This window comes from Papaver somniferum, chromosome 7, assembly GCF_003573695.1.
Source record: "Papaver somniferum cultivar HN1 chromosome 7, ASM357369v1, whole genome shotgun sequence".
In the NCBI taxonomy this organism is placed as follows: domain Eukaryota; kingdom Viridiplantae; phylum Streptophyta; class Magnoliopsida; order Ranunculales; family Papaveraceae; genus Papaver; species Papaver somniferum.
In genome coordinates this window covers 216,120,606-216,192,694 of record NC_039364.1, presented here as the reverse complement: position 1 = coordinate 216,192,694, position 72,089 = coordinate 216,120,606, and the positions used below count along the sequence as shown (strand labels likewise).

At 39.5% G+C, this 72,089-nt stretch overlaps 3 protein-coding genes across 5 annotated transcripts; 2 read left to right on the top strand and 1 right to left on the bottom strand.

The window, feature by feature from the left end:
- Positions 1 to 36,489: 36,489 nt before the first annotated feature.
- On the top strand, positions 36,490 to 42,190 carry LOC113299558 (dolichyl-diphosphooligosaccharide--protein glycosyltransferase subunit STT3B-like). The gene is made up of 6 exons (XM_026548594.1): positions 36,490 to 37,630; positions 38,078 to 38,614; positions 39,339 to 39,793; positions 40,248 to 40,370; positions 41,146 to 41,205; positions 41,794 to 42,190. Exons 1-6 carry the CDS (start codon positions 36,719 to 36,721, stop codon positions 41,948 to 41,950), a joined length of 2,244 nt encoding a protein of 747 aa, XP_026404379.1. The 5' UTR covers positions 36,490 to 36,718; the 3' UTR covers positions 41,951 to 42,190.
- A 538-nt stretch (positions 42,191 to 42,728) lies between these two features.
- On the top strand, positions 42,729 to 56,900 carry LOC113299557 (ENHANCER OF AG-4 protein 2-like). 3 transcript variants are annotated; one of them, XR_003335111.1, is made up of 13 exons: positions 42,729 to 43,201; positions 43,592 to 43,668; positions 44,733 to 46,805; positions 46,903 to 47,413; positions 48,135 to 48,243; positions 48,484 to 48,590; positions 48,665 to 48,852; positions 49,336 to 50,035; positions 50,112 to 50,616; positions 51,522 to 51,614; positions 51,703 to 51,807; positions 52,937 to 53,127; positions 56,332 to 56,900. XR_003335111.1 is itself a non-coding variant. In XM_026548593.1 (12 exons), exons 1-11 carry the CDS (start codon positions 43,091 to 43,093, stop codon positions 51,771 to 51,773), a joined length of 4,545 nt encoding a protein of 1,514 aa, XP_026404378.1. In that variant the 5' UTR covers positions 42,729 to 43,090; the 3' UTR covers positions 51,774 to 51,807; positions 52,937 to 53,245. The 3 variants fall into 3 exon arrangements, 1 of the variants encoding a protein (XP_026404378.1); XR_003335112.1 differs by lacking the exon at positions 56,332 to 56,900 and adding an exon at positions 51,880 to 52,033 and having other exon boundaries at positions 51,703 to 51,780; positions 52,937 to 53,245; XM_026548593.1 differs by lacking the exon at positions 56,332 to 56,900 and having other exon boundaries at positions 52,937 to 53,245.
- A 9,761-nt stretch (positions 56,901 to 66,661) lies between these two features.
- Positions 66,662 to 70,015, bottom strand: LOC113299556. Its single transcript, XM_026548592.1, has 3 exons — positions 69,405 to 70,015; positions 68,610 to 68,740; positions 66,662 to 67,982 (listed from the first exon to the last, which is right to left on the bottom strand). Exons 1-3 carry the CDS (start codon positions 69,678 to 69,680, stop codon positions 67,259 to 67,261), a joined length of 1,131 nt encoding a protein of 376 aa, XP_026404377.1. The 5' UTR covers positions 69,681 to 70,015; the 3' UTR covers positions 66,662 to 67,258.
- Positions 70,016 to 72,089: the final 2,074 nt, after the last annotated feature.

The window sequence follows — 72,089 nt, the reverse complement described above, 5'->3', positions numbered from 1 at the left end:
ATCTTCGTCGTTGTATGATGAATCGCTATGAAGTCCTTGAGCTCAACTACACATTTCTATCTTAGTCCGAGACTTAGCTATAATAGACTAGAAATCAAGACTCATAGGTTTGATCACTAACATTGACAAACATGCTTGATATAACAACGCATGGGAGGTCGACCGAGCTATGCTCTAACAATCTCCTCCTTTATCAATTTTAGTGACAAAACTATTAATACATATGGAATACAAAAAAGATAAACTTTAGTGGCTCCTATTCCATAGTCTAATCTTCAACGTTCCTTGAAATCTTCGTCCTTCCAAGTACTCCAATGATCCCAAAGGTTGTAATTTGAGTACCATCGTTGTTGAAGATCCGTAGCGATAACAATGAGAGAAATCGAGATTCTCGATCATTATTATACAGTGTCATAGTATCATTATGTAACATCAAAGTCCAATTGCATCACGACTTTAACAACAATACTATGGTGATATGTATCACCCCCCCTTAGTCAATACTCCATCTCGATCATGGAAACCACTCCCCCTTACACAATGATCCGAAAACCATATGTATTTATAGTGTGAACTACATTATTTCTCCCCTTCTTTTTGTCAATAAAATTGGCAAAGGTAAAGAACGGGATCATAATGAAATTTCCACAAGAGACATTTCATAGACTAAAAGAAAAATACATACCAACTTAATTTAGATGCAATCATAAAGCCGAAGCTAAATGCATTCATCAAGGAGTTTTAAGATACAAGATAACCCCTATAAAATTCCACAGCCGCACACCCCGCAAGATATTACCATTAAGCACAAGTTCAAAAGAACTCTCCCCCATTTGATGTCATTCCCGAAGAGACAACAAGAGCGACCTTAATTTCGAAAGAAGAAGGATTTTTAATTGGACACCAAAAACCATAGAAATGATTTTCTATATCCAAAACTCAATCAAATTAATCACAAGTAAACCCATGATTAATTTAATTGGAATACGCAACTAAATCAAACCACAAAAGTGATCAATTTAATTGATTGTGCTCAACATAAGTAAACTTACGGAGCTACGACTAAGGTAACACGGAGATGACTAACTTAATCGTTCACTACACATAAGGAAAACCTTACGGAATATACGACTACATCAACCAATAGAACATAGTTAGTATAGCCGTTCATATACTCAACACAAGAACTTGTGGAATATATGAAAACTCAACTAGACTAATTACAAGAGAACCATAATTAATCTAATTGGAATACACAACAACCAAACTAATCACGAAGGTAATCAATTTAATTGTCAAAAGTTTTGCTCGACAAAAGAAGACTTTCGGAGCAAATAACTAAATAACCAACCAAGATGATTAATTTAGTTCATAATGCTCAACATATAGCATCTTATGGAACAACCAACAAAGCCAATAAGAATAATCGACTTAGTTGTATCGTGCTCAACATAAGACACACAATGGAGCCTTCACGGTAATACAAAAAGAATGGATCAATGAAGATCAATACCGTGGAATACATACAAGGATCTATTCTATCTTTCCATCACTATATGCATAATGACATAATAGACTTTATCCTTGTCACACAAAAGATTTTATCCTATTTTCCATCAAATAAATGACTGCATAGGCATAACTTTTGTATTTGTCAAAAGTTCATTCGTCCTTTCATCAATACGAATACCAATTTATGAACGACTTTACTTTTGACAACATATGGGACCTTTAAGTTCACAGATGCAAACAATACATATCCCATAAGCAATTGCAATGTCATAAAATCATAAAGATTAATACTGCAATAACAATCTTTGCCCTTAGAAGGTAGAATCAATATTTTTCGCACGGATTTATACCAAGAGTGGTTACTAGAAGCGTATAAAAATATTTCCTTAACAAAGAAGAACATACAAAGTCATTGACGACTATGCACCATAGTTCACATGAGATGATTGTGAACGCTCAAGAATATATAGCAATGTGAACTACTACCCATTCTCTAACTTCCTTCTTTGTGATTCACCAACATCACTCTTGTAACAGCCACAAAATAGCTTAGAATAGGATTTCTTAGTGCCCAAGTCCAAGAGAATAGAACAAGTGCAACGAGACGGAGCAAACACTAAAAAACAAGAGACAGGACAAAGACCAATATTAACTCATCCAAATTCAACAATTCTCATCTCCATTTTTAATGGAATTCAATAAGAAAGAGAATGCAAAAAGAATGAGGTAAATCCGAGTTCGGACGAAGAAGTTACGGCCAAAACAAGTTTACCGAATATCGACGTCAAGTATGCATACGGGTTTGCGAACTTAAACCCCTGGATTTTGATTTTGAATGTTGTTATGCATACTTGGTATGTGTACCATGTAGTCCAAACATCCCGAACTATTATTTTCAAACCTAAACATTTAAGAACCTTAAACACAGATCAAGTTAGGTAAAAATGAACGATAAGCAAGATTATTATAAGTATTTTAAGCAAATAAAAGTACAAATCTTACTCAAGTTTATAGACATATCTTTTTAGATGAATCCAATCGAATTCTAACACCTTACCGAACATAATCTGTGTGCCCCAATTCTTGTGCTTCCCTCACCGTATACAAAGCAGGGCATTCCTTGGTAAGGATGCACTTCCAACACAATCAAGTTGCGTTGGGGTGAACAAAGTCTTGCTCACCACAAGTGACCTTTGGATTATCATGAAAGAGATCACTTTTAGTACCTTTCACATTCAATTCCATTTTTCCAAAAAACTTGTTAAGTTCCAACATCATGGATACTGCCTTTTCCATAGTCATGGAGTTTTCTGGAAGATCATTCATTTTCACACTCAAAACATCATTGTCTTTCTTCGGTATCCACTTCTGAGTGCGTTTAGGAACAGTCGGAACCTTCTTCCCATCACTCTCTTCTAGAATTCTTGGAAGAGAATTGGATTGACTATTCTTTTGCAAGTTAGTCTTTCTTCAATTGGGAGCATCAGATCTTGTCTTCGTCTTTCCGAAGTTATACTTTTGATAACCATTCCGATTATGAAAAGGATTCGTACGACTTTTATAGGTAAATCTAGGTCAATCGTAGCACTGATTCCTTTGCCTAAAGGTTGGACAATTACAACCTGTAACGTTAAGAGGAACAGTCTTAACGTATGATCTTGGTTTCACAACTTCTTGTGATTCCCAAAAAATAACATCATGAAGTTTCTCATTCCTTATACGGAAATGACATCTCCTTTCCAGGTGACCTTTATTTCCGCAATAGTGGCAAACATAAGGAATGTTCTTACTTCTTTCCGTGTGTACTAACTTTGGAGGTTGATAAACTTTGCTCTTTTGAACCTTAACTGTCGGAGAAGGTATTTCACTTTTGCCATCAGTGGAAACCTTTTGTTGAGAAGAATCACTAGCCTTGACAAATTTTACCTCTTTGCTAGTACTTGGAGCATTTATTCCCTTATAGTCCAATCCTCGTGTATCACGATGATTTTTACTTGATCCTAGCATAGTGGTTAATTTGCTTGAACTAGTATTGAACTTTTTCAAGTCATCTTCCAACATCTTGATTTTATCAAGAGCAGCAGCTAAATCATCCTCAAGGCATTTTTCTCGAGTGAGATAAGCGGTTTCTCTGTCGTCAAAACTTTTTTGCTGGAAGTTAAACCTTGCTTCAGATTCTGCAAGTTTCTCTTCCAACAAAAAAGTACTTTTGATAAAGATTATCACATTCAAGTGACTTCATATGTAGGTTCTCCTCAGAATCCTTAAGGATCGATTCGGTAGAACGATTTGAAAAATAAACACCTGCGTAACATCTTCTCAATTTCTTGTTTTCTCGACAGAGAGGAGTCATAAGAGGTGTGACATGAGAAGTTGTAATCTTATTCATTTTCCATGAATCCAAAAACTTAACATACTTTGAGACTTCTTCATCAACATCTCTATCAATATCTGAATCACCTTCATCAGAAAGTTCATCCAACTGTTCTTCTAGGAGAGTTTCCCAATCAACAGTTTTTACATCAAGAGAATGTTTAGATATTGACTTAGATGTGACAGTTCTATCAGGTGAATCCAAGATTTTAGAATCATCTGGTAATTTCTGAAATGGTATGTTATTAGAGATAGACTCGTCCATAATCAGATCGCTACAAACACAGACTTATAAGGTCTCTAACGTGTTTACCTGCTCTGATACCAATTGAAAAAGCGGTGGTCTAACAACACCACCCAATATTTCGCTTAGCAATCTGTATGGACTAACTCCGAAATACTTTGCTAGAGAATCAACTAGACAGTCAGACTCAATCTAGATAAAAGTATCTCAAGGAGTTAATATCTCTCTCTTGTTTTTGATATTACTCAAGCTAATAGAAATCAGCGAGTCCTAATCAAACACAAGGAATACTTGGACGGTATCAAAGACCAATGTCCAAGGATCAATCAATATCAATCAACAACCAAAGGTCGGATTTCCAATTGATGATCATAAACGCACAACCTGTATTATTTCAATTATATAACAAATATAATGCGGAAATACAAATAACGTAGACACCAGAAATTTTGTTAAAGAGGAAATCGTAAATACAGAAAACCCCCGGGACCTAGTCCAGATTAAATACACACTGTATTAAACCGCTACAGACACTAGCCTACTCCAAGATAACTTCGGACTGGACTATAGTTGAACCCCAATCAGTCTCCCACTAATTCAAGGTACAATTGCACTCCCTACGCCTCTGATCCCAACAGGATACTGCGCACTTGATTCCCTTAGATGATCTCACCCACAACTAAGAGTTGCTGCAACCCAAAATTGCAGACTTGATAATAAACAAATCTGTCTCACACAGAAAAGTCTATCAAAGGATAAATCTGTCTCCCACAGAAAACCCTTAGGTTTTGTTCCGTCTTAAGATATAAAATCAAGGTGAACAGGAACCAATTGATAACCCGGTCTTATATTCCCGAAGAACAGCCTAGATTAATCAATCACCTCTCAACAATCCTTCTTGACTACACAAGCGGTTTGTCGAGGAATCACAAACAGTGGGACGAAGATGTTTGTGACTTATTTATCTTGCCTATCGGAGAACTCTCACGATCTCAAGCCAATCAAAGATTGTACTCGTACGATAGAAGATGCAAGATCAGATTACACAACTACGATAAAAGTAGTATCGGTATGGATTCACAATCCCAATGAAGTCTTTAAGTCGTTAACCTGGTTTTAGAGAAGAAAACTAAAGGTTAAAGGAGAATCGACTCTAGCGAGCGCACTAGTATCACACAGACGTGTGGGGATTAGTTTTGCACAATGCTAGATGTCTCCTTTATATAGCCTTCAAATCAGGGTTTTGCCTTAGTTACAAAGCAATCCATATTCACCGTTAGATGAAAACCTGATTTAGATTCAAGCTAATATTTCTCAACCGTTAGATCGAAAACTTAGCTTGTCACATACACTTGGGTAGACGTTTACTGGGTTTGTGAAAACCATGCCCAAACGTGTACGTGTATGTTGGTTCAACATAGTAACCCAAAAGGTTAACCATATGAGCAATTCATATTAACCTAGTTCTTCTTCACCATAACTAGTTCAATTGACTCAAATGAACTAGTTAGAGAGTTGTTCAATTGCTATGAGATCTTATGTAACTATACAAGACACAATTGAAACAAAGATGATTCGATTCGATGAATCGGCTCATGAACTTTATAGCCACGGTTTACATAAAGCATTTCTTAGTAATTTAAGTTTCAAGTTCAGAGCACATCTTTAGATCATTACCACTTAAGCTCACAAACAAGTTCGCGGACTTAAGGCAACCGACAGAATTTTCCAAACTCAGCAGAAAATCTCGACAAAGAGACTTCCGCCTGTTCGAGGACTAAACACGCAAACGAGTTTTTGGAAAATCCCCAGCAAAAATTCTCGGCAAGAGAACTTCCGTCAGTTCGCGGACTGAGTTCGCAAACTGAGTTCGCGGACTTGGCAAAGCCAATTCCTCCAGTTTCTATCAATCAACAAAGTTCGAAAACTTCGGATTAAGGAATACATGGTTATGTAATCTAAACTCTCATTCCAATCATTAAGACATTTTCAGATGACGTTATATAGGCGTTATTCACAGACCGTTTCACGTCAGAGCAATTCTCAAAGTAATTGAAACTTTTCATGACTTTCGTCACTAGGTGAAGATAAACTTGATCAAAGCGAAACGCTTTACCAACATACGATTTCGAGAAAAAGATAAGTAGTGAATACTCAGCTCGAAATGTCAAATGTGTATGATCCAGTCTATATTGCATACGACTTTTTGTCTCATAAGAAGTAGGAGATAGAATAGATAGACTTTTGAGTGATAGATAAGTTCAAGTCTCCACACACATTTTTGTTTATGAAGTTCCACGGTTCCTTGAGTAGATCTTCGTCGTTGTATGATGAATCGCCATGAAGTCCTTGAGCTCAACTACACTTTTCTATACTAGTCCGAGACTTAGCTATAATAGACTAGAAATCAAGACTCGTAGTTTTGATCACTAACATTGACAAACATGCTTGATATAGCAATGCATGCGAGGTCGACCGAGCTATGCTCTAACAACTGCCAAAGTGGAAAGATGCTGCAAGAACTAACCTCAACAAAAATTCTGAAGCAGGAACTGAGGAAAAGAAGGCTACTGCTGCTGATATTGCTGCTGCTGAACGAATTTTCCCTATCACTAACACTCCTAAACATTTCCCTTTCAATACCCTACCTACCTTGGCCCAAATCAAAGCAAACATGGAAGCTGAAGCTGCTAAAAAGAAAAAAGCAGCATGGAAAGCTACGAAAAAAGACCATCACTTTGAAAACATTGATGAAGACACCCAGAACAATGTAAACACTTCAAACTCTAACATCAAAATAAAGAAGTCTATCTACAATGAAGAATCCCCCTTACTCAACAACATGGAGAATACCAATGTCAAAAGATTTAAGGATCTGAATGGACTTACTTATGAGGAGATGGGCAACATTCCTTTTCACATGGCTAATGGTATTTTGGAAGGTTCCTCTCCTGGGATAATGGTACTTTCTCTCAACTCCACTATTTACATTTTCTCAACTTCTTCTAATGCTTTATATACTGCTCAAAACTTCATTTGCTCTTTTTATGATCATATCATTAGAAGACTCATTTCTAAGTATCCAAATGTGTCATATTTCTGGCAATTTTTTACTACTCTAGCATGGAATTTCTAGGAACTGAGAACTAGGGATGCCAAGAGATATCTTAATGATATGCTTAATAAGCTGAACCCTGACATCATATTCTTATCTGAAACTAAACAAAACTATGATAAGTTTAAGAAAACTATGAATGAGATAGGTGTGAGCAATTTTGGTCTGTTAACCCAGGAGGGGCAAGTGGCACTGCTGGTGGATTAGCCTTGTTATGGAAAAAATAACATATCCTTAGGCGTTATGGATTTCTCTTTAAACCATATCAATGCAATAATCAGAAATTCCAATGGCTCCTCTTGGTTACTTACAAGTTACTATGAAAACCCTTATGATACTCCTTCTAAACTTAACTCTTGGCAGGTGTTAGATAAAACTGCAGCCTTGTTTATGGGTGTGTTGATGGTGGTTTTTAGCTTAGGGTTAAAATCGTAAAACCATACATCTGACATGAGGTCACTATGACCACTAGCGCATTTATTGAATCAATCAGCATGCCTACGTAAGAATTACCAGGGTACCTTTTTTTTATACATGTGTCATGTTCCACGACAGAACCCTTAGTATTCACCGACATCATCTTCGTACATACCAAACTCTAATTCTCACGCCACCGTGCCAATGGAAAACCATGCCAGCCACGTCTCCGCGCCAAGGCCTGCCAACCGTGCCAGCCGCACCACCGTGCCAATGGCAAACCATGCCATCCACGTCTCCGCACCAAGGCATGCTAACCATGCCAGCCGCACCACCGTGCCAATGGCAAACCATACCTTCCACGTTACCATGCCGGCCTTCTCTTCACGGCTGCTAAAACGAAGGTGTGCGACAATCAACGGCCACCCTTCCATCTTAGATGCAAATCTTATCCGTCCAAGGTCACCAACCAACGCATGGTAACCTTTGGCCCAATGCCAAAACCCTAGTTTGGCCGCTCCTAAACCGCGCCAAGCATGCCGACCATGCCACATGTGCCAATGGCATGCCGCGCTAGCCACCTTGCCGCGCCTAAGCCATGCCATGCCGGCCTTCCCCTCACGGCTGCCAAAACGAAGGCGTGCGACAATCAACGACCACCCTTCCATCTTAGATGCAAATCTTAGTCGTCCAAGGTCACCAACCAACGCATGGTAACCTTTGGCCCAACGCCAAAACCCTAGTTTTGGCCACGCCCAAACCTCGCCAAGGCATGCCGACCATGCCACATGTGCCAATGGCATGTCGCGCCAGCCACCTTGCCGCGCCTAAGCCATGCCATGCCGACCTTCCCCTCACGGCTGCCAAAACGAAGGCGTGCGACAATCAACGATCACCCTTCCATCTTAGATGCAAATCTTAGCCGTCCAAGGTCACCAACCAACGCATGGTAACCTTTGGCCCAATGCCAAAACCCTAATTTGGTCGCGCCAAGGCCTGCCGACCATGCCACATGTGCCAATGGCATGCCGCGCCAGCCACCTTGCCGCGCCTAAGCCATGCCATGCCGACCTTCCCCTCACGGCTGCCAAAACGAAGGCGTGCGACAATCAACGACCACCCTTCCATCTTAGATGCAAATATTAGCCTCCAAGGTCACCAACCAATGCATGGTAACCTTTGTCCCAACGCCAAAACCCTAGTTTTGGCCACGCCCAAACCACGCTAAGGCATGCCGACCATGCCACACGTGCCAATGGCATGCCGCGCCAGCCACCTTGTCGCGCCTAAGCCATGCCATGCCGGCCTTCCCCTCACGGCTGCCAAAACGAAGGCGTGCGACAATCAACGACCACCCTTCCATCTTAGATGCAAATCTTAGCCGTCCAAGGTCACCAACCAATGCATGGTAACCTTTAGCCCAACGCCAAAACCCTAGTTTGGCCGCGCCTAAACCGAGCCAAGGCATGCCGACCATGCCATTGGCGCCATCCACCTTTCCGCGCCTAAGTCATGCGATGCCGGCCTTCCCCTCACGGCTACCAAAACGAAGGCGTGCGACAATCAACGACCACCCTTCCATCTTAGATGCAAATCTTAGCCGTCCAAGGTCACCAACCAACGCATGGTAACCTTTGGCCCAACGCCAAAACCCTAGTTTTGGCCACGCCCAAACCGCGCCAAGGCATGTCGACCATGCCACATGTGCCAATGACATACCATGCTAGCCACCTTGCCGCACCCAAGCCATACCATGCCGGCCTTCCCTTTACGGCTTCCAAAACGAAGGCCTGCAACAATCAACGGCCACTTTTTCATCTAAGATGCAGATCTTAGCCGTCCAAGGTTACCAGCTAACGCATGGAAACCTTTGGCCTGACGCCAAACCCTAGTCGCGCCCAAACAAAGCCAAAACCCTCACTTTTGCCGCGCCTAAACTAAGCCATATTAAAGCCATACCGGCCATGCTTTCATGCCACTATCTACCAAACGAAGGGTTGCAATAATCAACGGCTACCCTTCCTCTCAAGATGCAAAATCTCGACCGTCGAAGGTCACCACCGAGCCGGCAAGTCTCCTTAGCTCAACTTGCCAAACAACAACAACATGCTACATGTTTTCCACGAAAACACTCGAGACATCAACACATGTCACAAACTGGGGGATGCTCATTGGGTATTGGTTTGGCGGTTTGCAGCGTGCGGCGTACACTACGCCCGTTATAATACAGTGTCATAAGGATGAGGCGGTTAGTAAATACAAGGAGTAATAGTGAAACACTTTCTTTTATGGAACATCAATTCCAGGCGTTACCAGTTACCACCTCCTCCCATTTACTCACCCGCTTTCCATTTCTTAATGAGACCAGAGTACGTTTCACTTCGACTTGTATAAATAGGCCTTACATATTTCCACCGAACAACAAGTTCAGGTCAGGAGCATACAACACTCGGAAAATATTTGCTAGCTTTCCATCTGTTAGCTTCCCACTTTCTGATACAAGTCGTAAAACAACTACTCTTCCAGAATTAACTATTCTGGTCTAAACACTCTCTTCGCTTCCCTACCCAAAATCAACCTTTCTCCTTCACTTTGTGACCGAAGCAAGTATGGAACGTCCATTTCTTGGTTTAGGCCGGATTTGTACAGATTGATCTCTTGAATCTAAAGTACTCCCTTGCAGTACATTGTTTAGGGTTTAAACTCGTTTCTCACCCACACAACCGAAATTACCAAAATCAGCAGAAATCGTTTTCACCCTCAAACAGGGTGAAAACTGTTTCTGCTGGTTTTTATAAATTTGGGTGTGTGGATGAGAAACGAATCTAAACCCTAAACAAATGCACTTCAATCTGTACAATTATGGCCTAAACAAAGAAATGGCCGTTCCAGACATGCTTCGGTCACAAAGTGAAGGAGATGGGGTTGATCTTAGGGAGGGAAGCGAAGAAGGTGTTGAGATTATGAAGGTGTTGGTTGTTTATGACTTGTATCACAATGTTGAACTGGCTTGCAGAATGTAAGCTATCAGTTCTGGGTGTTTTTTGGATACTGATGACAACACTTGGTTTTTTCTATGTTGTTTGAAGATAGGTCGAAAGAACCTATTTATACAAGTCTTTTGAGCGCAGTCCTCATCTCGTAGGAAGTGGAGGAAGTTGAGTGATGGAGTAGTGGGGTCGTGTAGGTGATTGTCACAAGATCACGCCTTTTCCCACTTCCCTCATCATCGTTAACCGTCCATGCCTCCTAACACGTTCTCGTAGTGGGTGCGTTGCATGCCGCACGTTGTAAACTGCCAGACCAATACCCCAGTAAGTATCCCCCAGTTTGTGACATGTTTGATGTCTCGAATGAGTGGGTCAGGTCGTGGGACCCGTCGTAGGAAATAGCATACGGTGCTATTAAGTTAAATAACTGAGTTATTTATGGAATTGATATTCATGAAATATCGTATATGTTCGATGCATGTAATGCATCGTTTTAAAGCAAGCAGCTCAAAACAATCGATATGCATAAAGCATCGCTGCTTAACGCTTGATTGAATAAGTCGCGGATTAAACGTCTTAAAATGGCAGCACGTCCAACCATCTTTGAGTGATCGTCTGGAAGTCGCATGGGCGGGCCACCATCTGGTCGAACACTCCCTGTGACAGAGTGGCGGACGATGATCATTGAGGCGTTTCATTGATCGCCTAATTTTTAATCCAAGCCGTTCGACCAAGCTGGCAAAGTTGGACGGACGAGATGATTTACGACACATATTTGTTGTCGTTGATGGATTTAGAAGTGCGCAACATACCCTCTTTGGCTTGACCGAATCTAAGAATGGGCGCTAATTTTGGTGGGACCGACCAGGCATGCGTGGAGACAGTCCGCCGGCGTGTATGCTTATACCTCTCGGTCCCATAAAGATTCGATCTATGCCGCTCAATTTGACCGGCAAAAATGAGTGGTCGTGATCGATTTCCTATAGAAATACATTGCCGCAAAGGTTTAAAAGTCGTGTGTCATGCCACCTTTTGAGCGTGCGTTTCGAGGCAACGGCCCTATTCTGCATAGGCCGACCGGTCACACGTAAAGGTGGGCCCACGGTGATCACGTTGACACCTCGGGACCTCTTGAGTCTATATCTACACCCCCCGTTTAGGCTGGCGAAGATGGATGGTCATGATCGAACTACGACAGATGTGCATTGCCGCAAACCCTAATTAGGGTTTTGAATCAGTCATGGACACGTGACTTTGGCCAAACGGTTTGGCAAGTCGTGACCTCCTTTGGGGAGATCGATCACGTGGGTCCCATGTTGGGCTGACGGTGAACGTATGTGAACCTTCCTGATGGTTCTAAATGCGATCTAAGCCATCCAAATAGTCTGGCTAAGTTGAATGGTTGTGATCGATTTAAGACACTAGTGGAATTCCGCGACCCTTAGAAACATCACGCCTGCCATGGTTTGAGCAATCGTTTCATTGATCCATGGCCTCGCCGTGAGAAAACCGATCGGGTGAAGGAGAAGTGGGCCCGACAACATGCGCTTCCCTGATCATTCATGGGATGATCTAATCCGTCCAACCAGGCCGGCGAAGTTGGACGGTTGCGATGGCTTTAAGACTTCCCTGAACAGTCTTGCTCGTTCGAGCCTCTCCCAAAACAGCGCGGCCACCCTTCTTTGGGTTGGCGTTTGACGGCGCTGGGGAGTATGGTGTGGTGTTCGACCCGCTAGGGCATAAATGGGTCCGTCGGTGGTCATTACAACAATTGCCTATTTTTGCCAAGGTTTGTCTAGGCTTGTTAAATTGCGCGGCCAACTTGCATGGCCACGATCGTTTCTGAGACTGATATGGACAGTCCAGATTTTCCTTAAGGAAATTAAATACGTTCGATCGAGCTGTATTTAATCAAAAGCGCGTCGGTTCGAAATTCTCTTTGTCAGAGAGTGATGCATCCTGTGTGGGTATTTCATGCATGTCTCAATATTGGCACAGAGATTCATGCTACTCTGCTGAGAGTGAACACTCAGTCGTCATGTCAAGTCAATAAAGAGAGTTCGGCTGAGAACATAGCACGGGAAATACTAGGAAAATCATGCTAATAAAATTCACATAATATTTGGGATTGCTATTGCACGCACCATTCTGGGTGAATTTCATGTATATATTGAATTGCTTCAAATAAAGTGGAGAGGTTTTCTGCACTCATCACTTCTTAAACGGCTTTTCCCTTTGCAGGGTGACAACGCATAAAATACTGGTTTTACAATTTTAGCCTTGAACTAAAATCTACCATCAACATTAAGTCCCCTGCCTAGCAGGCAATGGTTGCACTATTGCGGGGGTAGGCATTAGATGGTGACAAATAAAGATTAAATTTATACAAAGTTTGATGTTACCAGGAGAGATGGGTCATCGTGTCCTTGGAGCATATCACGTTCAAGAGGCATCCAGGTGAGTGTTCCCCTAACATGATGTCGGTTGTCCCCAGGTAGATTAGGTATATGGTTGGTTGGATTCTCAAACTATTCATGACGAGGTCGTAATCCTCGACTCTGATGAGAATGAGCCCTATCATGAGTAATATCTTTAAAAGGCTGCTGAAGCAATTTCTGAAAAAGATGTTGAAGCAGCTCCCAAAGAGAACGTTGATGTAGCTTCCGGAGCGAGCGTCGAGGCAGCTCCTGGAGAGAGCGTTGAAGCAGCTTCTGGATCAAACGTCGAGGCGGCTCCTGGAGAGAGCGTTGAAGCAGCTTCTGGAGCGAACGTCGAAGCGGGTCCCAGAGAGAGCGTTGAAGCGCCTTCTTCTGGAGAGAGTGTTGAAGCGCCTTCTTCCTGAGAGAGCGTTGAAGTGACTTCTTCAGGAGAGAGCATTGAAGCGGCTTCTGCTGGAGATAGTGTTGAAGCGGCTTCTTCTTCAGTTTGACTTCCCGTTGCGAATTACATGCTTCTTGATTGACCATCTCTCTTGTGTTGAAGAAGTCCTTGACTGACGGCGCAGGAATTTCATGCCAAGCCTCAGTCCCCAAGTGTGATTTATATAGTTCTATCTTGTATGGTCGGTGGGTTTACCATAATAAAGATATCGCCATCTCGCCTCTGTGACTCTATTATTTTTCCATGGGAAAATAAAATATGAAGAAGTTCGGATTACCTCTGTCCGTAGTGGTTGTTGCTATGGTGAAGCTCGGGATTGGCAATTTTCATATAGTGGTAGATCTTGTCTCGTTATTAGAGGAAAAAGCTAATGATGGAACCAATAGCTTCCTTGATGTTGCCTCATGGAATGAAAAATAGGGAGACAGTCCCCTGCCCACGAGTATCTACTGTGCCTTCGACTTGATAGATGTTGTCACATTGGGTTCATGAGGTCGTCTTTATGTCTTCATTGCGTTTCATAGACGTCCAAGAACATCACTGGTCTTTGACAATACGTCTGCTCTCTTGAGTATATACTCGTCTTTGGACATCTTGGAATCATAATGATAGCGTGCTTGCAGCTCTCTAAATTCATCATCTTTGAGATGGGCAGTGCTAAGCAGTCCCCAGTCACACTCCTTTGCCATTATCATCTTTGGATCGTGTCTTTGAGGAGTAGGGAAGTTTCTTCATGCGAATGACTTAACTAATAGGTTCTGCAAATATGATGAATCTCTTTTCATGGAGAATATGTATGTACCTCTTAAGTCTCAGGTGCAATCTCCTTTGGTAACGCAACTACTTCTTCTACGGGAGACGAAATTCAGAAAACGTCTCTCATTGATGTTTCTGTCGTCGATACAGATAAGAAATATCTTGGATGTTGTTTCATCATTGTGGCAGTCGTGCATGTGGTACTGGAGTTGGAGTTGGCGATTTTGGACGCGCAGGATGTTGTATCTCGGCGGTTTTCCTCTTGCTGCTTCAGCGAAATTGCTTACAGAAGGCTGAAGGTTGTATTGCCTGTTGGTGAGATATATGCTTCCACAAACATCATGAGGCTCTTCATTACTGGTAGGCTTGTTCTTTCTATCGGGGCAGGTGCTGTCACAACTGAGCGTTTAACAGCTTCACGGAGTTCATAGGATGTCTGAAAGCGCAGGTTCTTAGACAAAGCACGATATACAGGTATCATACTATTGATGCACAGTTACACCACTTGTTGTTCAGTCACATTTGGATCGTGACCCTCCAGTGCCTGAATTCGGGACCTCTTGACATAATCATTTGGATGTTCGCTGTTTCGCTGAAGCATTCCTCTTAAGTCTGACAGAGTGATTCGCCCAAGCTGCGGATTCTTTCTCGACATGATGATGCGGACATCGCTATCTTCTTGAGGCTGCTCCCTTGAGGAGTCGGCTCCAGTAGATCTGAAGATGTCCCAGGCTCGCTCTCGTCCGGGCTGACATAATAGGCGAACCCTTTATGATGATTTGGAGATGACAATATTCGTTGAACCTTCCGAAACGCTTCCTTTTGTAGTGCGGTCCAGAAGAAACTTGCTCCTTTCTTCAGCTAGGGGGTGAATGAAGCAACAAGCTGGGATAAACCAGGTATAAAACTGTAGTTCACCTTGCCCATGAATCTTTGGAGTTCCTTCACAGTTCGCGGAGGCAGCATCGTGAGGATAGCTTGGGTCTTGGATGGGTCCACTTTGATTCCCTTAGCAGTCACCTTTCGAACACTTGTCGCAATACTCCTGTGTGGGCCGCCCGAGCTTTTGATTTGACTACTATATCATCCACATAGTATTCAACTTGCTTATGCATCATGTCGTGGAAGATTGCCGTCATATCGCGTTGATACGTTGCACCGGCATTAACCAAATGGCATTAAAGTATAATAAAAATTTCTGAGAGGAGTTCGAAAAGCTGTCTTACTCGCGTCATGCTCATACATGCTTTCTGATTGTAGCCGCTATACCCATCCATGAAGGAGAACACACCGCGTTCGCTGGTGGCATCCACTAACATGTCGATGTTAGGTAGAAGAAAATCATCTTTGGGGCAGCATCTGTTCAAGTCTCTGAAATCCACGCAGCGCCTGATCTATTCATTTTTCTTTTTTATCGGAACCACATTAGCTAACTATGTTGGATGATGAATGGGTTTGATGAAGCCAACAGCTAGCAGCTTCTGAATCTCAATCTTGATTTGCTCTTCTACCTTGTGTCTGAACTGCCTCAGAGACTGTTTAACCGGCTTGGATCCAGGTATGACATGTAGATGATGGGTGACCAATTTTTCATCTAAACCGGGCATTTCTTCATACGTCCAAGCGAATATGTCTTGGTACTCTTTGAGAAGTTCCACGAGCTTCGTGCGTTCATCCATACACAAGGTTGAGCTGATGGAGATAGGCCTAGGAGCTTCCTCATTCCCGATGTCAACGATTTCGAGCTCATCAGTTGTGGAGTTGGTATCATCTTACAGCTGTCGTGGAGCATCTAGCACTTCTTCTTGTGGCTCGTCGTTGTTGTAGCATTCCGTTGGGCGGAGAGACTGGGTAACAGTCTCCCCTGCTAATTGCTAACAGGTACACGGTTTTCCCTTTCTGATCACAGCTTTCCACATAATTTCGCTCCCTCTTAGTGTGAGTGTGGGTCGTGGCTTCACATGATGAAGAAGAATTAGTACGTCTTGTCAGCAAAGATGCATCGTGGGACTTAACCTTCAATGATGCAAGTCAGTCCTCTTCCTGGATTGACGCCCACGTGGGGAGTGGGGTGCAATGAACTTTGTGTGATTCTTCCCGCAGAGCTTCTCTTGGTTTAAACAATTCCGCTCCACATATTGGTGCGTAAGGAGACAATGATGCAGGAATACGAACGACTTCTTTATTCAGCATAGTCTTCAGGCATTGGTGATACATCGAGGGGAAGATCCTATTGTCATGAAGCCATGGTCTCCCCAGTATCATATGGTAGTCCGACTCCTTTTCTATGACTTCGAATTTCACCTTGATTGGACAGGGCCTACAGATAAATTCAGATTGACATACCCGTACATGTTGGTTTGGTTTCCTTTTAATTTTTTTCATCGTGGTAGGCTGTTGCACGATCTTGCTTGGGCGAACCTTGGCCGTCCTGAGTGTCTTGAGAGTAATCACATTCGAAGATGCTCCCGTGTCGATGAGATCCCTTTTGAAATCTGAATCCTTGATGCGTGCAGTAACGTATAGGGCCCGGTTGTGACATTCTTCCGCCATCATGTCTTTTTCTGTAAATGTGAAATTATTCACAGACATCTCTGGTGTTTTCGAGACTTCTGGATGCAAATAAGTTAAATGCACGTCTAGGGCTATCTGGTTGATCGCATCAAACGTCTCTGCCCGCTGATTCTTCGAGTGGTGTAATAGTTCGCATAAATTTTCCACTAGAGAAGTTGCTTCCTGGTCCACCGACCTCTGGTTCATAGTGAAACTATTGACTTGAGGAGGATCGTTGCGAGGATCAATCCCCAGTGTAGAAATCTCTGTGACAGGAGAACCGCTCATATATGATGTCATCTTGATGAGGAGATCGAGTATGCCGTTTTTATTGTTTCTTTGATCAGATCCAAGTTCTTCGTGTGAATCTCCTGCACCCGTGCTAACTCGATCAATGTTGGGATTCTTCTGGTTACACCACCAGATATACCGTTGGGAAAAGTGGCATCTTCATTGGAGGAACTTCGATCGGTATCTGAAGTTTTTGGGGCAGTCCTAAGACCAACCATTTTGAAAATCAGCCAAATGGGATTCGGTATTGAAGAAATTGACTTCACAATCGAGAGATTAATCTCCCACCGTGGTCGCCAATTGTTTATGGGTGAAAATTGTTTCTGCTGGTTTTGGTAAATTTGGGTGTGTGTGGATGAGAAACGAATCTAAACCATAAACAAATGCACTGCACGTGAGTACATTAGATTCGAGAGATCAGTCTGTACAATTCTGGCCTAAACCAAGAAATGGCCGTTCCAGACTTGCTTCGGTCACAAAGTGAAGAAGATGGGATTGATCTTAGGGAGGGAAGCGAAGAAGGTGTTGAGATTATGAAGGTGTTGGTTGTTTATGACTTGTATCGGAATGTTGAACTGGATTGCAGAATGTAAGCTATCAGTTCTAGGTGTTTTCTGGATACTGATGACAACACTTGTTTTTTTCTGTGTTGTTTGAATATAGGTCGAAAGAACCTATTTATACAAGTCATTTCAGCGCAATCCTCATCTCGTAGGAAGTGGAGGAAGTTGAGTGATGGAGTAGTGGGGTCGTGTAGGTGATTGTCACACGATCACGCCTTTTCCCACTTCCCTCATCATCGTTAACCGTCCATGCCTCCTAACACGTTCTCGTAATGGGCACGTTGCACGCCGCACGATGTAAACCGCCAGACCAATACCCCAGTTTGTGACATGTTTGATGTCTCGAATGAGTGGGTCAGGTCGTGGGACCCGCCGCAGGAAATAGCATACGGTGCTATTAAGTTAAATAACTGAGTTATTTATGGAATTGATATTCATGAAATATCGTGTATGTTCGATGCATGTAATGCATCGTTTTAAAGAAAGCAGCTCAAAACAATCGATATGCATAAAGCATCGCTGTTTTAATACTTGATTGAATAAGTCGCGGATTAAATGTCTTAAAATGGCAGCACGTCCAACCATCTTTGAGTGATCGTCTGGAAGCCGCATGGGCGGGCCACCATCTGGTCGATCACTCCCTGTGACAGAGTGGCAGACGGTGATCATTGAGGCTTTTCATTGATCGCCTAATTTTTAATCCAAGCCGTCCGACCAAGCTGGAAAAGTTGGACGGACGATATGATTTACGACACATATTTGCTGTCGTTGATGGATTTAGAAGTGTGCAACATCCCCTCTTTGGCTTGACCGAATCTAAGCATGGGCGCTAATTTTGGTGGGACCGACCAGGCATGCGTGGAGACGGTCCGCCGGCGTGCATGCCTATACCTCTCGGTCCCACAAAGATTCGATCTAGGCCTCTCAATTTGACCGGTAAAGATGAGTGGTCGTGATCGATTTGCGATAGAAATACATTGCTGCAAAGGTTTAAAAGCCGTGTGTCATGCCACCTTTTGGGCGTGCGTTTCGAGGCAACGGTCCCTAGTCTGCATAGGATGTCCGGTCACACGCAAAGGTGGGCCCATGGTGATCACGTTGACATCCTTGGGACCTCTTGAGTATATATCTACACCCTCCGTTTAGGCTGGCGAAGATGGATGGTCATGATCGAACTACGACAGATGTGCATTGCCGCAAACCCTAATTAGGGTTTTGAATCAGTCAAGCACACGTGACTTTGGCCAAACGGTTTGGCAAGCCGTGACCTCTTTTGGGGAGATCGATCACGTGGGGCCCATGTTGGGCTGACGGTGAATGTATGTGCACCTTCCTGATGGTTCTAAATGCGATCTAAGTCATCCAAATAGGCTGGCTAAGTTGGATGGTTGTGATCGATTTAAGGCACTAATGGAATTCTGCGACCCTTAGAAGCATCACGCCTGCCATGGTTTGAGCAATCGTTTCATTGCTCCATGGCCTCGCCTTGAGAAAGCCGATCGGGTGAAGGAGAAGTGGGCCCCGCCAACGTGCGCTTTCCTGATCATTCATGGGATGATCTAATCCGTCCAACCAGGCTGGCGAAGTTGGACGGTTGCGATGGCTTTAAGACTTCCCTGAACAGTCTTGCTCGTTCGAGCCTCTCCCAAAACAGCGCGGCCACCCTTCTTTGGGTTGCCGTTTGACGGCGCTGGGGAATATGGTGTGGTGTTCGACCGGCTAGGGAATAAATGGGCCCGTCGGTGGTCATTACAACAATTGCCTATTTTTTCCAGGGGTTTGGCTAGGCTTATTAAATTGCGCGGACAACTTGCGTGACCACGATCGTTTATGAGACTGATATGGACAGTCCAGATTTTCCTTAAGGAAATTAAATACGTTCGATCGAGCTGTCTTTAATTAAAAGCGCGTCGGTTCGAAATTCTCTTTGTCAGAGAGTGATGCAGCCTGTGTGGGTATTTCATGCTTGTCTCAATATTGACACGGATATTCATGCTACTCTGCTGAGAGTGAACACTCATTCGTCATGTCATGTCAATAAAGAGAGTTCTTCTGAGAACATAGCACGGGAAATACTAGGCAAATCATGCATTAATTAATAATGCTAATAAAATTCACAGAATATTTGGGACTGTTGTTGCACACACCATTCTGGGTGAATTTCATGTATATATTGATTTGCTTCAAATAAAGTGGAGAGGTTTTCTGCACTCATCACTTCTTAAACGGCTTTTCCCTTTGCAGGGTGACAGCGCATAAATACTGGTTTTACAATTTTAGCCTCGAACTAAAATCCACCATCAACAAGCCTCTAATAAATTACCTTGGTTGGTAATTGGAGACTTCAATTTTACTCTTCATGACTCTGAAAAATTCAGCACTCACCCAATTGATACTAATGAAGCAAACATTTTTAATGGAAAAATTCTTGATTTGGATTTGATAGATCTTGGTTGTACTGGTTTCCCCTTTACTTGGTCTAACAAAAGAAAAGGTCATGCTCTTACTGAGAAAAGACTGAAGGGCTAGCTACTGATGATTGGCTATCCATCTTCCCCAACACCACTATTACTAATATGTTATCCATTGGGTCTGACCATCACCCAATCCTGCTAACTTCAAATCCCCACTGGAAAAATGGTAAGATACCCTTCAAGTTCTTTGGTCCTTGGCTAGATCATGAAGACTGCAGGAAAATCATAGTTGAATGCTGGAAACAATCTATTGCTGGATCAAGTGCCTTATATATTGCCAGAAAACTTAAAGACATAAAGCTGCAAATGAGAGTCTGGAACAAGGAAGTTTATGGCAACATTAAAACTAATATTGAAGAACGCAAGCAATATTTAACATGTCTCTACATCAAATATTTCAAAGATATGATGATACAGGACAAGGCTTTAGCTGAGGCAAGAAAGCATCTCAAAAACTGGCAAGATATAGAAGAAAAGTTTTGGAAAACTAAGAGCAGAGATCAACTAATTAAACTGGGGGATCAGAACACAAGCTACTTTCACAGGGCCTCTAAGAGCAGAACCAGAAGAAACAAAATAGATTCAATATAGGATGAAAAAGGTCATTGGATTACAGATTGTCAAGAAATCAAAAACTTCTTTACCAACCACTTCACTCAAATGACAACTGCTGATCTCAAGCATGTCTTTCAATGTAAGTGATCAAAACTATAAGTCTTGATTTCTAGCCTACATAGCTAAAGGTCTCGGACTAGGATATAAAGTGTAGTTGATCTCAACAACTCCATGGCAATCATCATACAAGACGAAGGACTACTCAAAGAACTGGTGGATCTTCATCGACTAAAAGGCATGTGGAGACTTGAACTTATATGTCACTCAAAAGTCAATCTATTCTATCTCCTACTCTTGAGACAAAAGTCGTTTTGATATATAGACTTTCATTATGCAGATTTGTTATTTCGAGCCGAGTTTATCTCGCCTATCTATTTCTCGAAATATGTGTTGGTAAGCTTTCACTTTAGCCGAATTCATCTTTACCTAGTGACGAAAGTCATGTTATCTTTCAATCACTTTGAAAATTGCTCTGACGAAAAATGGTCTGTAAATAACGGCTATATCTGTCCTCTGAGAATGTTTCAATGATTGAAATGAGAGTTTAGATTACATAACCATTGGTAGGATATAAGCATTGTTGTGGAAACACATATATGTATAAGTCTTTATTCCTTGAACCAAAGTTTGCGAACTTTGTTGATCAAGAGAAATGGCGTGAGCCAAGTCAGCGAACTAGGTCCGCGAACTGGCGGAAGTTCTCGACCCGAGAATTTCTGCTGGAGTTTGTGAACTCCTTCCATGAGCTTAAGTACGCGAACTTGAGCAGGTTATATCTAAAATCGGCTGTTCTTGAACTCATGTTTATTTAACCTAAGGAATGCTTTTGCAAATCGTGGCTATAATGTTCATGAACCGATTCGAGTGAATCAAATCGTTTTTGCTTCGATTGTGTCTTGTGTAGTTACATAAGATCTAAGAAATTTAACAACTCTCTAACTAATTCATTTGAGTCATTTGAGCTAGTTATGGTGAAGAAGAATATGGTTGATATGAAAGTAATCATATAGCTAACCATTTGGTTAACTATTGTTCAACCAACAAATGTTAATGTTTGGGAACGGTTTGTAAACCCAAAATTGGACATTTCATTTGTGTGTAACAAGATAAATTTTCGATCCAACAGTTGAGAAATATTAGCTTGAATCTAATCAGGTTTTCATCTAACGGTGAATATTGAATGCTTTGTTACCAATCTAACATTGATTACAAACCCTGATTTGAAAACTATATAAGGGAGAACTCTAGTAACTGAGAAACCTAATCCCCACACCTTACGTGTGATACTAGTTGCATAGCTAGAGTGGATTCTCCTTTAACCTTTGGTTTCTTCTTCTAAAACCAGGTTAACGACTTAAAGACTTCATTGGGATTGTGAAGCCAGACCGATACTACTTTTCTTGTAGTTTTGTCATCTGATCTTGTTGTTTCTTTACGAGTATGATTGTAATAATTGGCTCAAGATTTTATATCTCCGATAGGCAAGATAGAAAAGTAATCACAAACACTTCGTCTCATCGTTTGTGATTCCATAAATTTTTTTTCGCTGCGTCGATTAATATTATTGTGAGGTGATCAATAATACTATGTTGTTCTTCGGGAATATAAGACCGGTTTATTGATTGGTTCCTGTTCACCTTGATTTATCAAAAGACGGAACAAAACTCGTAGGTATATTCGTGGGAGACGGATTTATCTATTACCGTAGACTTTTCTGTGTGATACAGATTTGTTTATTAAAGTCTTCGACTTTGGGTCGTAGCAACTCTTAGTTGTGGGTGAGATCAACTAAGGGAATCAAGTACGTAGCATCTTGCTAGGATCAGAGGCGTAGGAGCATAATTGTACCTTGGATCAGTGTGAGATTGATTGGGGTTCAACTACAGTCCAGACCGAAGTTAATTTGGAGTAGGCTAGTGTCTGTAGCGGCTTAATACAGTGTGTGTTCAATCTGGACTAGGTCCCGGGGTTTTTCTGCATTTGCAGTTTCCTCGTTAACAAAATTCTGGTGTCTGTGTTATTTCTTTTCCGCATTATATTTTGTTATATAATTGAAATATCACAGGTTGTGCGTTGTTCAATCAATTAGAATATCCGACCTTTTGGTTGTTGATTTAAATTTATTGACACTTGGATATTGGTCTTTGGTACCATCCAAGTTATCTCTCTTTGATAAAGACTCTCAGATTTCTATTTGCTTGAGTAAAGATCAAATTGAGAGATTGAGATATAAACTCCTTGATAAACTTTTATCTTGATTGAGTATGATTGTCTAGTTGATTCTCTAGAAAGTATATTGGAGTTTTTCCATACATATTTCTAATAGAATTGTTGGGTGTGGTTGTTGTACCCCCACTTTTTCAATTGGTATCAGAGCAGGCAAACACGTTTAAGACCTTACAAGTCTGTGTTTGTAGCGATCTGACTCTATGGACAGAGGTGCTATCTCTATTAACGTACCACCAGTCTTCGATGGCTCTAATTACTTATGGTGGAAAATTTATATGCGAGCTTTTCTTCAAGCGCATGATTTTCAATCATGGGTATATGTTGATAATGGTTATGATCCTCCCGTTATGGCAGTTGGAGATGTAAACGTTCCCAAACCTATTGGTGAATACAACCCTGCTGAGATACTTGCTGCAAAGCAAAACTCCGACTGTTTAAATGCGATCGTACATGCCATTACCCCAAATCTTCAGCACCATGTGACTAATTGCATTAAGTCGCAAGAAGCTTGGGATATCTTGGAAACCGTATTCGAAGGTAACTCCAGTGAAAAGGAAGCTAGGCTTCAAAACCCTAATTCCAATTGAGAAAACCTTTGTATGGCAGATGAAGAAACATTTGATGAGTTTAATCACAAAGTATCTGAAATTGTTAATGCATCTTTTGAATTGGGTAAGACTATTCCTAAAAAGGACATGGTGATGAAAATTCTCAGATCATTGCCATCTAGATACGATTCTAAGAAGCATGCCATCGTTGAGGGAAAAAACCTTAATAATCTCTCCAGAAATACGTTGGTTGGGAAGCTTAAGATATTTGATCACGAACATCATCCAAAACTAAGGATGTTGCGTTCAAAGCAGAAAAGGACACTAAATTACTTGATAAGAGTAAAAAAGTGTATATCTCTGAAGATGATCATTCTGAGACAGATTCATCAGATGAAGATCTTAACAAGTCAGTCTCGATGATCACAAGACAGTTTAGGGATCTTCTGTTGAAGAGAAGTAAACGGTTCTCCAGAGATAAGCCTGAAGCATCAGTTAAACCTCATAATTTTATTCCTCCTAAAAATAGGGAAACAGATGAAACTGATGATGAGGATATGCCTCAGTGCTTTAAGTGTAAAGGATTTGGTCATTTTGCATATGAGTGCCCAAATCGCAGAAAATACACTGGGAACAAAGGTCTTGCTGCAACTCTTGATGAAATGTCTGACAGCTATGATTCTAATGAAGACGAGAAATCAAGTGTTGCACTTCTTGGTGAAAATATTGATTTTGATAACTGTAGCAATACATACATCAATCTCAATATTCTTTCAGAATATAATCCAACTAATCTGGAAGAAACAATTGACCCACTTCTTGGAAACTATGTTTGTAATGTTTCAGGTTCCACCATGTGCGCTGCGTGCACATCTCAGAAGCCTGATTTTTATTCTAGTTTGACGTGTTCGTATTGTTCTCTAAAGGGTCATGAACTTTCAAGGTGTTACAAGTACAAACACCAATTGAGGCACGTCAGCAAACTTCAACGAAGAGCAAATCATTTAGCAAGGAAGCTTAAACTTGCTCAGAAGACCGCTGAGGTATGTAGGATCTTATCTTCATCTAAGAAGTTAGTTTCCAAGAACAAACCAAGACCATTAGAGGAGAAGGTATTGTCAAACCGGTTTGATAGACAGAAGTCTGAGGATTCCTCTGAAGAGGAAAATGGTGTACAAATTGTTGTTCACCGCAATGCAACTTGATTGTGTTGTTTTGGAAATCTTGTCTCATGTGCCTGATCAAAAGAGACAATGATTTTGTACCTCTCAGGCTTTAAGAAAAGTTTTTCGTTCTTTTTCTTAGTTTTTTGTTCTTTCCTGTCTATCAACAAAGGAGGGTTATTATCGACAATTCGACTCTTTATAGGGTTGTGAGTTAGACGTGTACGAACCTGTTTAAAGGTTTTGAAACCCTACATTCCTTTTTCCTTCCTCAAAACCTCTTTTTATCTCAAGACTATTTGTTGAGTTCAATTTGTGATTTCCTCTCACAAACCCATACGTTATGGATACTCCAAGCATGATGTCTTCTTATAAAAAAGATGTTAATGCGATTGTTAAGCCATCAATAATGAAGGAAAAAAAATCTCTGTTATCTCCTACCTTGAAAAGAAAAAGAAGGAATGTGAGGAAGCCAAGAGTCGTTCATTCAAACTCTCAGAAGTTTTCTGGTGTTCTTGAAGAGTTGAAGGAGATGCGAAAGGAGATTCAACAAATAAAGGCTTTTGTCAGTTTGTGTATAAGACTCATGAGATTCAGAAGGCCCTAGTTCGACAACATTAGCCGAGAAAGTTTATTCATATAAACTCCTACCTTAATGAACCTTATGTCCCAATGGTTGTTGACGACAAGGAGTTCGGGGAAGATAAATAATTCTTCAAAGGTCTTATTGCCTAGTAAATCTTTTATTTTCTGTTTTTATTAGAAGAATAACTAGAGTTTGGAATAGCCATTATTGTGATTACACATAGCTATGTCCAACGTTTTCATCTTCATGTTTTTAGATTTATTGGTTTAAATTCTAAACTTGTTTGGAAGATGATTTTTGCAGTATTAATCTTTATGGTCTTATATATTGCAATATTGTTATGGGATTTGTGTGTTTACGTCCGTGAACTTGACCGTCCCATATCTTGTCAAAAGTAAAGTCTTTCGTATGTCGATATGCATGTATTGATAAAAGAATGAATGCACTTTTGACAAATACAAAAGTTAAGCCTATATTGTCAATTATTGATGGAAGATAGGTTAAAATATTTTGTTTGCAAGGATTATGTCTATTGTATGTCATTGTGCATATAGTGATGGAAAGTAGAATGAATCTTTGTGTATTCCGCAGTAATTGATCTTCCCTGATCCATATTTTATGTATTACTGTGAGGCTCCGTAAAGTGTCTTATGTTGATCATTAAACAACCAAGTTGATTATTTTTGATTAGCTATGTTGTTGTTCCGTAAGGTACTTTATGTCGAGCATTTTCAACTAAGTTAATCATCTTGTTTGGTTATTTAGTTGTTGCTCCGTAAGTATTCTTATGTCGAGCATGACCAATTAAATTGATTACTTTTGTGATTAATTTGGTTGTGTATTTCAATTAGATTAATTATGGGTTCTCTTGTGATTAATCTAATTGTATTTTTTAAGTCTCCATAAGTTCACTTATGTTTGAGCATTTGTCGATTAAATTAATCACGGGTTCTCTTGTGGTTAATTTAATTGAACTTTTTGGATTCAAATTCATGCTTGTATGTGATTTTTTATGTCCAAAGAAATCCTTCTTTTCTTTCGAAATTAAGGTCGCTATTGTTGTTCTTTCGGGAATGACATTTAATGGGGGGGAGTTCTTTTGAACTTGCGCTTAATTGCCATATCTTTGTGGGGAGTGCGGTTGTGGAATATTATAGAGGTTATCATGTATCTTTATAAACTACTTGATGGATGCATTTAGCTTCGGCTTTATGATTGCATCTAAAGAACAAGTTGATATTTTTGCTTTCTTTTGGTCAAGAAATGTCTCTTTCGGAAATTTCATTAGGATCCCGTTCTTGTACCTTTGCCAATTTTATTGAAAAAAGGGGGAGAATTAATATGTAGTTCACACTACAAATACATATGGTTTTAGGATCATTATGTAAGGGGGAGTGGTTTCCATGTGAGATGGAGTATTGAATAAGGGGGAGTGATACATATCACCATAATATTGTTGTTGAAGTTGTGATACAATTGAACTTTGACGTTGTGTAATGATACTATGACACTGTATAATAATGATTGAGAACTATTGTTTTCTTATTGTTATAGCTACGGATTTTCAACAACGATGATGCTAAACTTACAACCTTTGGGATCATTGGAGTACTTGGAAGTGATAAAGATTTCGAGTAATGTTGAAGATTAGGCATGTGGAATAGGAGCTACAAAAGTTAATTTATTTATTTTTTGTATTCCATATTTATTAATAGTTTTGCCACTAAAATTGACAAAGGGGGAGATTGTTAAAGCATTGATCGGTCGAACTCGCATGCGTTGCTATCTCAAGCATGTTTGTCAATGTTAGTGATCAAAACTATAAGTCTTGATTTCTAGCCTACTGTTTATGGGTGAAAACTATTTCTGCCGGTTTTGGTAATTTGGGGTGTGTGGATGAGAAATGAATATAAACCCTAAACAAATGCACTGCACGGGAGTGCTTGTGATTCGAGAAATCAATTTGTACAACTCTGGCGTAAACCAAGAAATGGTCGTTCCAGACTTGCTTCGGTCACAAAGTGAAGGAGATGGGGTTGATCTTAGGGAGGGAAGCGAAGAAGGTGTTGAGATTGTGAAGGTGTTGGATGTGTATGACTTGTATCAGAAAGATGAAATGGCTTGCAGAATGAAAGCTATCAGTTCTGGTGTTGGAATACGATTGTATCAACACTTGGCTTCTGTCTCGTTGTCTTGTTCGGAAATAGGGAGGAGAACCTATTTATACAAGTCATTGCGCCTAACCCACGTTTCTCATGGGAAGTGGAGTGATGGAGTAGTGGAGTCGTGGTAATTGTCACACGATCAGGTAAAGCCCACTTCTCCCATCATCACTAACCGTCCATGACTTCCTGACACGTTTTTATGATGGCGCGTTGTGCGGTGCACGCTGTAAACCTCCATACCAATACCCCAGTAAGTATCCCCCAGTTTGTGACATGATTAATGTCTCGAGTGTGTGGATCGTGGGACCCACAAAAGGTAGCATGTGATGCTAGATTAAATAACTAAGTTATTTAGGAAGTCGATATTTATGAAATATCGTGTGTATTCTATGCATGTAATGCATCGAATATATTCAGCACGTATGAAGCATCGCTATCTTAAGGCTTAACGGAGTAAGTCACGATAAAGCGTCTTAAAATATCATCACGTCCGTCCATCTTCGAGTGATCGTTTGGAGGCTGTACAGGTAAGCCCTGACTTGGCCGATCACTTTGTGTGGAAGAGTGGTGGACGGTGAACGTGGTGATGCCTCATTGGTCGCCTAAATCCTGTCTTAGGTTGTCCGTTCAAGCTGGCTAAGTTGGACGGACGAGATGACTTGCGACCCACATCTGCGACCGTTGGATTAGGGTTTAGGAGGTGCTCAAACACCAACCTTTAGCTTGGTCGAATCCAAGCATGGGACGCGTTTTTGGCAAGACCGCTTGGTCATGCGTGTAGATGGCATGCCGGTGTACACGTCCGTACCTCTCTGTCCCATGGGTATGCGATCTAATCCACTCAATTTTTCCGGTAAAGTTGAGTGGTCGAGATCAGTTTCCAATAGAAAACCGCGCGACCATGCCTAGTTTGGGCACACGAATCGAGACACCTAACCATTGTTTGTTTTGGTCGGTCGGACATGGAGATAGATGGGTCCACATTGATCATGTTGATACTCTCCGGACCTGCTTAGTCTATTCCTGGACCCTTCATCCAAGCTGGCGAAAACGGACGCTCGCGATCAATTTGCGACATATGCATGTCGCAGACCCTAATTAGGGTTTCCGGCCGGTTGCGTGCATGCTAGTTTGGCCGACCGAAATTGCACCCTACAGTCCTCATCTGGAGAGGTCGATCGTGTGGGACCCACATTGGGCCAGTGGTGAACACGCCAATACCTGTCTGGCGGGTATAGGTCTGATCGAAGCCATCCAATCATGCTGGTGAAGTTGGATGGTCGTGATCAATTTAAGACCTTTAGCGGAATTTCCTGCGACCCTTTGAACCTCACGCCGGCCGAACTTCCGGCAATTGTACGTGATTATGTGGCTAGGTCAGGGGAGGATCGATTATGCAGGCGTGAAGGGGGCCCGCCGGTGTGCAGGACAACGCTTGTCCAACCGTCAATGGGACGATCTACGCCGTCCAACTATGCTGGTGAAGTTGGACGGACATGATGAATTTGAGACTGCCGTAGGCGGCCTTTGTTCGTACGACTCCTCCAAGCCGCTCCATACTAGGGCATAAGCGGGTCCACTGGTGGTCATTAAGGTGGTAGTTTTGGAGGCATGGTAGGTATTCGACCAACCAGGGCATAAGCGGGTCCACTGGTGGTCATTAAGGTGGTAGCCTGCTCCTGCTGAGGATCGTCTAGGCAGGTTAAATCATGCGGCCAACTTGCGTGGTCGTGATTATTTCCGAGACTGAGATGGACAGTCCAGATGCTCGATCGGGCTAGTATAACACACCGAGAGATGTATGCTCAATCGGGCTAGTATAACACACCGAGAGTTGTAGCCTGTACGGGTATTTCGTGCATGCCTCATTAGTGACACTTGGAGATTCGTGTTACTCTGCTGAGAGCAGCACTCAGTCGACATGCCGCACCAATAATGAGAGTTCAGCAGGAACATCACACGAAATACAAGGCTGGTCATGCATTAATTGATAATGCTATAAATTCACAGAACACTGAGATTGTTGCCATATGCTCGATTCTAGGTGAATTAGTAAAGTGGAGAAGTATTCATCACTTATCAGTGGCTTTATCCTTTGCAGGATGTCAGCGCATAATTTTGGCTTTTACAATTTTAGCCTTAAATGAAAATCCACCATCAACACCTACATAGCTAAAGGTCTCGGACTAGGATAGAAAGTGTAGTTGAGCTCAAGAACTCCATGGCAATCATCATACAAGAGGAAGGACTACTCAAGGAACTGGTGGATCTTCATCGACTAAAAGGTATGTGGAGACTTGAACTTATCTGTCACTCAAAAGTCTACCTATTCTATATCTTACTCTTGAGACAAAAGTCGTTTTGATATATAGACTTTCATTATGCACATTTGCTATTTCGAGCCGAGTTTATCTCGCCTATCTATTTCTCGAAATATGTGTCGGTAAGCTTTCGCTTTAGCCGAATTCATCTTTACCTAGTGACGAAAGTCATGTTATGTTTCAATCACTTTGAAAATTGCTCTGACGAAAAATGGCATGTGAATAATGGCTATACCCGTCCTCTGAGAATGTTTCAATGATTGAAATGAGAGTTTAGATTACATAACCATTGGTAAAATATAAGCATTGTTGTGGAAACACATATATGTATAAGTCCTTATTCCTTGAACCAAAGTTTGCGACCTTTGTTGATCAAGAGAAATGGAAGTGGCGTGAGCCAAGTCCGCGAACTCGGTCCGCGAACTGGCGGAAGTTCTCGACCCGAGAATTTCTGCTGGAGTTTTTGAACTCCTTCCATGAGCTTAAATCCGCGAACTTGAGCAGGATATATCTAAAATCGGTTGTTCTTGAACTCATGTTTATTTAAACTAAGGAATGCTTTTGTAAACCGTGGTTATAAAGTTCATGAACCGATTCGAGTGAATCAAACCGTTTTTGCTTCGATTGTGTCTTGTGTAGTTACATAAGATCTAAGAAATTGAAAAACTCTCTAACTAGTTCATTTGAGTCATTTGAACTAGTTATGGTGAAGAAGAATATGGTTGATATGAAAGCAATCATATGGCTAACCATTTGGTTAACTATTGTTCAACCAACAAATGTTAATGTTTGGGAACAGTTCGTAAACCCAAAATTGGACATTTCATTTGTGTGTAACAAGCTAAGTTTTCGATCCAACGGTTGAGAAATATTAGCTTGAATCTAATCAGGTTTTCATCTAACGGTGAATATTGAATGCTTTGTTACCAAGCTAACATTGATTGCAAACCCTGATTTGAAAACTATATAAGGGAGAACTTTAGCAACTGGGAAACCTAATCCCCACACCTTACGTGTGATACTAGTTGCATAGATAGAGTCGGTTCTCCTTTAACCTTTGGTTTCTTCTTCTAAAACCAAGTTAACGACTTAAAGACTTCATTGGGATTGTGAAGTCAGACCGATACTACTTTTCTTGTAGTTGTGTGATCTGATCTTGTTGTTTCTATCGTTACGAGTACGATTGTAATAATTGGCTCGAGATTTTATATCTCCGATAGGCAAGATAGAAAAGTAATTTTACAAACACCTCGTCTCATCGTTTGTGATTCCACAATATTTTATTTTCGCTGCGTTGATTAAGATTATTGTGAGGTGATCAATAATACTAGGTTGTTCTTCGGGAATATAAGACCGGTTTATTGATTGGTTCCTGTTCACCTTGATTTATCAAAAGACGGAACAAAACTCGTAGGTATATTCGCGGGAGACGGATTTATCTATTACCGTAGACTTTTTTGTGTGATACAGATTTGTTTATTAAAGTCTTCGACTTTGAGTCGTAGCAACTCTTAGTTGTGGGTAAGATCAGCTAAGGGAATCAAGTACGTAACATCTTGCTGGGATCAGAGGCGTTGGAGCATAACTGTACCTTGGATCAGTGTGAGATTGATTGGGGTTCAACTACAGTCCAGACCGAAGTTAATTTGGAGTAGTCTAGTGTCTGTAGCGGCTTAATACAGTGTGTGTTCAATCTGGACTAGGTCCCGGGGTTTTTCTGCATTTGCAGTTTCCTCGTTAACAAAATTCTGGTGTCTGTGTTATTTCTTTTCCGCATTATATTTTGTTATATAATTGAAATATCACAGGTTGTGCGTTGTTCAATCAATTAGAATATCCGACCTTTTGGTTGTTGATTTAAATTGATTGACACTTGGATATTTGTATTTGGTACCATCCAAGTTATCTCTCTTTGATAAAGACTCGCAGATTTCTATTTGCTTGAGTAAAGATCAAATTGAGAGATTGAGATATAAACTCCTTGATAAACTTTTATCTAGATTGAGTCTGACTGTCTAGTTGATTCTCTAGAAAGTATATTGGAGTTTGTCCATACAGATTGTTAATCGCATTGTTGGGTGTGGTTGTTGTACCCCCACTTTTTCAGCTGAAACCACAAGCACCTCACCATAAATAATCAATCTCATACCCTCAACCATATCCACTGAAGACAACATTATTCTTAATAGAAAACCTGAGCATGATGAAATTAAAGCTATTCTCTTCAGTATGGCCAGTGATAAAGCCCCAGGACCAGATGGCTTTCCACCAAATTTCTTCAAAGCCAACTGGGAGATTATAGGCACTGATATTGTCAAAGTGGTTCAACATTTCTTCTCTTCTGGTCATTTACTTAAGGAGATGAATTCCACCTTCATATCCCTAATACCAAAAATTGAAAATCCTACCTCTCATAGCCACTTCAGGCCTATCATTCTCTGTAACACCACTTACAAAATCATATCAAAACTTATAGCTCAGAGAATGAAACCATTTCTTACGAAAAATCATATCTCCCTACAAATCTGCTTTCATTCCTGGAAGGCAAATCTCTGACAATATAGCTATTGCTCGTGAGATCATACACAATATGAGATCCAAAAGAGGGAAAAAAGGATACCATGGAATTATGGGCATAAAGATAGACATGGCCAAAGCTTTTGACAGAGTTTATTGGACATTCCTAATAGCAACTATGAAGAAAATTGGTTTTGATGACCAATGGTGCAACAAAATCTTCTAATGCATCTCAACCTCCACCTCTGCTGTTCTGATAAATGGCTCACCTGATAAATTTTTCAAACCCTCCAAAGGGTTAAGGCAAGGTGACCCCTTATCACCCTACCTTTACCTTTTTTGCATGGAATCCCTCTCTAGAACTCTGTTACATGCTGAGGAATTGGGCATCTTCTCTGGAATCAAGATTTGTAAAGCTGCACCATCAATCAACCATCTCCTATTTGCAGATGAATGTATGATTTTATGCAAAGCCAACATACCAGAAGCCCAAGACATTATGAAGATTCTTCAGCTATGTGGAAGTACCTCTAGGCAACTTATAAATTTCAACAAATCTGGAGTCTTTTTCAGCAAGAACACTAATCCAAGTCTCATTCCTCTCATCAGCAACACCATGAGAGTTCAAGTGCTACCTTTAGATGACAAATACCTAGGCTCACCTTTATTCACTCATAGAAGTAACATCAATTCCTTCAAGCATGGAGTGGAAAAACTTAAGTTAATACTCACTAGTTGGAAAAATACCCCTCTAAATCCTGCGAGAAGGGAAGTACTCATCAAATCTGTCACCTCTTCAGCATGTATTTATCAAATGAACTGCTTCAAAGTGCCCAAGAAAACCTGTAAAGACATCAACAATCTTCAAAGGGATTTTTTTTGGGGAAAAAATATAGAAAACCCTACTGGATATTATCCTAATTCTTGGACTGCAGTGTGCAAACCAAAGGAGATGGGAGGATTAATATTTATGAATGTCGAACTCTTCAACAGTTCTATGATAACAAAAATTGGATGAAGACTTGAGAAGGATAAAGACTCTCTATGGTACAAACTCATGGATGCTAAGTATGTAATAGGCAAAAATGTTCTCAATATGGATACTAAATCAAAAGATGGTGACTCCTGGATATGAAAAGGAATTCTAGAAGGCATCAGCAACATACAACAGCATTGCACCTGGAGAATTGGATTTGGGAGGAAAATCAAAATTTGGGAAGATATATGGATTCCAAACACCTCTACAAGACTCCATAAACCTCTAAATTTCCCTCAACACATTGAAAAGCTGGAATCCTTACTCCTTCCAGATGGAAACTGGGATGAAACTCAAGTGCATGCCTACTTTCCTAACTGTGAAGCCTCAGTGATTATAAATCTGCAAACACATCCAGATGAAGAAGATAAGATAATTTGTAATCTGAATGATACAGGGACTTTCTCTGTTAAAGCTTTGTACAAGGCAAAAATTGGAAACCTCTATAGAAATGACACACCATCAAGAAACTGGGAGGCTATATGGACTATGGAGTGGCACTAGTGATCAAGATCTTTATCTGGAAATGTGCTCATGGGATTCTCCCAATAACTAATGCAAAAAAAACTAGCATACTTCACTACATTAATCCTATATGCACTGTTTGCAATAGTGGGGAGGCAGAAACCATGACACACATGTTCCTTAATTGTCCCGCTGCTACCCTAGTTTGTCAAGAAATTGTGGGTCCTCAAAACACACAATTTGATAACAACACCATTTTCATAGACATGCTGAACTCATGGTTCCATAATGGAAGAACTAGTAAAGATTGCAACATATAATGCTACCACCTGCTAGTATATATGGAAAGCAAGATGTGATTTGATATTCAGACAGATACATCCTAATGCATGAATCACCTCTTTGCGTATCAAACAACACCTTTGCAATCATAACATAATTCACCATATGCCAGAGCACATAATGAATAATTTCGCTCTTTTACCTGGGGAAATTGATTCAACTATGCACCATAATACAATGCCCTACAATCTGAATGCAACACCGGATTATGGGAATACTATCAATATTTGTACTATACAAGACCCTGAGAATTTGATTTATTATTCTGCTCTGACTATGACAGATTTTGCAGTAAACATCGTTGGAACCAGAGGAAATTTAGGATACTCCGGAGCTTGGGGAGCAACAGGAGGTGCGGACCTAGCATTCCAGTGGGAAAAATAACTACAACACACAAACATCCAGATATCTGCTGAGTCAATGGAGATCTTGATACGTTTTAAGTTACTATATCATGAAGCTGTCACATGAAGATTCCACCTACGCTACCATGAGAGAAGTAACAATCAAGAAAAATGGGGAACTACTGAGATTAACCAAGTATCTTTTGTTTTAGTAAGATTCAATATCATCCATAGCCTTCGAAACATGGATGCTTTTAATTTAGCCTTATTTTGTAAGAACAATGCTGGCAGGATGAGTGACACATCCACCGTCAATGCAACTTCAAACTTTATGTATTTGCCTTAAGTGGCTGTTTAGGCCTAAGTTTTTCTATAAAAAAAAAGTAGGCTCTCTAAATGTAATCAAGTCGGAAATATTAAAATCTGTAAATTAGGTTCTTACTTACACCCAGTCGTATGTTCTAACTGTGTATAAAGTGAAGTCTTCACTTCTCAATTGGTTAACAACATCCTGGCATTTTTAGGGGCGACCCGAAAGAATTAGGGGTGATACATATGACAAAAACGGATCACCCAAATGTAAAATGAAGATATCCCTTATCTCTCGCTTTTTTTAATGGCCAAACTACCCTTCATAATCGGTAGTTAAGTTTACAATCGGGAGAAACTACCCAGAATCAGTAGTTAAGTTTACAATCGGGAGAACATCATGAAATTTTTTAATTTCCAAACTACCCAGAATCAGTAGTTAAGTTTACAATCGGGAGAACATCATGAAATTTTTTAATTTCCAAACTACCCAGAATTGATAGATAATGGATTACCACATCTACCGATTGTAGACTACTTAGCCAAAATATATCTATAATCGGTAGACAATGACATTTAATTGGCTTCCGATTACATTGTAGCCCCAAAATTGGATTGTGTCAAAATTCTTAAATTTTCGAATGCTCTACACAAACATAATCGGTAGTAAATGTAGTTTATTTAACTTCCAATTACAATCAGTAGAAAATGAACTAACATAATCGGTAGTAAATGAAGTTCGTTTAACTTCCCGATTACAAAGTAGTCACCAAATTGGATTTTGCCAGAATTCTTGAATTTTCAAATTCTCAACACAAACATAATCGGTAGTTTCATGATGCGCTTTATCTACCGATTGTGGTAGTAGTCCCAAATTCAAAATTTTCAAAAACCAATGGAATTTTGAATTTCTCTATTTTCACAGTCGGTAGTTTCGTAATGTTTATTATTTACCGATTGTACAATCGGTAGTTTCATGATGTTCATTTTCTACCGATTGTGGTAGTAGCCCCAAATTCAAAATTTTGGAAAACCAATGGAATTTTGGAATTTCTCTATTTTCACAATCGGTAGGTAGATGATGTTTATATCTACCGATTGAAATAGTAGCTCCAAATTTCAAATTTCTCAACTTTTACAATCGGTAGTTTCGTGATGTTCACAATCTACCGATTGTGTTAGTAGCACCAAATTCAATTTTTACAAAACAAATGAAACTTCGGATTTCTCTACTTTCACAATTGGTAGTTGTGTGATGTTTATTATATACCGATTCTGATAGTAGCCCTAAATTTATTTTTTTCAAAACAAAGAAAAGAAGAGAAGAACACAATCGTAATCGGTTGCTAAAACGAATCCTAAACTAACGATTATAGAATCATAATCGGTTGTTAAAACTATCCTAAACTACCGATTATAGAAGGGCATTTAGGTATTCTCCTAACCATTAGGACATTCCATAACCTTGTTTATTTGCTGGGAATAAAAAAATCGCCCCTAATTTTACAAAAAAAAAAAAAAAAAACATGAATTGGAAGGAAAAAAAACTACATGAATTGGTTTTTCACACTCTGGTAATCCTTTCTCGGGGTGTAATTATCAGAAAATCCACCGAAGGGCTTCCGGTTGCCCCACAGTAAATTCCTGATTTTTTTAAAACCCTTTCCACTATACATGTGTGTTTTCTTACATCGACACATCGACTCAAAATTTGATCTTCACTTCGATTCGGATCTTCTTCCCGAACAAGGAAACTATAGTTGAATCATTCCATTAAATATTCAGTAGCATTTCAGTATAACCTTAAAGCTATGGAGAATCCCTCCTACTTCTTCTCACTCTAATGATCTACTAGTTCTGGTAAGTTTTTTTTTTAGGGTTTCTAGTTTCTTCAATTCTGCATCATCATCATGAGTGGATCAGCTAATCAACCCTCACCAGCACCGGCAGCAGCAGCAAATTTCAGTACCGGAGACAGTTTGTTCTCGGGTTTATCTCTCAAGAACCTAAAATTGAAAACTAAGCAACAAGAAGTACTGATTCGTGTTAGTATTCTTGGTCTTGTTTACATATTAGCATTTATAACAAGGTTATTTAGTGTTCTTCGTTATGAGAGTATGATACATGAATTTGATCCATACTTTAATTATAGAACAACATTGTATCTTACTGAAAAGGGGTTTTATGAGTTCTGGAATTGGTTTGATTCTGAGAGTTGGTATCCATTAGGTCGAATTATTGGTGGTACTTTATATCCAGGTCTTATGGTCACTGCTTATTTAATCTATTCCACACTCAGGTTTTTGAGATTTGCAGTTCATATTCGTGAAGTTTGTGTTTTAACAGCTCCATTTTTCGCATCAAATACAACTATTGTTGCTTACTTTTTTGGGAAAGAGATATGGGATTCTGGTGCTGGTCTTGTTGCTGCGGCGTTAATTGCCATTTGTCCTGGTTATATATCTAGGTCAGTGGCTGGATCATATGATAATGAAGGAGTTGCTATTTTCGCTCTGGTGCTTACTTTTTATTTGTTTGTTAAGGCGGTTAATACGGGTTCTCTTTCATGGAGCTTAGCTTCGGCTTTTGGCTACTTTTATATGGTGTCAGCTTGGGGAGGTTACGTTTTTATTATTAACTTGATTCCGCTGTATGTGTTGGTTCTTCTAATTACTGGGAGGTTTTCAATGAGATTGTATATAGCATATAATTGCATGTACGTGTTGGGATCATTACTCGCAATGCAGATTCAGTTTGTTGGATTTCAGCATGTTCAGTCTGGGGAGCATATGGCGGCAATGGGAGTGTTTTTCTTGATGCAGGTTTCTTTTTCTTTTATCAAGTTTGTTTCTCTTGTTTCAGCTACCATCAAACTGAGCCCTATATAGCATGATAGATGGGTCACCCACCAAGCACTGAATTTTGCAAATGCACGCATTTATAACCACGATTATCATGCTATTCTCATTGAAATGTGAATTTTTAAGATAGCTGTAGGATACTTTCTTCTTTTTCTTTTCTGGATAGCAGAATGAGAATCCTAGTGTTGAGGTAATTTCACATGTTGTATAACTATAGAGATGGTAACCGCTCTTCCATTATTACACGGATTTTGTAAATCCATTTGTTTATAGTGAATGTAGTCATGATCACAGGGTATTAGTTCTCCTACTGATATTAACTCTGCAATTTGAGCTTTGCCCACACTCACGTCTAAAGTTAAGTGATTACCTATCACTTATTTATTGATTTTTCGAATATTGTTACAGGTAGTTTACTTCTTAGGTTGGGTTAAGCACTTGTTAAGCGACACAAAGCTATTTCAGTTCTTCTTGAGGTTCACAGTGACCTGTTCGATCGGCATGGGTGCTCTGGCTCTTGGGGCTGGGATGGCCTCTGGTTATATATCTCCATGGACAGGCCGATTTTACTCTTTGCTCGACCCCACCTATGCAAAGGATTTCATTCCAATTATCGCTTCTGTATCTGAGCATCAGCCGACAGCATGGTCATCTTTTATGTTTGACTTCCACATCTTGCTCATCCTGTTCCCAGCAGGGTTGTACTTCTGCTTCAAGAAGTTGTCGGATACCACAATTTTCATAGTCATGTATGGATTGACGAGCATGTATTTTGCTAGCGTGATGGTTCGGTTAATTCTCGTTGCAACACCTGCAATGTGTCTTATTAGTGCTATTGCAGTATCTGCTACCATAAAGAATTTAACTTCATTAATACGAACAAAGAGCAGGAGTCTTCTCAGTGGCTTTGGCAAGGCAAGTGGTAGTTCAAAAGGGTCATCTAAGGTGAGGGCCTCTGTATTGACTAGAATGTTAATTGCCTAATGCCTCCTTTTTTTTATTTTTTTATTTTTTTTTGTATCTTCTTATCCTCCAGTTTGAAGGTTCAGGTTTTATAGGACAATTTAAGTGTTAACATGGAAATATAAAAGATCCATGTTGTGATGGGCTAAAAATGGTACTTTATCTGTCAAATCTATCGTATGACACTGATATTGATGCTGGAAAAGCAGGGTGCTTTAAAACAGGGTTAGAGATAGGTTATTATCATTATAGTCGTTAATTGTTTTTACTTTAGATGTTATTAGTACAACAATGGTACTTTTTTGCCATATAGTTTTTAAGATTTGGCTGACAGAGGTGGTCTCAACGTGATGTGTCTCATAAACATGTACAGAATTTTAGTTTAAAACAGGGTTAGAGATAGGTTTTTATCATTATAGGGGTTAATTGTTTTTACTCTAGATGTTATTAGTACAACAATGGTACTTTTTTGCCATATAGTTTTTAAGATTTGACTGGCAGAGGTGGTCTCAACATGATGAGTCTCATAAACATGTACAGAATTTTAGCTGCGAAGCTGTTGCACTTACATAACACGAACAAGACATTAGCTAGGACAATATATTATGTTCTGAAACAGTTATGCTTCAACTGCACTGTATGCTGATTATTTGCTCCCATGAACATGCCATTACAAAGATATGACTCACATTAGTTGCATCAACAGAATTCACCCGATCAATCTCCACCTTTCGGAAAAAATGTAGCAATTGCTCTGCTCGTTGGAGCGTTTTACTTGCTAAGCAGATATGCTCTTCACTGCACCTGGGTTACATCGGAGGCATATTCATCTCCCTCAATTGTGTTGGCTGCAAGGGGTGCTAATGGAGGCAGGGTCATTTTTGACGATTATCGAGAGGCATACTTTTGGCTTCGGCAGAATACACCTCCAGATGCTAAGGTGATGTCCTGGTGGGATTACGGGTATCAAATCACTGCCATGGGAAACCGGACCGTTATTGTAGACAATAACACCTGGAACAATACACATATTGCCACCGTAGGGCGTGCAATGGCATCTGATGAAGGTGAGGCATATGAAATAATGAGATCGCTGGATGTGGATTATGTACTGGTCGTATTTGGAGGTGTTACTGGCTATTCTTCTGATGATATTAACAAGTAAGATTTTTCTGTACTTGAAGCTCAATTATTTCTCAGATTGTATGCATTAGTCAAATAAAATGCAATGATCAATTAGCTGCTTCCTGTGTTAGCTTTTTCTAGGCGATTATCTTTCTTTACTAAAAACTGCAAGAAGAACAATGTGGACACAAAATTATTCATCTCTTACAGCCCTATTTGTAATTTTATTTAGATCTACTTAGTCTTCTTAGTTCATTGAAGGTTTATGCTCATTCTAGAAAGTGGTCTGCTAGCGGATGTGTATCTTTTCCAATATAATATAGTATCTCTAGCTGGTTTAATGGTGCAAAAATGTGTTTCCATAGGCGTGTACTCTCAGGTCACCTGCTTCACATGTCAGCTCTTTCATTGGCGTGCAAAACTTGTTTAGCTACCTATTTTTGGCATGCAAAACTTTCTCTCTTATTGATTCACTCATGTGCTGTATTAGATTTCTGTGGATGGTGCGTATTGGAGGCGGGGTTTATCCTGTCATCAAGGAATCCGACTACCTTGTAAATGGTGAATATCGGATTGATCAGGGTGCCGCACCCAAGATGTTGAACAGTCTGATGTAAGTAGCTGAGCTGGCTAAACTAGTTATCTTTGGATTGCGATGATTGCAGTTTTTTTTCCTTCTTTTGTTCCTTGCCATGATGTAACTATTGATATGCATTCCTGGTTTGGATTTTCCAAGGTATTGACTTTGATTTTGTCTGCCGATGGGTAGTTATAGATGAATACCATATAGAAGGCTTGTTTAAATTGTTTTTTACAATGAGTTGCTGTGGAACCATGTTCAATCTGTCCATTTTTCACTTTTGTCCTTTCTGTTGGATCACACTCGTGCTTCTAAGACCTGTACTAATACACATACCCGACTACTTGTATGTCGGATCACCCACCCTGACATGGGTTCTATTTATTTGGTATGTATTGCATGACAACCATGTTTAGTGAAGTCGCCTGCTCAACTCCTGTCTGAAACTTGTGGCTCCATGCATTATCTACTAAACTGTTATCTCTTAGTTTCGCGATTTTCCTGTTTAGTTGGATTAGACTTTAAACTCTCTGTAATAACCCATGTACGTACAGTCATCAAATCACTTAGAAATTTGGAGGCTGAAAAGCAAGCCAATCATTTGTCAGGAATTAGTGTCACTAAACCTTTGCTTCCCTGCTTTTTGCTAAAAGTAAATTTTGTTATCTGGACAGTGGTGAGCTTGTCCTTACATATACATTTTCAAGTTCTTTCTTCAATCAGTCAATAATGTGTTCCTAGTTGAATTATTGCGTAATGCCTCTAGGCCTATTTCATCTAATTTATTGCATCGTTCTGTGATCATTAGGTACAAGCTTTGTTATTACCGGTTTGGAGAGCTGACAACTGAGTATAGTAAACCTCCTGGGTATGTGCGTTTTTTATTTTTGTTTCTTCAGTTTCTGTGAAATTGTATAGTAATGTTAGAAAAGTGCAATACTAGAAACATCCAAAAAAGAAAAAAAAGTACAGAGGAGTGTTATCTTTAAAAAAATTGAAAACAGCCAAGGGAAAAAAATAATAATTTCACAGCTGTAGGAGCATTTAAGTTTGTGAGCTTTCTACAAACTTGCTGTCCATACTTCACTGATGACTAACAATGTCATAATAACAAGAGATTCTAACAATTGCGAATGGGTGAATCCTTTCTGAATGAAGTGATTTTGCTGCAACCTAGTTTATGAAAAGCAGTTAAAAGTTAAAATCATCTTATGTATTGTCTCCATTTTTGGTAAAATGAATACTATTGTTCATGCGTGTATTTTTAATGTTGATTGCGTTGGTCTAATGATTTTAGAAAACCAAGTCAAGAGCAATTAGTTATTTTGGACCTTAATTTTGTATCAATCAATATTGAAGACTCTACTCTTTCTCATAGGCATTCTATGTACCTTCTGCATTTTGTAGTTCTTATTCTTTTCTGGCCTTAATGCCTAATATCTTGATTGTACTCCAGGTATGATCGTGCCAGGGGAGTTGAAATTGGAAACAAAAATGTGCAGCTTGAGCACTTGGAAGAGGCCTTCACAACTTCCAACTGGATTGTTCGGATATACAAAGTCAAACCACCTAGTAATAGACCAAAAGTCATGAAACCGCCCCGTAATATGTAATTCTGACTGTTAGAGAGAGAAATGAAGCCGCACAGCCAGAGCAAGGTTAACTTATCACGTCTGCCCAGATTCAAATGAGTACTGTAATCCCTGTACCTCTTGCTAGGAATTGACAACGGTAAATGTTTGTGCCGGATGGATTGTTTGCATTACAAGTTTTCCAAATAGAGATGGTTATATTCTTAGAGCATAATTGTTTTTTCATTAATGAAACTAGCCAGTCCCAGGTTTGACACCACCACTTTTATTTTTTTGCATTGAAATCCTGTTTCATGCCTGTGAAGAAGAGGGTGTGTAGGATACTAAAATTCTAAAATGATTCTCACTTCACTGACTCACTTGTACGTATGTTTGTCACACCACCTATGTGTTTGAGAAAATTCCTTTTCACTGATTCCGAACTTAGATTTAGCAAATAAAGTAACGATGGTTGCACTTTTTAGTGGAATCCAGAAACTGAAAACTTAGTTCTGAATTCAACAACAAAATAAAATAAAAAATCTCTCTTCGATCAACAACCGTACTTCTCAATTGGTGTGTTGAATTCAGTTGTCTTAAATATCTACCTTTCTGCTCTTCTTGGGCAAATGAGAAACAATCATTCTTGACTCGGTGAGTTTTAACTTGATAACTCAGTATTATGAATCGACATAACGTTAACTATAGTTAAAAAGAGACCGACACAAACTAACCAAGGTTAATAAATTGTTTTACTGAAAAAAATAGTACTTACAAACAAAAAAAAAAAAACACGGACCAAATAAATTACTTTTTCCTCTTTCAGAACCCAAATTCCTCTTTTCTTTTCTGAAAACCCCCTAAAAAAAAGAAAAAACATTTTCCTCATAATTTTCTTTTCCGCTTCTTCGTATTCTCGTAAACTCTTTTTCAATCGAAATGCAGAAGAAAAACCCTAATTCTTCATTGCTTACTGATCATCTTCGTTGGATTTCTCCGCATTAGACGACGACACAGATATTGCCCCATCAACTTCATCTTATCCCTCTTTCATAAATCTCAGAAGATTGTCGTTTTGGTGATTTTGTTTTTGGTATATTGATTTGTCAGATTTCTAGGGTTTTGTTGTTTGTGAAGAAATACTTGTAGGAAGTTGAGGATTTTTATTAGGGTTGTATCGCCATGGCTCCGGGGCGTAAAAGAGGAGCAAACAGAAACAAAGCGAAGAATCAGTTAAGTTTAGGGGATCTGGTTCTTGCTAAGGTTAAAGGTTTTCCTGCATGGCCAGCAAAGGTATGTTTTAGGGTTTCTGTTCTCTACTCAAATTTTGATGTTTTGGTAATTACTACTACTTGGGGAGTAGTAGTGCAAGATTAGTTTGTAGGGTTTGATTGGATGATGATGAAAACATAGGTCTTGAACAGTTTGTTAATTTGTTTATCAGTTTCTGGTTTATTTCTCAATTGCTTGGATTGAAATCTATTGCAACTTTGTCGTACTAGAATGGGAGATTAGACAAAGGTTGTTCAATTGATAGACTAGGTTTAGTTTAGTAGTATCCAAGTTAGTTCATTGGTACTAAGACATCTAATGGGTTCATCTGATGTTTGAGTTTGTCAATCTAGAACACTTCGATATTATATATTGATTTTGATTGTTTACTTGTGTGTTTAAATCTAACAGATAAGCCGACCTGAAGACTGGGAGCGTGGTCCAGATCCTAGAAAATACTTCGTTCAATTCTTTGGAACTGCTGAAATGTGAGTAGTCTATCTGATGTGACTCTTTATGCTGCTGGAAACTTTTATTTTTAAACCTAAATTGATTGTAATCAATGGGACTAACTTCAATGCTTGCTGAATACTAAATTGATCATTTAATCATTATTTTCATCCCTACCTTGACATATGATAGAAACTTTGGTAAGCCATGGCAAATATACCTTCACTCTATATTGCAAAAGAGAAGTGTCATGTTCAGCTAACTGACACACAGAATTCAGCAATGATGCCTTCCTTTGTCTCAACAGATTCCCAAGTTCCTAACTGGTTTGTGTTGAAATGCTTATTAGGACCTGTTAGGGGTAGTTGTCTTCAGAATGCTTAAGCCTGATGTTTAATCTTTCACTAGTGTATTTCTTAACAAAGATAAGATTATTATTAAACAGTAGTAAAAGATACATCCGGAGTCAGATTTACAAGGAGAATTTCTGGAGGCTCATGCCACCATTCTCCAACAGAACATAACTTACGGACAGATTTAGCTAGTCTATCTGCCGTTTTATTGCAAACTCTAGGTACATAATTACACCTCCAGTTACCAATGAAAGAAAATTTAAGTTATGTTCCTTAGAATGCCTTACATTCACTTGTTAGTGATTGCCTGAAACAATCAAAAGACTGCAAAAAACTTTATAACTTGACAATATCAGGTTATAAGCTCAGAGAGTGCTAACTCTGGAGGAATCTCGAAGCAGTTAAATGTGAAAAAGTTACCCTGATTTAATCAACTGTCAAGTTTGTTTGTTATTTACTTCTCATTTATTCCAAGTTCATGTAAGCCATGAAGGATGTCTGATTCTTTAGTACTTAGGCACCTGAAAACCCTAAAATTAAGGCTGACTATTGTGTACATTCATGTAACTTATGCACCATCACGAACTGGTATTTGATGGTAAAAAAAAAAATGGGATTATTAATTTCTTGTGGCTGGGTTTTTCTGTTTTGGTTCGATCTTATGTTCTTCAGCCTTTTAGTTTTATCATATCGTAATACCCATTCAGGGTTCTTTATGATCTTAATAATCCCCTCTCTGATGTATGCAGTGCATTTGTAGCCCCTGCTGATATACAAGCCTTTACTAATGAGACTAAGAATAAATTATCAGCACGATGCCAAAGTAAGACAGTTAAAGGTAAGGCCATTAGTGATTTTTCCCGTGCTGTAAACGAGATCTGCAAAGCTTTTGAAGATCTTCAGCAAAAGAATTCAGATGAATGTAAAGGGGAAGAGGTTCCCTTGGTTGAGGGTGGGGAAGTTGACTTGAACGACCAGGTTGAGGTGGTTGAGCACAAGGAAGGTGTTTGTAAAGAGGACTTGGGCGATGAAGTATCTGTTTCTGAGGAATATCCACATGAGGAGGGTGAGAGTGTCAGCAAGGATGTAAAGCCTATTGTTTCTTGTAATGCAAAACAAGTCTCTCCAACTATATCTGGTAAGGGAAACAATGCATCTAATGACGGGACACATTTGCAGAAGCACGATGCACACAAGACAGATAATGCTTCCCCAGTAGAAGAAGAATCTGGTTGTAGAGGTGAGGATGGTAAGGCGACTGGTGATTCTCAACTCAAGAAGGTAGAGAGCATTTCAGGAAAATCGGAAGCCGGTAGTGACCATGCTTCTCCTTCTGATGCTGATCCTTCTACTAGCTTGGATGATGATAGTTCTCCTACTTTAGCTGTGGCAATTGGAGCAAAGCGTGGCAGTACTGGACAGAAGGCAGTCACAAACGGTGACAGGAACAAGAAAGTGGTAGCTGTTCCAGGAAAGAAAGGACAGGGTATGGTTGAACTCCAGAATAAGAAGCATTCAGCAGTTTCGTCTTCGGAAAATGATAACCTAAATGGTGATGTTGACGTAACTGAATCTGGAGAACATCTTAAAGATGGAGGGAAAAGAAAAACTGCCCCATGCAGTAGCATGAAGGGAAAATCTCCCAGCTCCGTGAAATATGATCCAGATATCAGTAGTAGTCGGAAGAAAGACAAAAGCCTCATAAAAGCTAAAAAGCATGACATGCCAGCTCGTAAAACGTCTGGTTCTCGTGATGTTGACAATGAAAATATAGTCAAGTCTAAGAAAGAGGGCAAAGATGGACCTTTGTCTTCTGGAGATCGCAGGGAAAAGAATGCAAAGCCTAGAGATAGAAAGCATAGGTTGGATACTGCTGAGGATTTGCATCCTGCCAAAAGACCAAAAAGCACCGAAGTAAACACTACCCCTGGTGCTAAAAAATCCGTTGTGGAAAGAAGAAAGAAAGATTCGTCGGGTGTCGTTGGCAACAAAGGAATTCCACAGCATACAGATGTTAAAAAACCCTCATCAGGTAAGAAAGCTGAAGAGCGTTCAAAATCAAGAACTGAGATGCGTAATGTTGGATCTACCTTGCCAAGCGATGAGGATGTTCTTCCTCTATCAAAGCGACGCCGTCGGGCAGTAGAGGTTATGTCTGACTGTGCTAAGCAAGCTGGTTTGGGTAAGAAGGAAATGTCGAGAACCAATAATGTTAGGTCTCCTACCGTTCAAGTTCATTCTAAACGGAGAGCACTTCTAACGTTGGATGATGATGAAGACGAAGATGAAAAAGTATATAAGATTAAGAAGCCAACTCATGTTGAATCTACCAAACAAGTTGCTGGAGTTAAAGTTGAAAGTTCTGATTTAGCCAGACCGACCAATTTGTCTGAGGATGGTATATTGCCTATCAAGCCGTCAAATGAGACTTCATCACCAAGTCCAAGTGAAACTGAAGAGAAGAAGCTGAAAAAAGCCAAGGCTCTGCATGTTACCCCTAGTCCTGGAAAATTAGGAACTCAGAAATCAGTTGTGAAGGAGGAGAGTAGCTGTCCTACTACCCCTAAAACCTCCTTAGGGTCTGTTGCCGAAGCTAAGGAACTAGAGCTTAGACCCATCAAACCTCAAGTCAGACCATGTGGATCGTCCCAGGCAGGGTCAAATAAAGGCTCAGCTCAGGCTTCTTATAGTTTAAAGCGTTCTTCCAATCAAGTGGTGTCCCAGAAACACAGGCCTACATCTTCATCTGAAACTTCAAGGATTACCTCCAGCGTGCGAGTGAAAGTGGAAAGCACCACAGATACTGATGCTTTTCTTGAGAGGTATGTGTATAATGTCTTGCTTTTCTAAATGTAACATTTATTTGTCATTTAACATTTTCATCTCAGGATAAATGCGTGATTGCTTGTGTATCTGCAGATTGGAAGCTGCAAAAGAGGATAAAACAGCCATTACAATGTTAGATTCCAAATTTGAAGATTCTGTTACGTCGATGAAAAATCTTATTGCTGCAGCTCAAGCAAAAAGGAAACAGGCTCACTTGCAATCCTTCTCACATGATAATCTTCTTCCCTCTTTCATATCCTCCGGTTCTTTGCTTCAGGGGAGAAGCCCTGGTCCTGGTTTGGCAGTAGGCTCTAGCATAATAGTACAAACTGACGCAAATGGATATTATTCTCACTCAGCTATAGGCTCTCCTCATTCCCGTCCATTCACATCACAACATCAACTGGCTCCTGAAGACGTGGAAGAGGGTGGAGTTAGTTCAGGAAACCGGGCACCTGTGGAGTCGTTAAGTGGTTGTACTGAGGTTGCTGTTGCTCGAGATGCTTTCGAAGGAATGATTGAGACCTTGTCGAGGACAAAGGACAGTATTGGACGTGCTACTCGCCATGCCATTGACTGCGCGAAGCATGGAATCGCTAGTGAGGTGAGTGATGCAATATATCGTGTATCATATACCTTTTCATTGGCCATTTACGTTTCCATTATATCATTTGCCCAGATAAGTCGGTCCAGATTAGGTCATCAGATATTGCAGTTCTTTTTTTTTTCCAAACCTTTTCATTGCTATCTACTACCTCTGCGCACAAAAGTGGGTCTTTCTCTTTTTATGGGACGGAGGGAGTATATCGTCTTACCGCTCGTCCAGAGAAAATCATCCGTCACCGTTTGCACCTTTTCTTTTAGTCTTAAACCACAGGCTCTTTTGATGAATGTAGTAATTTATAGCTGGGCATTAGATGAATGTATTTTGTTCTGAGTGTTGGAGATATCGAGTTGAAATTTTAAACCTTCCTAAGGGGTTTCAAAGATATTTTAAGTTCTTGCTGGTTAAGTTCTGGAGTAGTGCGTCACAAAGAGTAATATAGAATTCTGTCAAGCGTGGAACATTCTATTTTAAAGTATCCGTGGGATGGATTATGATTTAAAACAAATTGCTTTTTCTAACTTTTAATAAAGCCAAAAAATGTCGTACATACCAACTATTGGCATCATGTGGTTCTCATCCATGGAATTCAAGAAGGATTCTAGAGACTAGGCAATAGCGTGGATGTTTGTGTGACAAAACTTACATTTTGCTATGTTATCTGCAAGCAATGATGTTCTCTAGGTGAATTCTAACTTAGAAAGTCATTGGTCACATGCAGATCGTGGAAATTCTTATTCAAAAGCTGGAGAACGAACCCAGTTTTCATCGCAGAGTTGATCTGTTTTTTCTGGTGGACTCTATTACACAAATTTCACATAATCAGAAAGGTATGAGGATGTTGTATTAACTCCACCTCTCAGTTCTAGGTGGCACATTTTCATTATGGATGATGTATTTCACGTTGTAAATGTTTTAGTAGTAATAAAAATGTCTGTGTTGTTTTCTTCCCCGTGACAATGTCTCAACGCCTGGTTTGGCTAATTCACTTGGAAGCCATTTGATTAAGTAGTTCCACCGAACTGTGAGTACACTTTCTACCCGTTTTTTTGATAAGCTTTTGAACCCAGGTATTGCGGGCTCGTCTTATATTCCTTCAGTACAAGCAGCATTGCCACGTCTACTAGGTGCTGCTGTTCCAGCTGGAGCTAAGGAGAATCGCCGTCACTGTGTTAAGGTAATTGTTTGTAAAACTGTACTTAAGGTAGTCTCTTACTTGGAAGTGGGTAAACCGACAATTTCCTTTCTCAGGTATTGCGCTTATGGCTTGAGCGAAAGATCTTGCCTGAATCTGTTCTTCGACGTTACATGGAGGATTTTGGATTTCCTAATGATGACATGATAACTGGAATTTCTCATAGACGGCCGTCTCGAACAGAGCGTGCTATAGATGATCCAATTAGAGAAATGGAGGGGATGCTTGTTGATGAGTATGGGAGGTATGTAGGTTCTTATCTTGCAGTTATTGTAGTTACTCTTGTTTTTTCATTTACTCCGTCACAAGAAAAATAATCCGGTTACAGGAATCCGTGGTTTTCTTATCCTTCAACCTAAACATTAGATAGGTATCAAGCTTGATGTCGTAGTGTCTAAGTCTAATAATAATTTTAGCTATCTAGACCAGCTATCAGTTGTATATTTGAAGTTTCAAGGCATACTTCATACACTTAATTTCAACTTGGGTCATTTGATGTTCCCATATCTTCCAAGTAAGGGATTCTTGGTGAAAAAATTGGTATATTTTTTTTTGCGTGCATCATGGAGACATGTCTTCTCGTTTCTTCTTCCCCCCTTTTTTTTTTCTTTTGGAAATGCTATTTGAGCACTTATCTTGTAGGGGTATTTTCCATATCTCTTTCCCTGTTAGATGTGGTAGCATTTTTTGTTTTAACATATACTTCTCTGGTTGGTATTTCTTTCAGCAATGCAACATTTGAGTTGCCTGGGTTTCTATCGTCTAGTGTATTCGAGGATGAAGACGAGTTTCCTAGCAGTATGCTTAAAGAGTTGGGAGATAAAATATCCTTGGATGTTGCTGGGGTCACAGAAGGGCTAGAACAAGGTGCGGTTACTCCAAACGATAGGCGGCATCTCATTTTGAAGGATGTTGATGGTGAGCTTGAAATGGAAGATGTTTCTGGTTCTCCTAAGAATGAGAGAAATACGGCTCGGAATGGTTCGTCCAATTTAGAATCTAGACAGCTGAATTCGGATTGTACGTTGAAAGTAACAACAGATTCTCCAAATGAGATTCCCCCGCTGCCATTTGGCTCTCCACCGTTGCCTTTGGATTCTCCACCGCCTCCACCGCCATTACCACCTTCATCACCGCCACCACCTCCTCCACCACCCTCACCTCCACCACATCATCTGTCATCACAGCCACCTCTACCTTTCCAACCAGTTCCAGTTCCACCACAAACATTACTGCCTCCACAATCACTGCCGCCTCAACCTTCATTTACATATCCACCTTCAGTTCCACCTCAATCCACGATGCCCCCTCCCCAACCATCAATGCCACCTCAACCATCGTTCCCACCTCCACATTCTTTGTCATCTTGCTCACCACCAGTACCTTATCATCCTCCTCCACCTCAAGAAAATTGGAGGCCTCCCAGTGTAAGTATTTTGGAAATAATGTTCTGTTACTTTTCTCTAATTGCAGTCACCACATTCATTTATTTTCTTAATGCAGGGGAATCATGTTCATCAAACGGCTGGAATTACTCCTCACCCTGGCAATGTTAGGAATGTTGTAAGAAATGAAATGTTTCCCCAGCAGTCATCAAACACTGTGCAACCTGGGTCATGCCGTCCGCACGATGATTCTGGATTCAGTTCATCAAGGCCTTTTGAATATGGGCACAATGACATGTATCCAGTTTCTCAAGCTTCCCAACCCAACCAACAATTTCGTCCCCCTTCTACTCCGTACCCTCATCGACCTTATCCTCCTATTCCCCCTGCACAAACACCACCCAATCATTTCTCGTACCCACAGCCCTCCGGTCAGCACCAAGAGCAGCATATTTATCCCCGTCCATACCCTTTGCCCCCTCTTCCCAATGGTCAAAGACCGTATGGTATGGATGAACAAAGAAGGATACCTTCAGGTGATTTTAATACAGACAATCAGCATGGTATGTGGGTAGGTGGAGGGAGGAATCCCACATGTCCTGGACCGCCTTTTGTACCTGAAGGTATGGGCACCCTCGTGTTAACTATCTTAAATACTTGTTATTATACCTGTCGAGACACGCATGCACTAGCTTTAACAAGTCCGTATTTTGTATTTTGTTGATTTTGGAGAGTTGACCTGACACTTCAGGTTTACAGAAATTAAGTAGTGGATGGTTAGACTTGAATGATAAAGTAAGCCTTAATGTTTATGATACTGAGGATAGATATACTGCATCTCCAAGTCTGTATTTGGTATTTTGTTGATTTTGGAGAGTTGAACTGAGACTTCAGGTTTGCAGAAAATAAGCCTTAATGTTTATGATAATGAGGATATATATACACTTAAAATTTAGGCGCATAGCTCACTTGGTAGTACTGATTGTCTTGATTTGACATGACAAGAGTCGAACACCTTTTCATAGAACACGTGCTAACATTGTAGAGCAGTTGGTTAATCATATGAATCTATAGTTTGAAGAGAACAGGAAAAGAATATAAATAAGTGTCAGACGGTTACTTATTGACCCAAAATCATACACAATAAGAAAGCATATGTCCTTATGACCTATATCTTATAGTTATAGACCTATGCCATAAGCCAGAATCAACAACATCGAAGCCATTTTAGCAATCACTGATACTCAACGCACATCAGTTGCGTACAAATTACCATTTGACTAATCAGAATGCAGCAGCATCACTGCAGGTTGAATTTGTATCTGTTTAAATAACTATTCCTATGGTTTCAAGTTATGCATTTGAAATACTCATCACAATTTGCCTGATTGTTGGTTGCTTTTTGTAATTCCAGTGAATTGTCTAAGATTCTGTTATACTAAAAGAAAAGAAGAGATTGTGGTATTAAGATTGTGTGACTCCCTCAAACAAATGAAGGCACTAAAGTTTAGTGATTTTGCTGTAACAGGGTATTTTCGGCCACCGATTGATACACCACCTAATAATATGGGGTACCAACATCCTATCCATAATCCTCGACCATTTGGAGCTCCAATGCCAGGTGACCTTGATTGGCTGTCATTGGAATTTTTATCGAAGTCTAGTGCATATTGCTGTCTATAAGACTTTTTTTTGTTGGAGTTCTCCAGGTCATGGTGCTACGCAGATGCTTCCATGTAGGCCAAACATTTCCACCCATAATTCTTGGAGATCATCATAAGATTAAGGTGTACTACCCTTGTTTCATAATCCCAGTGAGTTCCCTTCCTCTGATTTAATCCAAGCTGGTGTAGATTCTTACTGTTCACTAAAATCTGCTGTTTCAGACATTGTGCTCTGCCCACATGTCGTATGCCTGCCATCACATTTGCGTGTTCAAACCTTTCCTCCTAGGCACATGACCAAAGATATTCATACAATAAAACATTCTAAATGGAATTAAGTTTACAGATGAGTTGAAGAATCGGTTTCCTAGCACCGGTACGTCTGAATTTTGGCACGGGTGTTGAGTGGAATGATGTAGATCTATTTGAGCTGCAATAACTCCTAGGGTATTTGTACGTTTGTTGGAAATTGAGCCTTAATGTTTGGAGATGTGATCTTTCTCCTGGTAGTCTTGTCACCATGTCGTCTGGCATAAATGCTGCAAAGAGATGTTGTACTATAACTTCTTAGCTGGGGTGTATCTTTGCAGTTGCACTAGCATGATGATGGTAATGACGAACGGCATAAGCATAATTTTGAATTTTTGCGTTGGTGTATTGCTTACCATATGAACTACATAGCTCTACAAACTTCTCAGTAGTTCTGCTTTGGGTTTCCCAACAGTGTAAAGAGGAATGTCACCACACTTCCAAGTGTATGCGACCTTAAGTGTATGCGACCTTTAGTAGAACACACAACACACTGTGAAGGCCAAATCATGACGGGATGATTTGGCAGTAAATCAAAAGGAACCGACCAATAATAGTTACATATTGAGTCCACAATTTATAAGTTAATTTGTAACTGAGAAAGTAAAAGCATTAATAATTTTTAGTCGTTTGTAGACACAAGTTAGTAAGAAAATTAGTTAGTGAAAGAAGAAAAGGAATCAACCAATGTCACTGGAACTTAGAAGAAATGTAATTTTTCCTTGCTGCAAAGTGAAGTTCTTTTCTGACTTTCAGAAGCCCTTTTATATTCGTATCCATACTCCTTTTGCTTTGGGACTTAAGTCATAAATCAAGAAGCTTTATCCCAACATGATCTTATGATGATTCGTAGAACCCAGTTATATTTGGAGTGTAATTTGGCTGACCTAATGTTGCTTGCTTTTCGATTGTTATTCTGATGGATTGTGTTCAGAATTGGGGTTAATTATTTTCCTTTCTGCTGTTTCAGTTATGTGGTTGTAGTTGTACCCATTGAAGTGGGAAATTCGTGTGCCACCGAATGGCAGAAAGGGTCTTGGCATCTGAGTGAGAATGGCCAGCAAACACTAAAGAAAACAGTGTTACATCTGGAGGAGGTGCTCGGGAGGAATGTGTATATTGTATTTTTTTTTCCTGACCGACAAACTGCTGCTACAGATCGTAAGCCTGCTATTTTTGCTTGACAAGAATATATATCTGAGCTAATTTTAATTTATTGCTTTGACTAAGAAATAATCTGCTTAAAGCAATAAATATGAGTTTTGTAGCTCTTGTGATTGTTCTGCCCTGTAGTGCTTCTTTACTCTACTTAGGTATTCGTTGAGCTGTTTAACTGTATGCAATGTAGTCGCGCATGAAGATTTGTATCGTTATCGATCTCTTCTTTCACTTACAGTATACATATATATCTATACATAGAAGCATTATGTCCTTTTTGAAAAAGCATGGAGTTGCCTCGGCCCCATCCCACACAAACGTTTAAGACACTGAGATAGAAACTTTATAAGTGACATAATCCCAGTCAGACTCCCGCAAAAACGAAAAACCTTCGAAGGTGCATTCTCAAGTAGACTACTCGTTGACGACAGGTGAAAGCTATAATGTCTACTGTAGTGTAACTTACATTGCAAGTTGAATAATTGATGCTTTATGTGATGCGTAGGGGTTCTTCTCCCTTCTCTTATTTTTCTCATATTGCCTTATCCTCACCACCTTTTTCATATCACCATGTAAGCAGCATTGTATAGTCTTGCAGACCAAACTACAAGCCATCTGGTTATATCAAAATTGTTGCGACTGTCTGTCTTGACTGAAGTTCTTATGTGCTGCAAGTTTAAGTGATCCGCTTAAAGAATATGCAAGTGGTTGTTGTTTGAGAAAAAGAAAGTAATTGATTTTTTTCCCCCATTCTAGTCTTGTTTGATTCATATGTTCTCGACTTTCTAGAATTTTGTGATAGCGTTCATTCATATATATTTTTATGCTTCCAACCATCTTTGAAACTGAATGTTACCGCTGTTTATAGCATTATTTACCTATTCGTTTCTCTTGTTATATGAAGTAAATTGTTGAAGTCATATGTTTGAAGGACGCTAGGCAATTATTCTTTCTTCTGTCTGTAAGTGCTTACTGACAGTAATGGAGGAGGATATATTAAGTTTTTGGGTTCTCGCTCCTAATACTAAAGAGCAGAAAATTAATGAGGTTTCCCTGAACTGAGTGCTTCCTTTAAGAAGTTCAGATTGGTTTTGATGCACGCATACTTGAAACATTCAAGATATGCAACACATTTATGACCATCTTTTTCTTCTTCTGTAGTTACAGAATGAGTTCGCTCTCTGCAATGGAGAGTGGGATGGATAGCTTTATTGGTGGGCATCGGCTATGTGTAGGTTCAGACTTATGTTAGTGGATGTTGTTGTGCTAGTCCTGTTAAAAATGGAGCTCTTAAGCTCTATTCTATGTGTGCTTCCTGGCTTATTGGGATCAGATAGACTAATGAACTGGTGGTCCTAAGGCGTCCTAATTTTTTTTTTTTTTGGGGTGGGTTGGGGCTCCAGCGTTTTGATGGTGATTGTACAAGTTGTTCTGCCAGTACGAACATTTGTACTCAGTATGTATTACAGTCAAACATCACAGTAGACATATCTATCTTGGGTTGCGATTTTGGTACGGATGGGTTTAACTTAGTAATCTCTCCGCGAATCGAACTTACTTACTATTACCCAACATGCTTAATCAAGTTGTGTAGGCTCCATATTATACTCTGATTTCCAGGAACTCTTTTGATCAAATGGCATATTTTTGTGATTTAGGTGTTGTATAATGAAGCATGGAGTAGAGTTTCTGACATTGGTTGTATGTGGTCTTGTCGATTGTGGATAACAATTTTGTTTGCTTGAAATACCCATGGCATCCACTTCATGTGACCATGAAGTTATCCTTCTTATACGTATAGAAGATAGACAGTGTGAATAAAGGGTAAAGCATTTATCTTTCAAATATTTTGAAGTGGATGTGATTAGATGATGTGTTATTGAAATATGTGAAAGCCATGGTAAGAAGGTTTTGGGGGACTAAGGGCTTAGAGTCCAATAGAGGAACACTGTCTTTAATGTTGTGTATACGTGCTTTTATTACGCGGAGTTGTTTCCTTCACTGTAACTATTGCAGATAGTGTATTCGCAGAAGATATACATTAATTATTCCTAGAAATGTGAAGTTTTCGGATGGCACCTTTATATGCTAAATGAAAGGTGCTTCCTTTATAAGACCAGTGGTGGGTAGCACCAGCAGTTGACTTGTGTATTTCACATCATGACAAAACCAGCTCATGTACAATTGTTTTGTATAATTTTCACAATTAAATGGCTGTTGTGTATAATCCTTGGTTGGCAATGCGTAAGCTTTGCGTTCCAGTCATTACATGGTACAATTTCTTTAGTTGCGTGTTGAACCTTTCTGTTGGTAGTGCAGCTTGTATAGAAATAAAAAGATGTTTTTTCATTTTTAGTTCAAAGTTATGTTGTGTAACAAATGTCCAGTGAATATATTTTTTCTTAGAAATTAAAATAGGTTTGGTAAAATTATCCTGAGAAGATCAGTGTTAGTTGGTTATCAGTAATAGGTTTTCGGGAAGTTCTTTTATCGCCTGTTCTGCAACCTTTATTTTTTGGGGAAAGGATTATCCTTGAGCCTTGACCCAGTTTAGTATAGTTTTATTTATTTATTTGATGTTCTGTGGATTATCCTCCTTCAACTGCTGGATTGAGCTTCAAGAATGTGGCAACATAGTTCCGATGCCTATCTTAGAATTTGCTTGGACTTGGAAAAACAGATAAATATTATTCAATCCACATAATCACTAGCTTGCAGATGTTATTTAAATTTGGATTCTTTTTTGCTTGTCAGTTCAAGAGGTTCTTGTGTAATCTGAAGACTGAGGTGCTTTACCTGTAGTGTCATGGTTTTGCACTGTGTTCTCCTTATGGTTTTTCTTACTTCGCGCAGATTCTTCAGTTGAAATAAGGATTCTTTTTTACTTGTCAGTTCAAGAGGTTCTTGTGTAATCCCTGACGACTGAGGTGCTATACCTTCAGTGTCATGGTTTTTTTATGGTTTTAATGACATCGCGCTAATTCTTCAGTTAAAATAAGGATTCTTTTTTACTTGTCAGTTCAAGAGGTGCTTTTTCCTTTAGTGTCATGGTTTTGCATTGTGTTCTGCTTATGGTTTTTATGACTTCACAGGTTATTCAGTTGAAATAACCATGTCTAATTTCTGTATGTTGAATCATTATTCTTACTAACCTCATAAAGTTCTGTTCGTGCCAATAATTGGTGTCTGCATATCACACTGTCACAGGTCATGGCATCAGAATACTGGTTGGTGAAAAATCATGTGTTCTCTTTGTTGCTAATGGTGTGGTTGTGCAAAGCTTCTGCTGTGTGAACTGCTGGAAATGCAAGAGGCCAAATCTTTGGTTCTGGTGGTTAGTGTTACTAAGAAAATCCACGCAGCTTGGAAGTTATGAAAGAGTGGTTCCTAGCACTATCTAACCCATTTTAACAAAGAAGACTTCCCAGTTCTGGTCACATGCAGAATTAACTTCTCCAGATGCCTGAGGTAATCCTTATAATTTTTGGGTCCTTTAGGATAGTAAACTTCTAACTTGCTTACTTATTCCAGATTTACTTTTAAGATAAGCTTTCAATACTGGTCTTAGGGTTATACCAGCTGTGTCATTTTTGTTTCTCATATACAACTTGTTCATAGATGAGATAGTCTTCAATTATTCCGTTTATCTTTTCCTGCTCGTATATGTTGTTATCTATAGCCTGAGGGAGAATAATGTTCAGTTTAGTTGGTATTTTTCTGACTCTTGTTCGTGTTCAATTTCGTACTGTTCTTAATATATCGATTCAGGACATCTTGAAAACTTCTTCTCATGGTTTCTTGTAATTATTCATGTAACTAGTGCGAGAATTATGTGGCCTGTTAGTATGTTCCTATGTTCAACCTAAGGAGGTTCAGAAGTCCTCAGTATGATAGTACTCCTTGAGATATTCCCTCTTTATAGAGTTGGTACCCTAACTCTGCTGTATTCTCATGTCAAGTGCTAAAAACTGTTGCTCAATTCCCTTTCTTAGGGTTTCTCAATCTCCTTCCCTTGGAGTTGTCCTTGTAGGATTTCTTTAACATATTCTATGGAATCTGTAGATCCTTTTTCATTGAAACTATTGTGAATTTCGCTCTCCAACATCCAGTATGACTTTATTTGCCAGCAAATGGCGCAAATTAAAAGGGGCGGCTTTTGATGTTTAGGTTTCAATATGTTGATTATGACTAGTATTTGCTGAATTTATCGAGGAAGATATGTTTTGGTGGTAAGGTAGGTGTGTGTTGGACGTAAAACTATTAACGCCGTAATATAATCAGGCTTTTTAAGTAGAAAGACTGTTTGAGTATTGTGGATATGCCACATGGGAGGAAAGCCAGGTCCATCTCTTTTCAAGTTTAAAGTGTTCTTAGATTTTATTAATCTCAGTCATTGTCTTCCTTTCTTTTTTATATTTTTTGAAATTCAGTCATCATCTTCATTTCGTTTTTATATTAGAATTTCAGTTTCTCAAGGAGACTTCTCTTGAACTGTTTTCATGTAATTGCTGAAAACTTCGGTACTTGGCTAGGGCTAGTGTCACATTCTATTCGAGCCTCCTTTTTGATGCCTCAAAACAATTAAATTATTTCATGTACTCAATGCCAGGGTCTCTCTCATTCGACATTGAGCACTGCTAGTAGATTTCATCAATCTCAAATTTTATGTTTAGTTGATTATTTGTTATGCTTAATATTGTATGTTTAGATTTAAAATTATCTTATGTTCATTGAATCAGTTTTTTTAAGAACTTTACTTAAACCGTCCTCGTGTAATTGCTGAAAACTTCAGTGAAATTTCTTGGCTAGTCTTGCGTTCTATTAGCGCTTCCTATTCAATGCCTCGAAACAATTGAATTATTCCATTTACTCAATGCTTCTATTTTCTTTTCAGTGGTACGTTAATCCAGTAGATCTAGTGTTATGTTATCCCGTTGCTCTAATTTTTCAGATATTCTCTCTGCATCTGAAGTGGGGTTGTAAATCTGCAGTCATACCCCCCTGTTGCATTGCAGCTGGAGTATAAAATGGGATTTGGATCTGTATAAATGCTCCCTTGTTCCTGAACCATCATTAGATGATAAGTTTGCACTTAGTTCCCCCTGCAAACAATTTACATCAGTTCTGTTTTCGCCGTGCTAATCTACATAAGATGACTTCCCCCTGGTAAAATGAAAAGGATAATCGGCTGAGTCGCCTCAAAAAAAGAAGAAATTAGCATTATTCCAAAGATGTTTTCCGGACAAATCATCCTCGCCATAAGTCCCGCGATTCTCCATTTATTCCTAGTTTAATTGGGGGCCATGGAATTTTGTTTGCCCCCCAAAATTTTCAGGGTGTAAATATCGCAATATGAATATACTATTTTACCCTTCACTAATTGAAAATCAGTTTCACTAATTAACTACCCTAACTAAGACCCCTAATCTATATACCCTAATTAAATCAAAGAGAAAATCAGTTTCTCTTTTATCTTCATCTTCCTCTCCTCCCTTTTTCTTCTCCACCTCCACCATTAACGACTCCACCTCCACCGAGGAAAAATCTTCGAACCGATTCATCGCGTAATCGTCGATGATAAAACTTTAATCGACGATTAACTTCTTTTACAAATATGGCTAAAACAAAGCAAATTGCTCGCAAAGCACTTCAAATTCCTAATCTTGTAGATGCGGTGAATGCAAAGGTGTACGTGCGAAGAGCTCCTGAAGCAAGCAAATCGAAACCCAAAAAGGGAATGGCTCCAATTAGAGGATACGTGAACTTAAACCCACCTCCTATTCGATGTTTTGGTTGTTTTTTGATTGTGTAATCGAGATTCGTAACTGAAAAATAGAAGTTACAGAGTGAGAGTCGTTAGCATCGAAGAAATAATACCCTAACAACTCTTACATTGCATGCTTTTTCTATGAAAAATCGTTAACCTGTTAGTGTAAATATGACGACCCTTGTTCTGCTACTTCGACCTTTTGTGCCCTAGAATAGAGTCGTCGCCATATTAGGTTGAAGATGACGACTGTAGTTTGACGACCCCAAATTAGTGCGTAACGATTCTGGGTTGAACTTGAACTGCCTTCTGTTGGAGAAAACGATAGAGTCGTCAGTAGTATATAATCCCTAGACTAGAGTCGTTAGTAATCTATAATCCCTAGAGTCGTCATCTCTTTTAAAGGGTCGGCAGTTACTTGTTTGACGACCCAAGTTTAATCTTTAACGACCCTTTAAGGACCAAAATCATCCTCACTGTCCAATTTTTGCAAAGAGTCGTTACCTTATAAATGACAGTCGTTACTTTGTAATGAAGAGTCGTTATTTTGTTAGAGCATATCATTGACGACTCTTTAAATGATAGAGATAAAGTTGATGTCTTATAAAAAAAAAAAATCGTGTTTGGAATGTAGTGACAAGAAAACGAAAGACAAGGTTGAAATCACGATAACTCCTCCTTCGAAACCTCCCCGCAACGATAAATACTTACTTGCCGGTCCATTGCGCGGAAGAAGGCCGAGTGAGGTATCATTTTCTATCACCGAACCAAGAGACAAAGGTAATGAGTTGTCCGATTCGTCAGAATCAGACACTCCTGTTGTTTCAGCTAACACTAGTGCTGAAGAAGAAGATGAACAAGAAGAAGAGCAAGTAGAGGAGGAACAGGGTGTAGAACATGAGATACAAGAAGAAGATATTCAAGAAGAAGAAGAGGAACAAGAAGAAGAGAAAGAAGAGGAGGAAGAGGGTGAAGGTAATGGTAGTGGTGATGATGAGGATGATGGTAATGAGGAGGAACAACATAAAGGTAATAATGGCGGTGATGATAATGATGATGAGGAGGAAGAGAATGAAGGTAATGATGATGAAAAGGATGAAGGTGGTGATGATGGTAAAACCACTGTTGAGGATGAGGAAGAGAATGCAAAGGCGAAAAAGCCGGTAAAGAGGGTTAAGAAGGATGGAACAAATATTGCACCCAGTGCGAGACACGTTCCCGCTACTCATTTGATGTTGCCTCCTCTTCGAGGTGGTAAACTTAGAGGAGAACCTAGAGATGGGGGCAAAGTTCTATTTGGATATCCTGGATCGTGGGCTCATTGCATTAGTGAGACAATCGTAAGAATCCCAAATTTGCTTGCTATTTGATTAGTTGGTGTTAATTTGTTTATGTTTTGTTTTTTAAATACGTGTTTGTTTATGTTTTGTAGGATCATAAGGATGCCGCACGTCTTTTCCGGCACCAATCTTCTTTCAAGAAAATGGAGTTGTGTCCGTTAGAAGTTGAATGTGCAAGAGTTAGAGATTTGGTTGAAAACTCAGGTTTGTACAATGTCGTTCTGAACTCTGTGATTGCGTATGACAAGGTCGCAGTATCTAGTTTCTGTGAAAGGTATCACGTTGAAGTCTACACATTCCAACTTCCTTTTGGTGAGATGGCGATAACTCCTGATGACGCAGAACAGATATTAGGGTTGCAGGTCGAAGGCAAATCAACCGGTGAGAAGTTCAAGAGAAGGCCTAGTTGGGAAGACATCTATACATGGACCAAGAACTTGTTTGGCTGGGATTCCGATAAGACTAATGGGCTTTTCGAGAAGGGACCTAAGTACCAGAAGAAAGAGTTCAAACTTGTAGATATTAGGAACATGTTTTCTGGGACAGAAAAGAAGGAAAAAGAAGGAGGTCTCTCTGATATGGAATGTCGCTATGCGGCGGCTGGGTATTTGTTGTATATCCTTGCGTCGGTTATATTTCCTGACAGCAAAGGTAACCGGGTGAGCGCCAACCTTCTTCAGCTTTTGGATCCCTTGGAAGATGTGAGCAAGTACTCTTGGGGGACTGCCATAATTACACACCTGAATGGTCAGCTTTCTCAGGGATCTCGCAAACTAACTTCTCAAATTAATGGGAATTTGGCTCTAATCCAGGTATTTGGATTGATGAAAGTTTTTTTATTTTTGTACATTTTAAAAATTGAATTATTTATGTTTATTTCATTGGTTGCTATAGGTGTGGATTTATGATCATTTCCCATCACTGATCAAAGATAATGAAGATGTGAAACTCAACCCACAATGGAGCAAAGGTAGTCCAACGGGAACAAAATACTTGTTCACTGGTTCTCAAGATAGGGAACAAACTTATGCGTTGATACAAATGCGTCAATAACTTGACAACATCACGGCTAAAGAGGTAGTCTTCAATCCGTACAAGAATAATAGAGTTGGCGCAATGGAAGATGTCGTGTATTACCATGGCCCTTTGTTTCACCCTAACGGTTTTTCAATGTACAATCCGATAAGAATCATGCGTAAACTTGGTTTTATTCAAGATTCACCCGATGAGGATTATGTACCTCCGTTCAAGCACAAGTTGGAAAAGTGCGAGGCTGACGAAGCGGGTATAAAGGTGGCTTATGAACCTGAAGTTGATGTCAAACATTGGAATGATAGACACTCTAGGCTTGTAGACATCTCATGGTGGGTGCATGCGGATGAAGGTTATGAGGCAACACCGGATTACGTCGAATGGTATGAAGGCTTCTCCCATGGTAGGGTGATATGGGTAGATCCGACTCCGGGTAGGAGGACCAACAGAGCATCCACCTCTTCTTCTTCTCAAGTCGACAGTAGAGATGCTACTTCCATTCTGACACTAGTGGTGAGTATTTAATTTTTTAATTGTGTTATTCATCTACGTATAAGAGAGTTAATGTGAAATTGTTTTTGAATGCATATAGAGGGAGCGAATGAAGCTTCTTGTCAAGGATTTTTGTTGCTCGGATGACAAAGGGGAAGTGATGGATCCTGCGAAGCAACGTCGGTACGCAGATTACTGCACGCACATTGAAAATTCCAATGCAAAGAAGATGTTCAAGGAGCTGGCTAAGGAAGGTAAGAGGAGCCGGAAATCACGTAGCCAAAGAGCACAAGAAGTTGATGAGCATGGCCAAAGTAGCCAACATCATGATGAACATCCCTCAGAGGTACAAGAAATTACTAGAGAAGATGCTGGTTCCCCAGAGGGCGCTCCTCCTAAGAAAAGCCGGAGAGTTAGCAGGTCAGGGAGGTAGTAAGGTGGTGGTCGAGGTCGAGATGGTCGACTTCAACTTATGCTAATTTTACTTTATGAATTGAACTTAAGTGTGTGTTGAAACAACTTATGTGTTTGTTTTTGAGTCTTTGTTTCGAATACTTTTATGTTTGGTAACTCCTGTGTTTGTTGCAAATACTATGTTATTTCATTAGGAAAATAACATTACATCTATCTCGTATTGCATAAGAGTTAACATGGGTATTCTTGAAGCTGATGCATCAAATGGTCGTCAACGTTGTATATTCTTTATGGTGAATGGAACTTAGTTTCCCCATTACGTATTGTCCATAACCCATCGAAACGTTCCAGTTGAAATTAAACGAGGAATGTTATAACTTTGAAGCATGACAGAAGTATAAACATTAACGGAATACTAACTTTTCCTTAAGAGGAGCTCTTGGATGGCGAAGTAGATCCCAACGGTCTGTTATTTTGAAATTCAAAATAAGGGTCGTTAGTTTTGTTTTTACACAAGATGACGACTCTGGAGATAAACAGAGTCGTCACTGTTTTACTAAAACTGATAACGACTCTTTATGAAAACATTACATTTTATTGTTCTTTCCGGTACGAGATTTAACTACCATTGCGGCTTCGATGTGATGAAACTGCTCTCCTCTCCATTTGGTATATTATTTTTGGGCCGCACGTCTATCGCCTTTATGCCTCACGAGAAACTCGTTGTACTTGTTGCACAATCTCATAACGTGAATTGTCCTATCACGAATGTGGGACGGTTCATAATCATAGCGTAGATGCACGTGAGAATTAAGGAAAGGACCGCAACCAACGTTTATCCAAAATTTCCATTCATCTTTTGCATCTTCGTCAAGATCTTTGACGCTGTAATAGTTTTTAACCCATTCGGTCTCTTCCTCGACTTGCTTGAATACTTCCCGGAGATGCGCTTCTTCTTTTCCCCGTTTTTCAGCCTCGCGCATCTCTAATTCTTCCTTTGTAGGATATGGCGTAACGACTCTTGGTTTTTTGCATCTTCTAAGTATGCTTTCAATTGATGAAGGAGTTTCCATTAAAAAAAAGCTTTCATGAGGTTGTTTTCAATTGATTTTGCACCTTGATATGTTCCTCTACTTATAGAATAATTTGTAACAGCTATTTTTTATGGGAAAACGTGTATAGAAAAAGAATCGTTGGGGGTTTTTGCAAACAGTCGTCATTGTATACACTATCAATATGACGATTGTTGTATAATCCACTACAGTCGTTTAGGTATCTGAAAATACCAATGACGACCCTATGTTGGGAAAACATCCAGGATACAACCTAATTTGGGCCATTAGAGTCGTTAGGGTATCTGAAAATACCAATGACGACCCTATGTTGGGAAAACATCCAGGAGACAACCTAATTTGGGCCATTAGAGTCGTTAGGGTATCTGAAAATACCAATGACGACCCTATGTTGGGAAAACATCCAGGAGACAACCTAATTTGGGGAATTAGAGTCGTTAGGGTATCTGAAAATACCAATGACGACCCTATGTTGGGAAAACATCCAGGAGACAACCTAATTTGGGCCATTAGAGTCGTTAGGGTATCTGAAAATACCAATGACGACCCTATGTTGGGAAAACATCCAGGAGACAACCTAATTTGGGCCATTAGAGTCGTTAGGGTATCTGAAAATACCAATGACGACCCTATGTTGGGAAAACATCCATAAGTTTAACTGATTCTTATGCCGCAAGATAAAACACATTGTATTCATTAGACATTCTTCAAAATACAAATATTAGGGTTCAGGATACAACCATTATCAAAAAGTATGCTTAAAAATGCATAGTTTTGAATGTACATCTTGTCTCACGATTCATCGCCCATGTCTACGTAAACCGGGGTTGGGCCCATAGCATTCCAAAGGTTCATTCCATACTCGTACTGATTTGTCCACTCCTTGGTGTAGTCTCCCCAATCACCATAGGCCACCCGTGGTAAAGGACATTCTTCGGAAATCTTCAAACCTATGTAATGGTTATTGTTGGCATGTGCCATTACAATTCTTCTTTTCTTTATCGCCGCGTCGCACCGAGTTCTTGAGGGTACGTACATACAAGACGCTCCGGGGAAGCCTTTGCTGAATACAATTACCACACAAGTGAATGTGTCCGCTAAGAGTTGACCACCAAAAGGCATTTGCATCCAAAACTTATAACCGGCCTTTTTCGACCCCGTCCTCCATTTCACGTTACAAACCAACTCCCTAAACTTCATTTCCCTCTCTTTTGGATCTCTTTCCATGAGCATTGTCAAATACAGTTGTTTGTCCTGAACAAGCTTTTCTGCCATTTTTTTCCTTGCATATTGGATTTGGGTGAGCTTAAGTTCGTCGGCCTCGTTGAAATGCCCTAATTGTTCCGTTGCAACATGGTAACCACAATTTCCATCGCCGTCAACGTCGTCGGTGGATATAAGGTGATCCAAGATGACGTGAGGAAGTTGATCGGTGTACTCTTTATACAAAGTATAAGTAACACGATGTGGTCTTCCTTGGGAATCTCTAGTGGTGCGGGGATTTCCCTTAATTCCGCTTATGGTCACCTAGGATGGGAAATCTATGAACAAGACCTGGTAAAAGCAATGTGCCAAATCCATCATCCTAGGATGGGCAAGAAAAATATGAGTCACTTTGTCGCCCGGACCGACCCTTGTTTGCATGGCCCATATCTCACCTATTCCATATCAAAACCCTAATTATCAACCTCCTCTTCTCCTTCTCATTTAATTACCATTTAAGAGCAAAAAAAAGAGAAACATCATGACTCCATTCACTAACGAAGAGAATTGTGCCATTACAAGAACTTGGAAAACAGTCACTAACCACTTTGAAAGTCTAGACAAAGACATTGATGAAACATCGGATGCTTGGTGGAACCGCATATTCATCGTTTTTGTGGCGTTGGACGGAAATTGCAATTCAAGGTCTTTGAAACAAGTCAAGGAACGCTTCCAGAAGATACAATTCGAGTGTGATGTTTTGAAAAGAGAACTTAAGGCTGTTAGGGAAGCCTTTCCGGATATGTTGAGTGTTGTAAGAGTAAGTATTTGAACAAGAGGTAAAACTTATAAAAAGCTTTGATCGATACTAACTAAGTATATTTGCCTTTTCAGTTGGGGAAGGCGTATCGCTATTATGAGGAGCTTCGTGGGGAAAAGTTTGAGCTCCACGATTGCAAATTTATCTTGGAAGGCACTAGATATAACTACGCCATATATGATTAAGTGTATAAGTGCACCTTTATTATCTATTGTATTTCATTTCCTTCAGTGCAACGCTATGTGAGATGTATGCCTTTTACGATTCAATGAAATCAAAAATTATGAGAATCTAGTGCAAGGGTCGTTATTTTATATAACTAATCAAACTAACGACTCTAAAAGAAATTAGTAATTGATAGCTAGGATCGTCATTACATATGACTACATGTATGACGACCCTAAAGTGTTACTTTTTACAGAGAGTTTTGGTTTTAGAGTCGTCAATGTGTAAACAAAACAACAAAACGACTCTAAGTGACCTAGTTAAAAAGGGTCGTCAATGTTTAGCATACTATCCTAACGATTTTTCATAACCTGGAAAAGTTGCAGGTTTGAGTCGTTATAGGTAGTGTCAATATACTGACGACCTTAGAGAGTCGTTTGGGTATACACCCCCCGACTATGACGACCCTTTCTCTGAGTTGTTCCATAGTGTGGATGATTCGACCACTTGGAGCACCATTCCGACAATTTGAAGAGTATAGGAAGTTTACCTGATTGTTTTGGCCTTGGGGTTCCTCATTTTGAGTGTTGGTTCCTTCATCTTGAGCAATGAGATCTTCATTCCAACCATTGTTCATGCCTTCCTCTATCAACATCTCCTCATCAAACATCCAACCCGTATCATTAGTTGAGACAATCTTACCATCAACATAATCATTGTTGTTATTTGAAGCTTCACCAATCTCATTCCCTCCACTTGAATCACCCATTTGTAAAAACCCTAGGTTTTCCTCTCAAAACTCCTCTTCTTCTCAACACATAAAACACATTTTCCATAATTTTTTTCCTAAAATCAGATTTAAATCTAAATACACTTACCACACTAATCAAACTAATTAATTCCTAATACTAATCATATAAGGACAGTTTTGCCATTTAGAAAATATTTTTTAAGGGGTGACCCAAATTAGGATTGGGTGACCTTTTTTGTCCCATAGTGCATGTCCCCCAATTGGAAGTTGTGGCCCCCAATTAAGCTAGGCTGTTTTAGCTTGGGCATTTATGTTGAAAAAAAATCTTGAAGTATGTAATCAATTCAATATTTTTAGAGATATGATAATGTTGACGAAGCCTAGTGAATGGTGAATGAAAAGAAAAAATTGTTTTACACCTCTAACCAACTACCAGATTAGACCTCTCATTCTTCCCCGGACTGAAGTATTAAGGTCATGTACCAGATAAAATCATGACTGTATAGAAATTCGTCTTCGTTTCATATCTAATACAAAATGCTTTTGCTATGCAAGTATTTTGACTGCACGGCTACCAAACAGTTTCAAATAAGAAGCAAATGATATAATAAATACAAAAAAAAAATCAATGTGAAGAATGTTGGGTAGCAACCTAGTTACAGTATACGCTTTCTCTAAGCAGTTTTGGTGCAACTTAAAAGTGGGTTAAACAAAGAAACTGATTGCATTTCAAACGTATCTTCCTATGGCAGCTGAAATACTAGCCCAGGTTTGGGAGGAAAATAAATATCTGCTAGAAATACACTAATATAGTTCAAAACGGGGAAGCCATAGAAAGGTTGGGTTAATAGTTACATACCACCTTTATCAGCAGTACCTAGAGTTACTCGAAAATGGAAGAACTTCTTCATCCTCCCTTATTAACTGACTCCTGTTGTTTTCCTTTTCTGCTATGTACTGTATTAGCCTTGCTTGCTGAAAGGCCATATATAAAGGTCTTTGACTTTTCTGTACGGAGATGAGAATATAGAAAGAATAAAATAGCCTAAAGTCCTTGAGATTGTAATATGGGATTGTTTAATCAAGAGCTGCTTTGTTTCGCCTTCCAGTAGCTGGTTTTGGCAAGCCATCAAATATTGGTCTATTGCTAGCTGCAGTTGTGGAAGTCCGTCTAGAAGTCGGCCAAACAAATGTTTCTTGCTCGTGCAAATTTGACGTGCTCGATGATTTGCGAACTGCAGCAGATCCGTTGACCACGGGGGTATCCCCAAATCCAACTGAAATAGGCGTCAACCAGCTTGAATCGATATCTGATGTTGGGGCAAGTCGGTTCGTTGATTTTGGCCGTAAAGCTAGACCTTTTCCTGCTGTTGCTGAAAACCCACTTCCGCCACTGTTATCTACCTTCAGTAGTGTTTCTGGGGTACGGGGATTACAATCCGTATCTGCTTTTTGACGCCGGCGAACAAATTTATCTGGATGACCTACTGGTACATCCTCGCCCAAGTTTGTGTTCTCTGCTAATATGGTATTAACTAAGCTCCTAGATTTCCGATGCAAGCTTGAAGGAGTTTTGGGTTGTGTTTCATCTTCCAAGTAATGAGCTTTGCCTGTTCTGTAAACTGACATTTCAGTTTCTACTAGTTTGTGATTTGGAGATTTGAGGCCATAATAGCCTTGTAAACTGCTCATGGCTGAAGAAATTCTTGGTTGATCTGGCTTCAGCTTGAGGGACTGTAAAGATTCCAAGATCTGTTCGTGAACCGTCCGGCGGGATGGAGAGTGATCGGTACTGCTATCACTGAAACAAGTTCAAATAGAAAAGAACGCCTTAGATCCTGTGTTTCTATCAACTAATATGGAAAGCCACATATCCAAATTAATTGTTATCGTGCTCTAAAGTTCGGCTACATCAGCAACAAGTTTCCAAGATCGAAATTGCAAAAGAAAATACAAACAAACGGAACCATGTTTTGAGGGGTCATCACACAATAGATCTACTACCAAATGTTGGATTTTGGCATTTTAAACCTTCTTTGATGTAATCAGAAGTGGCTTAATCCTTCAGTTAGAAACCAAACTCGTATTTGCAGATAAGATGAAATGTTCAACCAACTAATTAGACATCCAAACACAACAATCAATCAGCACAACAAAGAAAAAAATTTCGTCTCAAACCTTAGCTCTCTAATAATTTTTTATTCTCTATATTCAAAATTGCAAATCAAGCAAAGGAGAGAAGGTGAAAAACATCTCAACCACAACTGAATGAGCTTCCAATTTGTGCAGTTACAAGGCTGCCCCATGATGTTTTGTAACAACAATGAAGGAAAAAATAATCCAACATCCCAGATGCATGAAACAAATCACTGAGGTGATTATTGTGATTCCGAAGAAAAAGTAGATTGAATTGTGAGCACTGCAATACCTGTGAGTAGGAGAATCATTTGACAGACTAGAGGATGGAGGATGTCTTCCAGGTAATGGTATATGCAGTGATTTGAGACCGAACATCTGAAGATCGGTGACCAAACCATTCATCCGTTTAATGTCTGCCACCTAAAAAAATGATAACGCAACTGCCACAGTCAGTAAGAATTTCAGGAGTAGCATCATTTTTATAACAGAAGTAGCAGCTCCAATAATTCCTAATAGCAACAATAGAAGAGTTTCTTCTCCATTTTACTAATATCTGGGAGCGTAATCAACGAGTTATCTAAATGAACAGCACAAAGAAACAGAACAGGTACTCAACCACAGAAACCATGATACATAATCATCCGGAAAAAGAATAACAAGCAACACAACCTAGTCAAGGTGATCTTCTAAATCAAACGAAACCAATCAATTAGAATTATGTGATCACAATTGGAGGCTTACTGGATCTTTGAGCTACAAATCATCTAGAATCTATTCATCGTGTCACAATTTGGAAAGATGAGCATATGTTGCTCATTTTTGGATGGAAATTCAGGGAGTCAATTATGCCAACAACTCCAAAAAATGTATGGTACCAAAAAATTGAAATTTCTTCTACAAATACATTCTGAAACTCGGAGAAACTTATAAAACATTCGGAAACGAAAACATAAACTAAATCATCCCAAGCTCAATATGATCCTCCAATGTTACCAAGACAAGACAAGATAAACAATCCAATATACGTATATATGAATGTGATTGAAAATTCAAAGGAGATAATGAAATGAACAAAAATGAATACCTCAACACCATACTTGATCGCAACACCAGCAAGTGTATCCATTTTAGAAACCATATGTTCAATATAATTAGCATTACCATTACCACAATTAGAATTCAATCCCCCTGTTGAAGGAATCAACAAAAGACTAGATGGTGGTGATGATGATGACATTGATAGATTATTGTTATTAATATTGTAACTATCTTTATCAATGAAAGACGAATTTCGATCTATAAAATAATCTGAAACACATAAATGATGGTTTCCATTCCTCCTACTTCTATCAATCTGCATATCTTCCAACCACCTCCAAAAACAACAACCCTATATTCTTTCTGAATCCAATTCTTTTATTAATTCATCTCTTCTTCACATAGATCCGTTAATGCCGCATTAAAAAAATTGATTTCACGAGAAAAATGCTGTTAATCCAAGCAAAAACATAGTTTTTTCCCCCTCAATTCTAATTTTTTTCTTCTAATGTTTTTCAATCACGTGAAAACCCTAATCTGATGATTTCACAACAGAAGATAAACGATTCTTACGGATTTTCCGTTTTTCTATACAATTTTTTTTTTTGGGTTTGAATGTTTTTACATTTTCTCTCTCTCTTTCTGTTCAAAACCCCAGAGAAAAAATAAAATGAATTTAATGAGTTGATTATTTTTTTCACGCGGTTTTCTCTTAATAAGACACGTGTTGAATTTCGTTGGCTGTGAGTTTTGAGGAGGGAATAGAGTGAAATTCTGATCGTTAGATTTCTTAGAGTGATGAAAAGAGGATGATTGCTGTTATTGTACTCCTCAGGAGTAGACCTAATGAAAAGTCTACGTTTTAAAAGTACTAACTGTATTGGAGGGATTTACTCCGCCACTTGTTAGGTTGGGTCTATTTCTCAGTCATCCAAACAGATATCTAAGCGACCGACGAATGTACCCTCACTTTATCACTGAGTTAAATCGAACGATTCTTGGGCCGTTCAGACTAGATGTTCCTGAAAAATGATACTTTCACCTTTCGAGTTTGATCTAACAATAGTCAAAAATGAAAAACAAAAATATCATTTTTTTGAAACGGAGGTAGTAATATTTATAGTGATGTTGTTGATCTGTAGGGAGAATTTTTTGAGGAATCTTACTGCCTGATCATCCCAATATCTGACGAATTCAATTGTAAGAATTTTGCACGTAACGGCCGAAAACAATTTATCCATCGTAACAGCATTGCACGAGAGTGGTTTGATTACCATAATGCGCAAAAGATGGTGCAATACGTACTTTAGGATTCTTAAGAGCAACCACAGTGATGGAGGGGACTAAATACTAAAAGTCATACCAAAAGCTAAAAAAAAATGGGTATCGTGGAGGTGAACTACAACGGTGAAAGACTAAAATTTAGTGGGGCGAACGATATAATAACGCCTCAAATTGAACGTAAGTATAATGAGCGTACAACAGTGAGGCGAGGATATTATGAACGTATGTATGGGACGTGGGTATTGCATGCGTTTTTTCTGGCGTACTTTATAAGTGCGTCCCATTGAAACGTTCATTTTCACCTCCGCTCCGCTCTCATACGTTAATTATACTCACGCCTGGACTGAAACGTTCACTATACTAACGCCTATCCTCACACGCTCTTAATACTTACGCCCCACTATATGTTAATTTGGTCTGGGTCAACGACTACATTTAGTCTCAAACCCTAGTTTTCCAGACTATATATAGCTTTAGTCACTTCCACTGTGGCTGGTTTTTGGACCAAATTTGGGTATAGTCCCCGAATTTGGTCATGACTGTGGATGCTCTTAAGAGCTAGAAAGGAAAGATAATATAGCATGTGAGGGAATTGATATTAAAGATGGACATACATTTGTAATTAAGATATCACCTAGATAGAGATAGAGGTAGACACATGCGTCAAGGTACTGACTAGTGATGAAACAAAAACTACTAATTAACTTGGGAATTTGGTACGAGAACATAAGCAACTCAGTGAATCCAGCCAGGTACTGAAACGGAATTCATGACTGGTCGAAAAGATGTGGGTGGGCCGGGTAGTGATGATACAAAAAGCTAACTACCGACATATTCTAGTCTACTGACTCTAGTCTACTGAAAAAGAAATCCAGAACGCAACAATCTGACAGCCAAGGACGACGGTGCTGCTAACAACTCCCTCCGTTTCTAATAAAATATGCAGGTTTTCTTTTTTTTTTGTCAAAAAAAATAGACTTGTTTCCATTGTAAAATTAAATGTTATGATTTTACTACTATATTCATAAAAGACCACTTTTCTCTTTCCATTTTCTCTCCTAATATAAAAAGGGACTACTTCTCTTTCTTTTTTCTCTAACAACAAATAAATGGGACCAAAAAATAGATTAGAAAAAAACATGAAAAAATGACTTCAATAATTAATTTTTTTAATTTTTATGACAACCAAACAAGTCTATGTTTTAAAAACGGAGGGAGTAGTAATAATAATTGTGTTGAAATTCTTGGTTTGGTTTGATTCTCGTCTCGGCTCGAGTCTTCACCACCACCAATCAATCATTCCCTGTTAATAAACACAAAGGTTGGTGACAATCATTATATCTAACTCAAATCGTATAAAGTTATATAAGCCAGAATAAATGGCAAAAATATCACAAAGACATAAATAAAGTAACATTATATTGTAATCACGTCCAAGACATGTAGT

Coding starts and splice junctions, on each gene's coding strand:
- LOC113299558 (XM_026548594.1), top strand. CDS start 36,719: ATGAGTGGATCAGCTAATCAACCCTCACCAGCACCGGCAGCAGCAGCA. Junction 37,631..38,077: donor GAGTGTTTTTCTTGATGCAG/GTTTCTTTTTCT, acceptor ATATTGTTACAG/GTAGTTTACTTCTTAGGTTG. Junction 41,206..41,793: donor GAGTATAGTAAACCTCCTGG/GTATGTGCGTTT, acceptor ATTGTACTCCAG/GTATGATCGTGCCAGGGGAG.
- LOC113299557 (XM_026548593.1), top strand. CDS start 43,091: ATGGCTCCGGGGCGTAAAAGAGGAGCAAACAGAAACAAAGCGAAGAAT. Junction 43,669..44,732: donor TTCTTTGGAACTGCTGAAAT/GTGAGTAGTCTA, acceptor TGATGTATGCAG/TGCATTTGTAGCCCCTGCTG. Junction 51,615..51,702: donor ATTTGGAGCTCCAATGCCAG/GTGACCTTGATT, acceptor GGAGTTCTCCAG/GTCATGGTGCTACGCAGATG.
- LOC113299556 (XM_026548592.1), bottom strand. CDS start 69,680: ATGCAGATTGATAGAAGTAGGAGGAATGGAAACCATCATTTATGTGTT. Junction 68,741..69,404: donor CGATCAAGTATGGTGTTGAG/GTATTCATTTTT, acceptor TCATTTTTTTAG/GTGGCAGACATTAAACGGAT. Junction 67,983..68,609: donor AATGATTCTCCTACTCACAG/GTATTGCAGTGC, acceptor AACTTGTTTCAG/TGATAGCAGTACCGATCACT.